Source organism: Capra hircus, chromosome 17 (assembly GCF_001704415.2).
Source record: "Capra hircus breed San Clemente chromosome 17, ASM170441v1, whole genome shotgun sequence".
In the NCBI taxonomy this organism is placed as follows: domain Eukaryota; kingdom Metazoa; phylum Chordata; class Mammalia; order Artiodactyla; family Bovidae; genus Capra; species Capra hircus.
The window spans coordinates 8,329,991-8,393,171 of NC_030824.1; the positions used below are offsets into that span (position 1 = coordinate 8,329,991).

At 45.5% G+C, this 63,181-nt stretch overlaps 5 protein-coding genes across 6 annotated transcripts in view; 2 read left to right on the plus strand and 3 right to left on the minus strand.

Annotated features, from left to right (window-relative positions):
• Positions 1 to 49, plus strand: part of COQ5 (coenzyme Q5, methyltransferase) — a 15,028-nt gene extending 14,979 nt beyond the window's left edge. For both annotated transcript variants that reach the window (XM_013970739.2, XM_005691569.3), the window contains exon 7: positions 1 to 49. This exon is cut by the window's left edge and continues 576 nt beyond it. The gene's annotated coding sequence lies outside the window, so the exon portion shown is untranslated.
• DYNLL1 (dynein light chain LC8-type 1) lies at positions 2,392 to 4,875 on the minus strand. Its single transcript, XM_018061128.1, has 3 exons — positions 4,718 to 4,875; positions 4,380 to 4,517; positions 2,392 to 2,822 (listed from the first exon to the last, which is right to left on the minus strand). Exons 2-3 carry the CDS (start codon positions 4,509 to 4,511, stop codon positions 2,685 to 2,687), a joined length of 270 nt encoding a protein of 89 aa, XP_017916617.1. The 5' UTR covers positions 4,512 to 4,517; positions 4,718 to 4,875; the 3' UTR covers positions 2,392 to 2,684.
• Positions 32,311 to 38,714, plus strand: SRSF9 (serine and arginine rich splicing factor 9). The gene is made up of 4 exons (XM_018061129.1): positions 32,311 to 32,640; positions 35,016 to 35,176; positions 36,658 to 36,830; positions 38,221 to 38,714. Exons 1-4 carry the CDS (start codon positions 32,453 to 32,455, stop codon positions 38,362 to 38,364), a joined length of 666 nt encoding a protein of 221 aa, XP_017916618.1. The 5' UTR covers positions 32,311 to 32,452; the 3' UTR covers positions 38,365 to 38,714.
• On the minus strand, positions 38,939 to 47,544 carry GATC (glutamyl-tRNA amidotransferase subunit C). The gene is made up of 4 exons (XM_005691566.3): positions 46,855 to 47,544; positions 46,573 to 46,745; positions 41,234 to 41,337; positions 38,939 to 40,033 (listed from the first exon to the last, which is right to left on the minus strand). The coding sequence occupies exons 1-4, from the start codon at positions 47,068 to 47,070 to the stop codon at positions 39,981 to 39,983; spliced, it is 546 nt and encodes a 181-aa protein (XP_005691623.2). The 5' UTR covers positions 47,071 to 47,544; the 3' UTR covers positions 38,939 to 39,980.
• Positions 50,122 to 52,047, minus strand: LOC102172376 (cytochrome c oxidase subunit 6A1, mitochondrial). The gene is made up of 3 exons (XM_018061130.1): positions 51,899 to 52,047; positions 51,610 to 51,752; positions 50,122 to 50,415 (listed from the first exon to the last, which is right to left on the minus strand). Exons 1-3 carry the CDS (start codon positions 51,999 to 52,001, stop codon positions 50,332 to 50,334), a joined length of 330 nt encoding a protein of 109 aa, XP_017916619.1. The 5' UTR covers positions 52,002 to 52,047; the 3' UTR covers positions 50,122 to 50,331.

Consider the following 63,181-nt stretch of genomic DNA (forward strand, 5'->3'; position numbering starts at 1 on the left):
ATCACAACTAAAACTGTGCAACTGAAACACTAAGTGAGTTTACAATTTTCATGGATTTTGTCAGTTTCTCCTTGAGGGAGGTGAAAGAAATACACTTTCTTCATCATTCATTCAGTACTCTTCCACCAAAAGCCAATATTGGGTCCTCAGTTCCAGTCATGAAGAAAACAACTTGATAAATCCTTGTTGAAAGAATAAATGTACCAGCAGACTTCTGCTTTCACATCTAAAAAATTGAGAGCTTGTCAGAATACATTTGAAGAAAGGATCTTATAGCTGAAAAAAAAAGTTTGATAAATATCTAGCCAAGCCCCCTCCAGTACACAGCAGAGCTAGGCAGAGCTTAATATAGTCCACTGTTTGATGTTAAAATCAAACCATAAATATTTTCAGAATGGATGAAATTTAAGGGTTTCCTTTTTTGCAGGGGGTTAGGGGTGGGAGAAGGGCTGGTAAGAAATTACAGAAATCAACCTGGGAGTTGCTGGCAGTTTAATTGCAGAGACCTTGCTATTGTTGTCGAATCACTAAAGTTATGTCCAACTCTGCGACCCCGTGGACTGTAGCCCACCAGGCTCCTCTGTCCATGGGATTTCCCAGGCAAGAATACTGGGGTGGGTTGCCATCTCCTTCTCCAAGGAATATTCCCAATGCAAGGATCAAACCCACATCTCCTGCATTGGCAGGCAGATTCTTTACTCCTGAGCCACCAGGGAGGTCCTGCAAAGACTTCAGTTCAAGGCTATTTGAAATGTCTTCAGATGTGCTACCTCTCACCCCAGCACAGAAGGGGTCATTTATGTACTCTCACTCACAAGATCTTGCCCTGTCACTGAAAAGCTTCCAGATACAGCTCTCTATATACAAGTGTCTCAAAGAACAGCACCTGAGAACTTTTGATACAATGCTAAACCTTAGAAAAACTTTCAGCTTAGATTTTTTCAGCCAGTTGGAGCCTTTGAAATTAACAAGGATCAGGCACTGAAAAATCTTCATGGGCGATCAACCCAGTCCTATCTCAGTGGCAGTGATTCTAAGAAATAAAAAGTTAAAAGCTGTCACTTTCTGGTGATATGGGCCAGGTCAAATTAGAACTCCCACTGTCCAGCTGTTTATGGCCTGAAAGCAGCTTTAGGCTCTTTGCTGGACTACTTCTAAGAAGAGCTAAAATCGACAAGATTGATGCAGCTTTGGAGGCCGAATTCCTGTCGGGTTTCAAACAAATAGAGCCAGATCACAAAAGTGGGAAAGGAGCTAGAAGATGAATTACAGGAATCTTTTCAGTCTGTTCATATAAATCCAAACCCAAATCACCCCAATTGCAGCCCCCTGTTCCACAGTACCTCCTTATCCTTTTCCTGCAGAAAGCAGGAAAAACTCTTCCATTTTAATTACCCTAAAACAATTTTTTGCTTTCTACCCTGAAACTTTCCCAGTCCTAACATTGTTCAGCTTCATCAGAACTTCTAAAACCCCAAGTTCTCATCAAGAAAAAGTCTCCAAAGATGTTACAGACTTTATACCACTCTTAAGATGGAGTCATTGATCAATTCAGATCTATCACTTCCTCTGTGTAGCTGTAGCCCAGCTGCAAGTTCTAAAACAAAGGAGCTTTACCTCCTGTAAACACTGAAAACAACGGGAAACTAAAAGCCTTCCTTGCAGCTTCCCAAGATGGTGTGGGTTGTTTGAGCCTCTGCATCATTTCCTTTATCTACAAAAGCTGTCTGCTATACTTGCTTTTATTCAGAGATGTCTTCCTAAAACTGATAGCAGGAAAACTTTACTTATCCACAACTTTAATTGGGCCTTTTAATGAAAGCTTCAACTCACACGTGAACACAGCTAGTTAAAAGCACAGCACAGCAGGCTTATAAGTTTAAATTCCTGCAGACTTTATTAGAATCACATGGAGGACTGCTGCTCAAAAGCTTTTTCCCTTTAAGACCACCTTTAATCTCTGGAGTATACTTTGGCCAAGGCAGGGGAGGGTAAATGTCTAGAGCCCAACAAATTTCTCATTAGCCCAACTTTCTCACCAGCTTATTTCCATTTTACAGCCACAGAAAACTAAAAGGAGTTCTACGACACATTCATCATCTCTTGAGGCCTAAGGCCTAGAACATTCTATAGCAGGTATCACAAGGAGCACTTAAGGAATGTATTTATCAGGTTAGGAGCAAGGGTTTCTCTGCCATGCATTTCTCAACATGCACTTCTGAGTAGTATTCTTCAATGCACAACAGGAGCAGGATGGGCAAGAATGAAACTCAAGAATGTTGAATAGGCTAGTCTGTTACATCCCTCAGAAACTTCAGAGAATCACCCCCACCAACCTACCCAAGATCAAGTAATAGGCCACCTTCAATAGATTATTTGAACAAACGGTAATTAACGCACACTTCTCCAACAGATTTATTTCTTTAAAGGAATGGATTTTGAAGAGAAAAAACATGGGGCAGAGAGGTATGGAATAGAAAATAAATACAAATGTAAGCTGTTTTACTAATTGCTTTATAACCACAAACTAGTACAGAGAATGCCCTGTACAAAACACAATAAAGGTTCAAAGATGGAGGTGTTCCCTTAGGCAAGGCTGAAGACTTCAGTCTCTGGTATTTGGAATTTAGGCTGCAGTCCTTGTTTTTGGATGGATCACTGAGTGTGTGGCACAGTCCATGCTTTTAACCAGATTTGAACAGGAGAATAGCCACTTGGCCCAGGTAGAAGTAGATGAAGTGTTTGGTTTCATGTGTCACATAACTACCGAAGTTCCTCCCCACGATGCAGTGCCAGGTGGGGTTGTACTTCTTATCAAACTCCTGGGGGAAGGAGGTGGAGAAAAAACACAGAATTTTAGTGCTAAACCTGAGGTCAGAGTTTGCCTCCTAGATAAACAGAGCCTGTAGGAGCAGAAAGGAGGAACTTCGGCATCTGCAAATTCTTAAAATGAAAGAATGTTCCCCAGCTCCAAATCGCCTACATAGTGCATTAATGCAAACATACTTGCAGTCTGAGCTAAACTGGGAATGGGGGCTGGGGAGGTAAAGTCAGAAAGGGCAGCCTCTGAGAGTGCTTTGTTATCATGATAATTACACCTTCTAACTTCTATAATATACAGGGACAGCAGGTGACATCAGTTATAGTTTACCCTCTAGTATTTATCTCTAAAAGAACTAAGCTATCCTACTGTATGACATGTACCCCCAAATCCAAGAGAATAGTATTTAGCCCAAAATACGGCCATTGTAACTCATTTTAATATTGCTGAAAACAAAGGTTTCCAAAAGAACAGAGCCTCAGTGAGCAGCTAAACCACTGGAGATCAAAATTTAAAGGACAAGACACTTGGCGCTCCACTGTCCCCGTAAAAAGAAAGCTGGAAGCAGAACCTGACAGCCACCTGGGCAAATCTTATCTTTACGGTCAACAACCCTTCTTCCCCCATCTATCCTGATGGCGCCAATCTACCCCACCACCTGGTCCTCAAGGCTAGCAAATTGCACTAACAACTTCCCCTATTTTTCCCCACCCCTAGAAGCTCTAGGAACTAGAATGCCTGTGTTAATTTCATCACTAGGTAGCTCTAGGTAGGGGCCAAAGCTAGTCTTTCTCTGAAATCTTTCTCTATTAAAGTATTACGAGTCTCGGGCCAGTTAGGCGAAATTTGGCTACTACTGTATTGTACACAGCGGGAACGTCTTTCAGATTAAGGGGGCTAACATTCTTATAGACTAGACAAACGCATTCCTGTTGCTGCCTTTGTCAGAAAAGGTATTTCTGTTCCATCTGAAATCTTTCATCTTCTCATTCTCGACTGGAACCCTCCCACGACTTAGGCTGCCAGTTTCCTTCCCTTCTAGAAAACACAGCTCGAGAAGTTGGCAGACCTGCCAGCTTTCTACAGACTGCCATTTACCAATCCCCCAACCCAGTCCCCAACCACCACCACCCACTTTCCCTCAACTGCCGACTGACTCCCCACTGGAGGCTGGCAAGATCTCCCTCCGGCCCTGCTGGAAACACCCACGCAGCTCCCACCCTCCAACACCCAGATGGATCCTGGGCGCAGCAATCATGCAGAAGGGGGAACCGCTGCTCCCTGATCCTAGAAACCGTTGCTAGGTGGCGCTTTCCCCGTGGAGCTGGGTTTAAAAAAAAAAAACAACAAACAAACTTCGGGCGCTGAGGGGCCGATCTTCAAGATAAGTGCAAAATTAATTTGCGTCCTTTTCTGGAAACCTCTACACCGCGCCACCTTGCGTGCCCCCAAGGATCTCTGCCAGCACACTGGGGACGCATTATCGAGGAGAAGGAAGTTGTGACTCGCCCCAACAGCGCGCAAACTGCCCGAGCCCCCGCCCGCGCCCCGTCCTCACCTTCTTGATATGGGCCGCAATGTCCTTCTCTATATTATACTTTTCCAATGCCTGAGTAGCACACTCCACCGAGTCCTGTTGCATCTCCTCCGACATATCGGCATTCTTGATTACGGCCTTTCGGTCACACATGGTTACCTGAGGGGCGAGGCCGAGGCAAAGGAGTTGGGAGTATGGGCTGCAGGCGCAATTTCCCCGGTCCACTCTGCCCGCCCCACGCCACCCCGGGACGACGACCCCCCCACCCCACTTCTCAGGAAGCGCGAGCCGCGCGAACAGAAGGCGGGAGAAGTCCTGCAGGGGACGAAGCTGAAGAGCGGAGCCCCTGAGTTTCTCACCAAGGAGCAAGGGCTGGCCGACTGCAACGGTCTCCTGGGGGAGGGGCTGGCGAAGCTCACACCCGTGTAGACAGGCGGTCGCTACCGAAGCCGTGGCGCATCTAAGGAGCCCCACGCCAGCCGCCGCCGCCTAGTACCTAAGCCCCGCCCTTCCCCCGTCGACCCCGCCCCCCACCGAACGTCCCTATTGGCTTGACGCAGCCCTTAGAACTCTCCCATTGGCCCATAGACTCAATGGTTCCCTCAGGATCTTTCTCCTGCATTTTGTTGCAGACCACAATGCACCGCTCTCGGCGTCGGTTTCCCCGGCAATGGGCCGCACGAGGTGAGGCCCAAACATCGCGAAGATGGTGCAGGGGCGGGGTGGCGAGGACGTACCCGGGACTAGAGAGATGCAAAGGGAGCTTCCTCCAGGGCCGAGAGAAATGATTACAAATTTTCGGAGGTTGTCCAGGATGCATTCGCGAATAAAGATAGTCTTTGGAAGTTGCGTATTCTGACGTGCCCCCTCGCCCCCCGAGGTCAGAAAGAACTACCCTTTCGACTGAGGTAGTCAGTCCCTTCACAAAAGGGTATCTCTTAAGCTGGGAGGACTTCTTGAGCGAGTGATCGATACAGTCTCAGAAAAGAAGCCCTAGGGTTTGGTTTAATGCTCTGCTGTCTCACTGTTGAAATTCTTTTTAATTTTTTTTTAAACAAGGAACGCCACATTTTGATATTGCATTGAGCCATGCAAATTATGCAGCCGGACTGCCTCTGAAATAGTGGGTGGGGGGTGTCGGAGATCCTCAGGAATGGAAGAGGGCTTCCTTATAAATTAAAGATTATTCCCAAGAGTGGAGTCTCCCTGCTGGGCAAATGATCTCCGTTAAGGGGGTGGGGGACCCTCTGGGTGGATTTGGGAGTGCTGATGTGGGGTGTGACCAGGGTAGGGCTTCTTGCTCTGATGAGGCAGTCTTTCCGGCGTGGGAGTTTCTTGGTGGCGATTTAACTCTAGGGCCGTGGTGTCCTAATAAATAGGCATCCCTCAGAGGTATTTCCTCTGGTTTAGGGAGACTACGCTAAGCTAAGCTAAGCCACTTCAGTAGTGTCCGACTCTGTGCGACCCCATAGACGGCAGCCCACCAGGCTCCGCCGTCCCTGAGATTCTCCAGGCAAGAACACTGGAGTGGGTTAGTAATTAAAAAAGGACTTGGGGTGGGGGATTGGGAGCAGGGTCAGGTCTGGCTTTAAATATTTAAATATTAGCCCTGTCATCTTACTAGAAACCCTCGGGGTTTCTAATCTGTAAAGGGACTAAATATAAACGGAAACCACTACATAGGTATATTGGGAGTATTAAATAAATTAGTGCATTTGAAGTTCTCTGCACATAGCAAGGGGTCGCAAAGAATCAGATACGACTGAGCGACTTCACTTTTTTTTTTTTTCTGAATTAGTGAGAGTGGGTGGTCAAGTAGAAATAGGCAGAAATATAAACAGAAAGCTTTTGGTTACATGGTGAAACTGCTAACTTGTTTATAGGCTTTCCTGGTGGCTCAGATGGGAACAAATCCGCCCGCAATGCAGAAGACCAGGGTTCAGTCCCTGGGGTGGGAAGATCTCCTGAAGAAGAGAATGGCTACCCACTCCAGTATCCTTGCCTGGAGAATTCCATGGACAGAGGAGCCTGGAGGGCTACCAGTCCATAGGGTCATAAAGAGTCAGACACGACTGAGACACTAACGCTTTCACGCTTTTGTTCAATGCATTTGAAGTACTCTGCACATGGCAAGGGCTGGAAGAATTTTGCCAATAACTGTCAACTTAGGGAACTGTCCCAAGAGTCATGACAAGGTTTTGAACTAACACTTCAATGCCTATAATGTGTTTTTCAACTCCCATAAACAAGTTACCAGTTTAACCATGTAACCAAAAGCTTTCTGTTTATATTTCTGCCTGTTTCTACTTGACCACCCACTCTCATTAATCCAGGGGGAAAAAAAGAAAAGGGAAGTTGCTCAGTCCTGTCTGACTCTTTGCGACCCCATGGACTGTAGCCTGCCAGGCTCCTCCATCCATTGGATTTTCCAGGCAAGAAAACTGGAATGGGTTGCTGTTTCCTTCTCGGGGGATATTCCTGACCCAGGGGTCAAACCTGGGTCTCTGGCACTGCAGGCAGACTCTTTACCATCTGAACCAGCAGGGAATCCAGAGCCCCTTACAATTTGATCAAAGACACACAAGAGTCAAAGAGAAACAGGTGGGAATAATCAGAAACTCGTAGGACACATGCTTATCAATTAAATTAGGAGGCTTTTCCCAGTTTCAGGTTTCCAGTGGTGGGGTTATTTATTTGAGGACTTAATGTAGTTCTACCTGGTGTTACTCTTGAAGAAGTTGCACTGGCAACAAGAGGGGGGCTGGGTTAGTGCTTCTACCTAACTTGGGTGTATGATTCAGAGCTAAGGAATCTATGATGCCAGAGCCCGAATCTCTCTTGGGGGCCTTTACTTTTCATAGATATAGTTTTTACTCCCTGTGATCCATGGTTTGACCAGCTTCTCCTTGTTTGAACAGAAAGAGCTGAGAGTCCTTAAAGGGATGAGGTAAAACAGCCGCTGTGTATCAAGTGGTTGCCTACCAGCCAGTGCTTTGCAGTCACTCAGTTGTTCTTCACAACAGCTGTGCCTAGGACCCCTTTGCTCCTATCTCCCTCTTGCCATAACTTCTGCTCATTTAGATTTCAGTAGAAGAAGGCTCAAATACCTCCTTCCCTAGGGAATCATCTCTACTTACCCTCTATCACCACATTCAGTTGCTCTCTACTGAACTAACTATTATTTATTTCCTCTATGGTACTTGCCTCATTTATTCCTTCAGAATAAATTCACGTGAATTATCTCATGTATTTATTTGCTTGGTTATTATCTATCTGTCCCTGCCTGTCTTGTTCACTGCTGCATCTTCAGCTTCGAATTCAGCGTCTGCCACATAGCATGCATTGACTTAGATATGCATTGAATTAAATATACCATGTCTTGGTTCTTCCCTGGTGGTCTAGTGGCAAAGACTGCACTCCCAGTGCAGGGGCCCCAGGTTCTATCCTTGGTTGGGGAACCAGATCCCACATACTGCAACTAAAGATTGCAAGTGCTGCAACTAAAGATTCCAAGTGCTACAACTAAGACCCAGCACAGTCAAACAAATATATATTTTTTAAAATACCAGGTCTTATTTCCCCATTTTACAGATTAGAAAACTGACTTTCATTAAAAGCTTAAGCTGTTAATTAATGAATAAATTCCAGGTCTGGATGACCCTAAAATCCATTCTCTTAACTTCAATATTACTGTAATACATTTAGCTAAGGAGCTAAGGAGACAGTGTGCATTTTTCTTACAGTTTGAAGAAAAGGAGATTGAAATGGGATGATATTAAGGTTTTCTAACAGATAAGAGGATTTGTTCAATAAATGCCTATAGGTTTTTTCCCATTTATAGCACCTGCCTTCCCTAGAGTCTCCTGTGTTTTTTGCCCATCTCAACTGGCTCTTGACCCTAATTATTTCCTTTTTTTTTTTTTTTAGTTTTTTATTTTTTTAATTTTAAAATCTTTAATTCTTACATGTGTTCCCAAACATGAACCCCCCTCCCACCTCCCTCCCCATAACATCTCTGTGGGTCATCCCCATGCACCAGCCCCAAGCATGCTGTATCCTGCGTCAGACATAGACTGGCGATTCAATTCTTACATGATAGTATACATGTTAGAATGCCATTCTCCCTAATTATTTCCTTTTAATTGAAGGAAGAGCACTGTCAGACACTCATGCTTTTCTGGCCTGTGTTTAACCCCAAGAGATCTTTTGAGGGTTACTGTTTCTAGTAACCAACTGCCTTTTTCATTCCTTTACCATTTCTTTTTGCAAAATCATTTCTCATTTCCTATGTGCTTATAGGATATTTATTGAGGCAGGCAATAAATATCTCCTAGTTGTGAATGAAATGTACTATGTAGGATTTGGATGCTTGAAATATTCACCCAGAGTAAGGTACAGCCCCATCCTCGAGTTTCTGGTTCACAATAACCTAATCTTTCCAACATCATAGGGGGCAAGCAGGTAACATTGAATGAGCTGAGGGAAGAGGTAGAATAGGGAGTGGAGGGGGCTGTGGCAAACAGAGAAACCTGTTTAAAGGTGCCAGTCAGGGAATTCCGTGGTGGTCCAGCAGTTAGGACTCTGTACTTCCACTGCAGGGGGCATGAGTTCAATCTCTGGTCGGGGATCCTGAAAGCAGTGGGGCCAAAAAAATAAAGGTGCCATGTTGCCACTTGGGAATATTGACCCAGTTTTGCTAAATCATCTGATTTTCAAGAGAGACCAGAAATTGGAATTATTTTTATTATAAATACCATCATTTTCAAATTTGGTCACAAATTCATTTCTTAAAACACAGTGCAGGACTTCCCTGGTGGCACAGAGGATAAGAACCCACCTGCCAATGCTGGAGACACAGGTACAATACCTGGTCCAGGAAGATCCCACGTACCTCAGAGTAACTAAGCCCACCACCACTGGTGACCCTGCGCTCTAGGGCCCATGAGCCACAACTCATGAGCCTCTGTGCCCCCAGGCTTCAGCAGTACCTGAACCGTGAAATTCCAGATGTTCAAGCTGGATTTAGAAAGGGCAGAGAAACCAGAGATCAAATTGCCAACATCTGTTGGATCATAAAAAAGAACGAGAGTTCCAGAAAAACATCTACTTCTGCTTCATTGACTACGCCAAAGCCTTTGACTGTGTGGATCACAAAAAACAGGAAAATTCTGAAAGAGATGGGAATACCAGACCACCTGACCTGCCTCCTGAGAAATCTGTATGCAGGTCAAGAAGCAACAGTTAGAAATGGACATGGAAAAAGAGACTAGTTTCAAATCAGGAAAGGAGTACGTCAAGGTAGTATATTGTCACCCTGCTTATTTAACTTATATGCAGAGTATGTCGTGCGAAATGCCAAGCTGGATGAAGCACAAGCTGGAATTAAGATTGCCAGGAAAAATATCAATAACCTCAGATACGCAGATGACGCCACCCTTATGGCAGAAATCGAAGAAGAACTAAAGAGCCTCTTGATGAAAGTGAAAGAGGAGAGTGAAAAAGTTGGCTTAGAACTCAACATTCAGAAAACTAAGATCATGGCATCTGGTCCCATCACTTCATGACAAATAGATGGTGAAACAATGGAAACAGTGACAGCCTTTATTTTTGGGGTTCCAAAATCACTGCAGATGGTGACTGAGGCCATGAAATTAGAAGACGCTTGTTCCTTGGAAGGAAAGTTATGACCAACCTAGACAGCATATTAAGAAGCACAGACATTGCTTTGCCAACACAGGTCCATCTATTCAAAGCTATGGTTTTCCCAGTAGTCATGTATGGATGTGAGAGTTGGACTATAAAGAGAGCTGAGTGCCGAACAACTGATGCTTTTAGCTTTTGAACTGTGGTATTGGAGAAGACTCTTGAGATTCCCTTGGATTGCGAGGAGATCAAACCATTCAATCCTAAAGGAAGTCAGTCCTGAATATTCATTGGAAGGACTGATGCTAAAGCTGAAACTCCAATACTTTGGCCACCTGATGGGAAGAAATGACCCTGATGCTGGGAAAGACTGAAGGCAGGAGGAGAAGGAGACAACAGAGGATGAGATGGTTGAATGGGATCACCAACCCGATGGACATGAGGTTGAGTAAGCTCTGGGAGTTGGTGATGGACAGGGAAGCCTAGCATGCTGCAGTCCATGGGGTTGCAAAGAGTCAGACACAAATGAACAAGTGAACTGAACTGATATATATATATATATATATATATATATATATATATATATATATGTATTTGGTCTTTGTCCAAGGATCCTGGCACAGAACTCTTAAAACCTTGAAAATATTTTAGTGCTAAGAGCATCGTTTGTTACCATGATGAGCCCCTATCAATTACACTGGAGTTTAGGTAATGTGGTAACTCTTTGTGAGGAGGGGGGCAAGATGCTTTCAGATATACATATAGTTTCAGATATCTGGATAGCTGGTCACCAGAGGAAAGAAACAACCATGTGATTAGAGAGTTAAAACTTACAGCCCTGTTTTCCTTCCCATGTCCCCTTCCCCTTCTTATCCATCTCCTGACCTCCTGGGATGGGAGAGTGGCTGGAGATTGAGTTCAGTCACCAGTAGCCATGCCCATGTACTGAATTCTCCATATAAACTCCCAAAACCATGAAGTGCTACGAGGGTGGCGCACCCTGAGAGGACATGGGAACTCTGTACCACCCCATCCCCCAATACCCTGCCTTATGCATCTCAACCACTTGGCTGTTCCTGGAGATGTATCTTTTATAATAAATCTGTAATAGTAAGTAGAGTACTTTCCTAAGTTCTGTGAGTCATTCTAGAGAATTATCAAACCTGAGGAGGCGATTGTGGGAAGCCAAATTTGTAGTTAGCCGAGCAAAGTGAGGGTAACCTGGGCACGCTGTTTGCAGCTGGCATCTGAAATGGGGGCAGTCTTGTGGGACTGTGCCTTTAGCCTGTGGGTCTGCACTAACACTGGGAATCAGTGTCAGAACGGAGTTGTTGGACATCTAGTTGTTGTTGGAGAAGTGATGTGGAAAAAATAAGTATTTGATGTTATAAAAACAAACAGGGAATTCCCCGGTGATCCAGTGGTTAGGACTTCACAATTTCACTGTGAGGGTGGTGGGTTCAATCCCTGGTTGGGGAACTAGGGTATCACAAGCCCCACGGCACAGCACAAAATGTAAATAAATAAACATGGTATCAGAAGTGATGTCAGAAATGACACCACAGAAGGGAAGGGACGAAGGGACCTGCCTGTGATTACACAGTGAGTTAGTTATGGAACCAGATTTCGAAGATCCTGATCTATCTCTCAACCTAGTGCTCTTTCCATCACATCAAATAGGTTGGCTTTATTTACCCTTGGGTGCTGGAGATTTCACACTGTCTGGAAATAAATGGAATGTGGCCTATTCTGACTACTTGGCATAGGATGTTTGCTGAATATATGCTGAATAAATGAGTGTGTCCAGCACCAAAATGCCTGCGCTCAGAGCTACATGAAGACAGTATCTGATGTAGTTTTGATTGGCAGCAGGGAGGGTTCAGCTCATCACGAGCACCGGGGCTTGGGGGTTGAGGGTGGGGTTCCATGAGAAGGCAAGAAAGTAGGGACTCAACAGCATTTTTGGTTTATCAGCACCAGGTCATCAGATGTAGAGAGCCCAGGAATAGATCATTTCCACAGACCTCTGAAAGTTCAGATGATGCTACAGTAAACCCACTATGATTCCACCAAACAGAAACCCCTGAGACATATCCTGAATCATGATTTTTACCCTCATGATTTTTACCACAACTGCACCCTACTTCTGTTGTTATTTCTTCAACATTTTTTCTTTAATTAAACTCCCTATTTTTAATAAGCATATTTTAAAAAGGTAAATCTGGATTATTCCATAAATGGAAAACTAGTCTCATTCATTATAAATAAAAGATAACTATAAAATATAAATAATATTAAAATGTAAAATGTTGGATTTCCCTGGTGATCCGGTGATGAAGAATCGCCTGTCGGTGCAAGGGACATAGACTCGATCCCTGGCCCAGGAAGATTCCAGAAGCTGTGGAGCAGCTACACCCATGGGCCACAGCTACTGAAGCCCACGTGCCCTAGAACCAGTGTTCCACAAGAAGAGAAGCCAGCACAGTGAGAAGCCCATGCACCACAACTAGAGAGTGGTCCCTGCTCACCACAACTGGAGAAAGCCTACGTGCAGCCCAGAAGACACAGTGCAGCCAAAAATTAATTAATTAAATTTAAAAAGAATATAAAAGGTCTATCCTCATAGTGCTGAGCTTACCTGGGACCCCACTAGTGATGTGTCCCACACTTGGGCAATACTGCCCTAGAGGAGAGTTCTTAAGGGCGGGCGGGTCCACGTATGGATTGCAAAGGTTTCACAAGTCCCCAGGAATTATGCACAAGATATTTTTCCAGGAAGAGGATCTATACCATCCATCAGATGCACAAAAGGATTCAGAGCCCAAGGAGGATAAAGAACAATTGCTCTACAATAACCTCTACTCCTGGAATGAATGCAAGATTCTCTCACCATGTCCTACTGAATTGACCCATCTGAGATTCCATAGCATTACATACCTGGGCAACTCACTCTATTCCACTCCTAGCTGCTAAATTTTCTTGAGAACCCTTCTGAGCCTGAAAACATGCATTTTTTACTCTTCCTACCAGAAATCATATTTAGAGGGAGGCAAAACTGAGAGTATAGGCTTTGGAATCAGACATACCTGGGAAAAACCTAAGTTGTATGTCCTCCTATGAGTGAGTTAGCCTCTCAGAGGTATAGTTTCCTGATTTTTTTAAAAAATATTTATTTGGCTGCGCCAGGTCTTAGTCTTGGCATGTGGGATCTAGTTCCTTGACCAGGGATCTAACCCAGGTCCCCTGCATTGGGAGCACTGAAGTCTTAGCCACTGGCCCACCAGGGAATTCCTTGATTTTTAAATGGAGATAATACCTTCATTGGAGAAGGAAATGGCAACCCACTCCAGTATTCTTGCCTGGAGAATCCCCATGGACAGGGAAGCCTGGTGGGCAACAGTCCATAGGGTTGCAAAGAGTCGAACATGGCTGAAGTGACTTAACAATACCTTCACTGTAGGGTGGTAGCAAGGATTATATTAAAGAATACATCTTAAAGACCTAGCCAAGGGACTTCCCTGGTAGTCCAGTGGTTAAAATCCTGAGCTCCCCAATGCAGGGAGCCCAGGTTCCATCTCTGGTCAAGAAACTAGATCCCACATGCTGCAGCAAAGATCCTGCTTGCCACAACTAAGACTCAGCACAGCCAAGGGAAAAAAAAAAAAAAGACCTAGCCAAGGTCCAAAAGATGGTAGCTATTGCTGACTTAGACCTTATTATGTGCCAAGCATCTAGGACACATTATCTCCTTGACTTCTCACAACTCTGTGAGCCAGATGTCAAGAGCTGTTGGTCTCTGCCTTACACAGATGAGGAAAATGAGGTTCAGAGAGATAAAGCCCCTTGCCTAAAGTCACACTAGAAAATGACAAGGGATTTGAGCCCTGCTCTGTTTGAATCCACAGTCCCACATAGTAGATGGAGCCTCTGAGCTGCCCCCACCCCCCAACCCAGGACAAATGGAGCCTGTGAGTGTCCTTGGAGGTTCTTAGCATCTCTGGCACCTGGCAGGAGCTCCCTAAATATATGTTGGGTGGATGGAAGAAAGAATAAATTCAAACTATTGAAAAAAATTCAAACTAACTCAGCATTGTTTCCTCTCAAACTTGACCGTAGATTGGTCCTTGACTGTCTTGCTCTGCTCTGAACAGATTTCATTTGCACTTTAGTCCCCAGACTCTCCCAGGGCCCTCAGAAAGCCCTTTGGAATTGTCCACAAGCACACTGAGGGATTTCTTGCAGGGATTGGAGTTCAACCCTGCCAAAATAGATGACACAAAACCACAACCTGCTCCACCTCCACCTGGCCACTGGCCCAGGACCACACACTGTCCCCATCCCTGTCCAGTAGTCACTTTTCAAGATTTTCTGGTACCTCAAGCCCTTTCCGTGGACTGTGAGTTCTGTCACCAACCTAGCAGCTCCAGCACTCCCTTATCTGAAAGGAAGTGTGAAGAATATGACCTTGCAATCCCCAGAGTTGATTCAAGAACCCTTGTCCAGAAAGGAGAGGCTCTATGGGAGAGTGTGCAAGGCCTTAGGTCTCAATCTAGAACCTTTCTCCCCATGAAGAAGGGCTGGCACTACCCTGGTGCTGGCAGGGGAACTGAGTTTTGGAGCCAAGTACCGTACTGCAGTGCAGAGAGAATGAAGCCAGGCAGACCTGGGAAAACTCAGGCAACAAAACACTTTCCTCTGGCCCATAGCCAAGCCTCGCCTGAATGGGCAGACACCTCCAAGGCCCGAGGGCTCAGCCTCCTGTACATGGGGGCAGCAGATACATTTAGGCACATCCAGAGAGGCCTAGTCAGTTAGCAGCTCCCAGTCAATAAGCAGAGTAACCTAGGGGACAGACTAAAAGCACAGACTTTAAAGACAGGCAGAATTGAGTGTGAAGCCTTACCCTGCCCCTACTAAGATGTCTGACCTTGTGTAAGTGATTCTACCTCTCTGAGCCTCGGTTTCCTCATCTGTGAAATGGGGATTGTAATAGCCCTTGTTTCTCAAGGACTATGTGGAGATTGAGATGGTACATATAAAGGAGGTGATTTAGAGAATCTCGCGGTGGTCCAATGGCTAAGACTCCAGGCTCCCAATACAGGGCGCCCAGGTTCAATCCCTGGTCAGGGAGCTAGACCCCACATGCTGCAACTAAGAGTTTGCATGCCATTATCGAAAATCCTGCATATTGCAACTAAAGATCCTGAGTGCCACAACTAAGATCCAGTGCAGTCAAATAATGAATATTTTTTAAAATAAAAATAAATAAAAAATAAAGTAAGTGGTAAAGGACTTGGCAGGGCTTCCTTGGGGGATCATAGATAAAAGGATCCACCCGCCAATGCTAGAGACATTGGTTTCATCTCTGGGTCAGGAAGATCCTCTGGAGCAGGAAATGGCAACCCACTCCAGTATTCTTGCCTGGAAAATTCCATGGACAGAGGAGCTTGGTGGGCTACAGTCCATGGAGCTACAAAGAGTCGGATACAACTTAGAGACTAAAACAACTACCACCACAACAAAGGTCAATGATGCTAGCTATCAATTATCGTTAATGGTACCCTAAACCAAGATTCTTTACTTTAGTGCCAACATTTTGGACTAGAAAGTTTTTTGCTATGGGGGTGCTGTCTTGGGCATTGAAGGATGTTTAACAGCATCATGTCCCTAGCCTCTGCCCACTGGAAGCCAATGGCACTCACTCCAAGTTGTTAGCCAAAAACGTCTGCAGACATGAAATTCCCTGGCAAACCAGTGGTTAGGACTCTGCATTCTCCCTGCCAAAGGCGTCAGTTCAACCCTGGTTGGGAAACTAAGAGTCCACGACCAAAAAAAAACCAGTCTGCAAACAGTGTCAAATGTCCCCTGGAGAGTAAAATTGCCCCCCCCCCAACCCCAGTTGAGAACCAGTGCCCTACATAATCTAGGATGAGTCTGAATGCCTCAGATCCCTCAATTCAGAGCCCTGAGTAAGGCCTACTTACAAAGGGATGGAATGTCTATCAATTATAGAACAAGTTCCCTCCTGCACAGACTGAGGCAGGACCTGACTGCGTATGAGCCACCTCTGACTCACTAGGTGACCTTGCTGTCACTCTTTAATTATATGCAAAGTAGCCCTAAGTAAAATCTCAGTTATACTAGGGCTCCAGACAATGGGACAGGTAGTTGGTTTCTGACTTCTGGCATCTCCATTCTTCTTCACTGACTGGGAGAAAACCTGGCTTCCCCAGAACTCAAGAGTTCATTCAGACCTTCATTGATTGTTGTGGTCCATGCTCACGTTGAAAAAGAACTTCCAGACACGAGGCAGAATGAAAGGAGAATATTAGAGCAGGGGAGGGGGGGTTGCTGTCAGCACAGAGAGTGGACTTCCTGACAATCAGGGAGAGCCAACCTTGAAAGCGAGTCCTTGGTCTGTTTCTATAGCCAGTGGGGACAAGGAGCTGGGTAGGGGTCTTGAGAGCCATTTGCTGATTGGATAAGGGCTTCCTAGGTGGCGCTAGTGGTAAAGAGCCTGCCTACCAGTGCAGAAGATGTAATAAGAGATGTGGGTAAGATCCCTGGGCAGGGAAGATCCCCTGGAAAGGGCATGGCCACCCACTCCAGTATTTTTGCCTGGAGAATCCCATGGACAGAGGAGTCTGGTGGGCTACAGTCCATGGGGTCGCACAGAGTTGGACACGACTGAAGTGACTTAGCACACACGCACATATACTGGGGGAGAGAAGAATAAGGCAAATACCTTCTCCTTATATGGGGTGGGAGGGGAGACAGGACATACTACTCGGGAGGGCTCAAAAATTCCGCAATAGTCACAGCATGGCGGGAAGGGAGATAAGGGTCTGGTTTTTTCTGTTTCTGCATTCCAAGACCCTCCTCCTTCACCGTGTTGCTTTATCCTTGGGGCATCACATTCATGACTGCTGACAGAGAGCCAGGTCCAGTGGCTAAGACTCAGTGCTCCCAATGCAGGGTGCCCAAGTGATCCAGTCAGGAAACCGGATCCCACACACCATAACTAAAGATCTCGCATGTCGCAATGAAGACTGAAGATCCCTCACGTTGCAACTAAGACCTTGCACGGCAAAATAAATACTTTTTTTTTTTTTTTTTAATCAGTAGGGACTTCCCTACAGGGGCAGTGACTGAGACTCCAGGCTCCCAATGCAGGGGGACCCAGGTTCGATCCCTGGTCAGGGAACTAGATCCCACCTACAGCAACGAGAGATCCAATATGCCACAATTTTTACCAAGTCCAAGCTTCCTCGGCTCGCCACATGTAAGCTACAGTTGTTTACTCGTCTGTAGGCTGCCAGACTCCTCTGTTCATTGGATTCTCCAGGCAAGAATGCTGGAGTGGGTTGTCATGCCCTCCTCCAGGGGGTCTTCCTGACCCAGGGAGTCTTCCCTGACCCATGGATTTGAATCCGTGCCTCCAGAGGCTCCTGCATTGCAGACAGATTCTTTGCTGCTGAGCCACCAGGGAAACCCTATAGAACTAGAGAGAGAAGCAATGAGAAACTAAAGTCAAAAGGCAGAATAGAGAGGTAGAGGCAGTAAGGAAGCAAAGAAAAAAGGATCTTCAGTCTTGCAAAATATCTCTAGGAAGGGCCAGCCTTTGGAATGGGTATGTTAATCTCTTCTTTTTATTTGCAGCCATTTAGAGGTGGGCAGGGTCAGATAATCTCTCTATGAGCTGAACTGAGGAACCTGAGTTTAACGGTCTGGCGGAGAAGCAGCATCCTTTGAGGCAACCGCAATGAAAAGCAAGTCAAAGATACAGTTCTAACATGGCGTAAGAATTGGTTCTTCTCTGCAACACGACTAAGACCCAGCTCAGCCAAATAAATAAATAATAAATAGAAAGAAATATGTATTTTTCTTCGTCCGTTTCCTAGGTCACAGCTCCCAAACCCATGGAATTTTCTGAGCAACAAGAGCATTATAACATGTTTTGTTATAATATTTGGTCTCATGTCCTCAGTTCCTGAAATCATTTCAGATCCATAAAGGTACAATGAGTGTCTTGTTATTCACAATAAGCTCCTTTCCACTACAAATGGGTTTCTGCTAATGAGCTGACTTTCGGAAACCACCTAAGGTGGGGGGCTGGTTGCCAGTGGAGCCAACCATGGGATTAAAGGCTTGGAAATTTCAGTCCCATCCCTGGCCCCCAAGGGGGTAAGAGGGGCTGGAGTTTGAGTTTAGATTCCAATGACCAATGATTTTATTGGGCTTTCCTGGTGGGTCAGTAGTAAAGAATCTGCCTTCCAATGTAGGACACCTGAGTTTGATCCCTGGGTTGAGAAGACCCCCTGGAGAAGGAAATGGCTACCTACTTCAGTATTCTTGCCTGGGAAACCCCATGGACAGAGGAGACTCGCAGGCTAAAGTCCATGGGGTCACAAAAGAGTAGGACACAATTTTGCGACTAAACAACGATTTAATCAACCGTGCATGTGTAATAAAGCATTCATAAAACCCCAAAAGGATGGGGTTCAGGGAGCTTCCAGGTTGGTGAACACGTGGAGGTTTGGCGAGGGCAGTGTGCTGAAGAGGGCATGGAAGCCCCCCCCACCCTTCCACCATACCTTGTGTCTCTCCCATCTGGCTGTTCCTGACTTACATCTTTTCATAATAAACCAGTGATTTAGTAAGTAAAATGTTTCTCTGAGTTCTGTGAACTGCTCCAGCAAATTAATTGAACTCAAGGAGGGAGCTGTGGGTACCTCTGACTTGCAGTCATTTGGTCAAAAGTACAAGTAACAACCCAGGCTTGCAACTGGTTTCTGAAGTGGGGCTGAGGGGTAGTCTCATAGAACTGAACACTGGACAGTGGAATCTGATGTCATCTGCAGGTAGATGGTGTCAGGATTGAGCTGAATTCTAGGACATCAGCTCGTGTCCAGAGAATTGCTTGTTGGTGTGAGGGAGACTCTCACTCCCCACACACATTGTAACTGGTGACCAGAACCCTATTAGGGATGCACAAGAGAACCAAACAGGCAAAACCCCTTCTTCATGGAACTTATATTCTAGCAAGTGAATAAAGATAATAAACAAGCAAAAATATGTCTGACTCTGATAAGTGCAATGGATTAAAAAAATAGAATAAGAGAACCAAAGGGGACAGAGTGAGCGATCTTGTCTTAAATAGAGGTTTCCAGGCAGGGCTGTCTGAGAAGATGCCATCTGAGCCAAGACTTGATGACCTAGCTATTGGGTAGAGGATAACGTGTACAGAAGCCAGGGGGAGCAGAGAGGCCAGGCCAGGACCCTGCAATAGTCCAGGTGAGAGGTGATGGCGGCTTGGACCAGGACAGATGCAGCAGAGGCAGGATGAGAGGTAGCTGGATTCTGGATATATTCTGGAAATGAAGTGGACAGATTTGCTGATTGATTCAATGCAGGGAGAGGGAAAGAGAGGAGTCAAGCACGACTCCAAGTCTTGTGATCTGAACAGTGAGAAGAATGGATTGAGATGGGGAAGGCTGGCCAAAAGAGAAACAAAAACTTGTTTTGGCTATGTTAGTTTGAGGTGCCTATTAGAATTTCAAGTGGAGATGTCAAATATGCAGTTGAATATATGTGTTCTGGGAAGAGGTCCAGGCTAGAGCTATCATTTGGGGAGTCATCAGATGACATTTAAAGCCATGGGACTTGATGAGATCACCACCAGCGGGAGGAATATGTGTAGACAGAAGAAAGTGAAGTCGCTTAGTCGTGTCCGACTCTTTGTGATCCCATGGACTGTAGCCTACCAGGCTCCTCCCTCCATGGGATTCTCCTGGCAAGAGTACTGCAATGGGTTGCCATTTCCTTCTCCAGGGGATCTTCCCAACCCAGGGATCGAACCAGGGTCTCCCGCATTCCAGGTAGACACTTTAACCTCTGAGCCACCAGGGAAGCAGAAGAGGTAAGGCTTATCCAGGTAGCAATATCCTCTGAGCCTTCACTGTAGGCCAGGCCCCAAACTAGGTGTTAGGTACGGAGATGTAAATCCCTCAGCACTTGCCCAAGAGAAGCTCCATTACTTATTTAATTTTTCCTGCCTAAGTGCTTTGGCCAATTAGAGGATAAACATTGAGAATTCCTGCCCTGTGCCTTAGTCACTTGCTCATTTTTTCAAGAGATATTTATCGAACACCTAGTTGATATAAGGCCCCCAACTAGGCAGGAGGGACATGAAAGGGAGCAACTCAGATGTGGCTCCTGTTCCTCATGGAGTTTATATTTTGTGTGTAGAGGAACTGGACAATGAATGAGATGCACATGGTATTTTGTTATAGCAGCCCAAACAGACAGAGTCCATTCACTTTTCAGTCCATCCCCTCAAACCAGCTTATCACAGTTATCAAAGTGACCACCATGCTGCTAAATCCAGTGGCCAGTTCTCAGCATCCTTCATTGGTGGACTTGTCACCATCACCGTTGCTCGCCTCTCTGAAGCTCATTCTTTGCTTGGCTTCCAGCATCCCTGGAAGAGTTCCCCTCCTGTCTTGCTGGTTGCTCCTTCTCAGCTTCATCTACCTGCTCCAGCTCTGCTTCCTGACCTCTAAAGGATGAAGTGTCCTGGGCCTCAGTCTTTGGACCACTTCACATAGTTTCCATTTTCAATTCTTTGAATACCACCTCTATACTCCTGACTCTTGGTCTATTCAGGATGCCGTCACAGAGTATCATAGGCCAGGTGGCTTATAAACAATAGACATTTATTTCTCACAGTTCTGGAGACTGGACATTCAAGATCAAGGTGCCAGCATGGGTAGCTTCTGGTGAGGGCCCACTTCCTGGTTCACAGACGACCATCTTCTTTCTGTGTCCTCACATGGTGGAGGGGGTGAGGGAGCTCTCTGAGGCTTTCTCCATAAGGGTCCCAACCCTATTCATTACCTAATTATCTCCCCCAAAGCCTCACCTCCTAATACTATCACATTGGGGGTTAGGTTCCAACATATGAATTTTGGGAGATACATAAATAGTCTATCTGTGTTAGTTGCTTTCCTGGTGGCTCAGATGGTAAAGAATCTGCCTACAATGCAAGAGACCTGGGTTCAATCCCTGGGTTGGGAAGATCCTCTGGAGAAGGAAATGGCAACCCATTCCAGTATTCTTGCCTAGGAAATCCCATGGATAGAAGAGCCTGGTAGGCTCCAACATATGAATTTTGGGGGATACATAAACATCTATAGGAACCCCAAATTTGTAGTTGCCAGGAATAACTATGGGTAGACTGGTAACCCCATTTGTGGCTGGCATCTGAACTGAGGGTAATTCTTGTGGGACTAAGCCCTCCCTTAACCTGGGGTGGGGGAGGTCTGCACTAACTCTGGGTAGTTGTGAATTACTGGACACAGAGTTGGCACTGGAGAACTGACGTGGAAAAATGACACATTTGGTGCCAGAGGTGGTGTCAAAGGAAGACACCATAGTAGTCCCTGGGTATCTGCCTAGTGCTAAAGATACGTCAATAAAAACAAAAATTATAACCATAAATAGGAGAAAAGAAAAAAAGATAAATAAATAGTGATACCAAACTTCTGGATGGGAAAGCCAAATATAGCAAGAATGGAAAAATCTTCCCCAAGTAAATTTATAGATTTAACACCATTCCAATGAAAAAACTAGAAGGTGCCATATAGAAATTGATAAAAAGATTCTAGAATGTACTTAGACAAATCAACTGGCAAAAATTCTGAGGGGATAAAAGGAATAGTAGAGGATACCTAGGCTTTTCTCAGGTACAAACTGGGAGGAAAGTACGAAGCTGGGGTCACACAGGTCTTGGCACCACTGAAGACTAACTTACTAAGTCAGGGACCTGAAGGTCAAAGAGGGTTTGACCAGGCTAGAGACCGAGGAGGCAGAGGTGGAGAAATTAATGTTCCAAGAAGTAGCCCCTGCAAGACAGAGTACAGGCTCTGAGACACAGCAGATCCTGGAGAAGCTGGCGGTCTGGGAGTAATGGGAGATGAGGGAGAGACTGGAGGCAAATCACAAAGGGTCAAGATAAAGGGGAACAGATAGGGCTCTCTCCAGAGGGACAGACACTCTCCCCTCCACCGCTGGGACCCTAGTATGTAGCACAGTACACACAGTAGGTATTCCAGAAATAGCCTGCAGATCTTTTCATAAGTACGTTTAGGGACTTGATTGTTTTAACATCTGCAGGGTATTCAGAACTGCACGTTTCTTGTGTCGTTCTGATCCTCTGGGTGGACCCTGAGATGCTTCCAGTTTCTTAGGGAATCACAGTTATGAACAAATTTCCCAGCAGTTTGAATATCGCCCCTCTGCAGCCCCTCTTCCTCAGGCCTGTGAGGGATCACTGGCTCTTTGCTTGGTCCTCTTCTGCTTTCCCTCTGGCTTCCCAACAAACACCCCTTTGCTCTGCATAGCTCCCCTAGGAGACTGTGAGACTATATTCCCCTCAGGCTCTCGCCTTCCCCCAGCTTTGAGTGTCTCATCCCATTTACAATCATCCTAGTCAGGGATATACAATAAACATTTGTATGAGCAGCTGAAACACTTAGGATTTACATGTATAATCTAACCCAGCCGGGCTCTGACTTACATTAGGGCTTCTCACCCTAAGTCACCGGTGGCTTTAGAGTGAAAAAGGAAGAACGCCCCCCTACCCCCACCTAACTATGGTTAGGAAAAGCACCAAGCTCTTTTCTCTTCTCCCAGCTCTCTTTGCACATGCTCTTCCTTCTGCCTGGAATGTTTTTATTTATTTATTTTAGTTTTATTTATTTATTTAATTTTAACAATAAACTGGGTCTTCCTTGCTGCATGCAGGCTTTCTCTAGTTGCAGCCACAGAGGCTACTCTTCAATTGCGGTTGCAGGGCAGCTCATGGACTCCAGAACATGTGCTTCACTAGCTGTGGCGCAGGAGCTTAGTTGTCTCCCAGCGTGTGGGATCTTCCTGGACCAGGGATGGAACCTGAGTCCCCTGCATTGGCAGGTAGATTCTTAACCACTGGACCACCAGGGAAGTCCTGGAATGCTTTTTTTCCTCCTCTCCTCATGTACCTGGTTAACACCAGCTGCAACTTCAGGTGTTGGCTCAAAAGCCACCCCCTCCAGGAAGCCTTCCCTGAACACCCCACTCAGCTCTAAGCTAAGGGGCTGCAGGAGCACCTATTGCCACTGTCCCTTTAGTTGTCTGTAAACAGTGCTGGTCTTGATCACTCTTGTGTCCCTGAAGCCTAGCACACAGCCAGGCTGTTCTGCAGCTCAGTAAATACCCAGTAATGAATGAACAAATGTCAAGTGGGCAAGGAGTGGGGAAAATCATCAAAGTCCCAGATGCCAGAGACACAGGCCTGGGCTTTTTAGAGCTGGGGTCAGAGAGTTTCACGAGGGGGAAAATAACCTCTGGTCTTCTGCATGCACAGTCAAGGAGTGTACCATAACGAGAAAAACTGGCAGCCCACGAGAAGGATGGAATAACAAAAGAAACTGGTCCCCAGCTGCCTAGCTCCAGGGAACGTTTGTCAATGTGACATTCACAGAAGCCCTGCACATGTGCTGGCTGAGGGGGAGAGTCAGCCTCAGCCAGACAGAAGGAAATTCAGCTACTGTGCACATGTTAACACTGGGGGAGGGACGGCTCGGAAGGTTGGTTTTTTTTTTGTTTTTTACTTTTATAAAATCTCCAAATATGTTCTGTATTTGTTTTTACCTTTAAGGAGTGTGTGAAGTTGTGAGATGCTGTTACCAAGTTATACTGATGCAGTTCATTAAAAATCTTCTTAGTACAGGGATTTCCCTGATGGTCCAGTGGCTAAGGCTCAGTGCTTCCATTGCAGGGGGCATCTGGTCAGAGAACTAGAGCCCACAAACCTCAACTGTGTCCGACTCTTTGTGATCCCATGGACTGTAGCCCACAGGCAACTCTGTTCATGGGATTCTCCAGGCAAGAATACCGGAGTGGGCGGCCATTTCCTTCTCCAGGGGATCTTCCCGACCCAGGGATCGAACCCAGGTCTCCCACATTGCAGGCAGATTCTTTACTGTCTGAGCCGCCGGAGAAGTCCCAGATCCCACATATCACAACTAAAAGATCCCAAATGCCACAATGAAGACTGAAGATCCCATGTGCCTCAACTAAGACTCGGCACAGCCAAATAAATAAGTAAATATCTTTCTAAAATCTGCTTAATAAAAAATTGGATGCCAATTTTAGGATGCTATTAAATCAACACATCTTCTTGCTGCATCAGAAAACATTATCAGCGCTGTCATTAATCGTTTCACACCCCTTCCACCCTTTGCTCGTGTTTCTGGTTCACTCCGGTTTCCAAGGTATGTGACAGACTAGAAAATGTTTAGGGAAAAATTCTGGGTTGAGGGTAAGGAATTTAGGGCTTAGAAAATAAAACCTGGTGAACGTGAGAAGTCCATGTGTCATTTCATACTTCAGTTTGCCTTTTCTAGAGCTAGAACAACTCTTCTTTAAGTATTAGTTAATAAAATTAACAGGTGTTTAATATTAAACACTTACTATGTACCAACACACAGGACTGTAAAGGGAAACGATCGGTTCCAGTGACTCTTAACATTTTTTGTGGGGAGTTGAGGGGTATAGATTTACAGATCTTTGAAAACTGAAAAGGCAGAGGAACCAGAGATCAAATTGCCAACATCCACTGGATCATGGAAAAAGCAAGAGAGTTCCAGAAAAACATCTATTTCTGCTTTATTGACTATGCCAAAGCCTTTGACTGTGTGGATCACAATAAACTGTGGAAAATGCTGAAAGAGATGGGAATACCAGACCACTTGACCTGCCTCTTGAGAAATCTGTATGCAGGTCAGGAAGCAACAGTTAGAACTGGACATGGAACAACAGACTGGTTCCAATAGGAAAAGGAGTACATCAAGGCTGTATATTGTCACCCTGCTTATTTAACTTCTATGCAGAGTACATCATGAGAAACGCTGGACTGGAAGAAACCCAAGCTGGAATCAAGATTGCCGGGAGAAATATCAATAACCTTAGATATGCAGATGACACCACCCTTATGGCAGAAAGTGAAGAGGAACTAAAAAGCCTCTTCATGAAAGTGAAAGTGGAGAGTGAAAAAGTTGGCTTAAAGCTCAACATTCAGAAAACGAAGCTCATGGCATCCGGTCCCATAACTTCATGGGAAATAGATGGGGAGACAGTGGAAACAGTGTCAGACTTTATTTTTTTAGGCTCCAAAATCACTGCAGATGGTGACTGCAGCCATGAAATTAAAAGATGCTTACTCCTTGGAAGAAAAGTTATGACCAACGTAGATAGCATATTCAAAAGCAGAGACATTACTTTGCCGATTAAGGTACGTTTAGTCAAGGCTATGGTTTTTCCAGTGGTCATGTATGGATGTGAGAGTTGGACTGTGAAGGCTGAGCACTGAAGAATTGATGCTTTTGAACTGTGGTGTTGCAGAAGACACTTGAGAGTCCCTTGGACTACAAGGAGATCCAACCAGTCCATTCTGAAGGAGATCAGCCCTGGGATTTCTTTGGAAGGAATGATGCTGAAGCTGAAACTCCAGTACTTTGGCCACCTCATGCGAAGAGTTGACTCATTGGAAAAGACTCTGATGCTGGGAGGGATTAGGGGCAGGAGGAGAAGGGGACGACAGAGGATAAGATGGCTGGATGGCATCACTGACTTGATGGACGTGAGTCTGAGTGAACTCCGGGAGTTGGTGATGGACAGGGAGGCCTGGCCGTGCTGCGATTCATGGGGTCACAAAGAGTCAGACACGACTGAGTGACTGAACTGAACTGAACTGAAAATTATAAATGGCACTGATAAACTGTATGGTAGCCACTAGCCACATTTGGCTATTAAAATCAAAATTAATTAATTACCATGAAATACAATGAATAGTTTGGCTTCTCAGCTGTAGCAGCCACCTTTCAAGTGCTTAAGAGCTACATGTAGCCACATGTGATTACTATACAGAACTCAGGTAAGAGAACATTTCTGTTTTCATACAAAGTTCTACTGGTTAGCATTGCGCCGATATCCTTCCAGAATCAAGACTTTCTTGCTCATGTGCAATATTTTGTGTCCAACTTTACAACTTTTACAGCTTCGCAGGGTGGTGTCTGTCGGGGTTGCGTGGGGAGGCAGTGCTCTGCTGACAGCTGAAGCCTATGGATCCAAGAAAAAGGAGCCCTGACACAACAAGCTATCTGCCACCTCCATCTCAGAATACAGGATGTTGGCACAAATAAAGCAAGGAGGCTGCTACAAATTCAGCACGCTCACTGCTGTAGGTATACCTCACAGAAAATCAGGCTCTTGCGTTCCTACCTGTCTGGCCACATTCACAGAAACATCAGTTCAGGGACTTCCCTGGTGGTCCAGTGGCTAAGACTCGAAGCTCCCAACGCAAGGGGTCTAGGTTTAATCCCTGATCGGGGAACTAGATCCCACATACCATAGCCAGGAGGTTGAACGCCTTGAACTAAGAGCTGATGCAGCCAAATAAATAAATTAATTAAAAAAGAAAAAGAAACATCAGTTCATTATCCAAAAATAATTGAAGATATTAATGATTCTCTACAGTCTCTTAGAGAAAACACCAAGTATTCACCGTGTACTGCAACTCTACTTGAATTATCTTTCCCATCTTTCTTCCCTTCTCATCCTCCCACACATGGCACTTGCTTCCCTGAAGCTCTCTGTTCCTCCTTCCAAACTCTCTTCAGTTCTAGTTCTGCTGTTGCTTGTCCCCTTCCTCCCCTGCACAGCTCAGTTCTTAATTATGTAGCTCTCCAGAATGTTTCACTTGACTCCAGTGCACAAATATAGTGGCAAAGAATGACAGAAAGCTCCCAGGGTACAGCGGCCAGAAAATGTATTCCACAGTGACCCAGCCCAAGCCCTCCCTGCCAGCCTGGACTAGTCTCTCTGAGATGACTCATATTCCCACCAGTGGTTGACTGCCATCACTTCCTCTTCTGCCCACTCCTCCCAAGAGCCAGGGTCTGGGAGAAGCTCCTGACTGAGCATAGCAGAGAAGAAAATATTTTGCCTGAATGCCAGAGGGGACTGATGTCATAGGCAAAGGGAGGAAACCAGATGGGCAGGTTCATAGAATGTTTTATCCCCAGTGTTAATTGTTTTCTTACTATTTTTCACTGGGCACTGCCCTGCTCTCTCGTAGGGAGTAAATGCACGGCTTGCTGTGGGAAATGCCTTAACTCTTAACAGTCTGCCAAGGTCAAAGGATTCTTTTTAATCTGAAGACAGTCCCACTGGTGCTATTCTTATCATCACATCAGTAATGATAAATTTTATTGAGCTCCCATACAGTTTGCCTTTCCAGACTGTTCATGGGATCCTAAAGGAAATCAACCCTGAATATTCACTGGAAGGACTCATGCTGAAGCTGAAGCTCCAATACTTTGGCCATCTGATGTGAAGAGCTGGCTACTTTGGCCATCTGATGTGAAGAGCTGGCTCACTGGAAAAGACCCTGATGCTGGGAAAGATTGAGGGCAGGAGGAGAAGGGGACGACAGAGGATGAGATGGTTGGATGGCATCACCAACTCAAAGGGCATGAGTTTGAGCAAGCTCTGGGAGATGGTGAAGGACAGGGAAGCCTGACAAGCTGCAGTCCATGGGGTCATAAAGAGTCGGACAACAACACAGTGTAAATGAAATCTCCTCCCTGTGGGAAGAGCAGGTCTATCCCATGTACCTGAAGTCTCCAATGTCCACCCCTCATCACCTGCTCATGCACCTGGGATTCTGTTTTCAGTACAGAGGGGACATATAGCCTAGAGCTATCATACTTCTTTTTTCCTTTTACAGGTTTTTTTGTTGTTTTGGCTGCACTGTGTGGTGTGCGGGATCTTACTTCTTTGACCAGGGATCAATCCCATGCCCCTCGCAGTGGAAAAATGGATTCTTAACCACTGGACTGCCAGGGAAGGCCCAGTCATTATACTTCTTAACCTTCCTTCTTATATCCTCCACATGTATCTGAACTCATTGCTGTCCATCCTTTCGCAGATCACTTCCATCTGCTTCATTCCCCATCTCGGAATGATACCACTCCCTAGCCAGTGCCCCAAGCCAGAAACCTGGGAATCGACCTGGACTCTTCCTCCTTCTCAGCCCCCGTGACCAATCTATCTCCAGATCCTATGATTCTGCCCTTGGGATATCTCATCTCCTTTAGCATCTACCTCCATCACCTTCGGCTTCCCAGGTGATGCATTAGTAAAGAACCAACCAGCAATGCAGGAGATGCAGGCTCCATCCCTGAATGGGGCAGATCCCCTGGAGGAGGAAGTGGCAACCCACTCCAGTATCCTTGCCTGGAAGATTCCAAGGACAGGGGAGCCAGGTGTGCTACAGTCCATGGGATGGCAAAAAGTCAGACTCGACTAAGTGACTGAGTACACAAGCACACTATCACCTTTCATCAGCTGACTGGCATCTCTCACGCTTGGATGACAGCTGTGGTCTCCCCATTGGTGTCTCCCTGCACCCACTCTTATGATACTTCCTCGTGTAACCTGCTAGTCAATAGTCCATCTGGGACTATCTCTGTTCTTATCTACATTCACCTTTAGGCTAATCTGAGCACCCTGTCTTATCTTTCCTGAACAATACAAATCCAACTCTAATCAAAATCATTAACAGAGAATGCAGATTTTTTTAAGGTCTTTATTTGTTACAATATTGTTTCTGTTTTATGTTTTGGTCTTTAGGCCACAAGCCTGTGGGATCTCAGCTCCCCCACCAGAGATCTAACCTGCACCCCTTGCACTGGAAATCTCAACCACTGGACCACCAGGGAAGTCCTGAGAATGCAGATTTTTAATGAAGTCACAGCAGGGGGCTTACATTGCGATTACACAGCAACACTTCCTACACTGACCCCTTAATTATTTCTCCTCTTTCCCCAAGTTCTCCAATAATGGCCGCTGTTGCCACATCTCTTCCTGTCTCCCCTTCCTTCCCCCACTGTCCTGTAGCTGCCCTCCATTCAAATTAGCTCTTAGTCTCCTCCCCTACTCTTTATTTGCCACTTCCTTCTGAGAAGGTCTCACCCCAATACAACTCCTTAAAACCCTTTAATGGCTACTCACTGCCCTCAGTAGAGTCCAAACTCCATAAAACGGTCTACTAGGCCTTGCAGGCCCCAGACCTAGCTCCTTCACCCCTGCCTTTTTCCTACTTGAACTCTTTGCTCCAGCCATACTATAGAGTGATGGGGGGTTGCCCCTACTCTGTCATAAGCTCATGATCTGGGCAATCCATCACACTGTTCTTTTTGTCTAAAAAGCCTTCTTCTTCCCTATGGTTAACTCCTACTGTCCCTGAAGGCTAAACCTAAACATCTGGAAGCCTTTCTTATCATCTCTAACAATGCATAAGGCAGTTTACCCTTGTCACAGCTGTGCTCTAAATGACTGATTAGTAAGAGGTCAGAGTGATTATTACTGCATACAAACAGGGCCTAAATTATAGCATGCCCTTGATAATGCTGAATAACTAGATGAGCAAAAGCTCAAAAGGGTGTCCCCGCTTAGTGTCTGTGGCCTTAGTAGACAATGGAGCCCAGGGGCCCCTTATGCTTTTGGCTTCACTTGGGTTACAACTTGCAAAGGTTAGTAGCTGGGCTCACAGAAACAAAAGCCACCTTTGGGGTTCCCTGGATAATGCCTCTTAGCAATTTAGCTGTCTTCTTCTTAATCCAGAAAGGCTGTACTTGTCACAGCCCATTATCTGGGCACATTTTCAATGTTAGGTATGAACACCTTTGGTAATTGCAAGCTGCAAAACTTTGCACAATACAAGTTGAATCATAACTATTTGTACCTAGAGTCTTATTAGGTCACTTAGCTGACTCCATGTCTCTCTAGGAGACTACCCAACTGTCTCCACCAACACGTTCCAGGCCACACCATGTAGGAGCAGTAGGCCTCAGAGAGTGGTGTTAATACACCTAAGCACACCCCTCAAATGAGGAGGCCTCTGGACTTAAGGGTGCCTTTAGGGTACATAAGCTCCTATATACTCTGGCCAGGGCTCTTTCCTGCTTGTTTTCTGAAGGGCAGCAAAGAACATCTAGAAGCTTTACATAATCCAGAATACAACAAATGGTTCTGATTGTTTTATTTTAGAAATAATTTATTGTTTTATCCCAACTATGAAAGTAGTACATGCCAATTACAGACAATAAACACGAAAAAGCACAAATAGAAATACAGAAACCACTTGCATCAAGAGATATCTCCACAAACATTTGGGAGGTTAGCAATGAAAAAAAAAAGATGTATTCTCTTGCACAGAACTGAACAATATTGCATAACATTTTATTTCCATTTTTACCCCTAGAATACAAAAATAAAACAGTTGCAATAACAATCTTCAACTTTATAGAAATGTATGACATGTAAGTTGAAAGTTCTCACAACTGCATTTTTTAGAGACAATTAGTGTCAACCAGTTTGATAGATTCCTTCAGAATAGTTATATGTGTATATGTGCACCATTTTAACTAAATTAGCATGACCTTAATATCCTTCAAAACATCATTTAATACTTGTGTAACATTCAATATTATTGACTGAACCACCTCCTTATTATCAGGAGTTTAACTTTTTAATTGCACAGAATGCAGTGAACGCACAAAATTTGTGAGGATTTCTTACGTTCTTGTGATAAAATCCTACAGGTGGAATTACTGGGTCAAGAGGTATATGATCAAAACTTAATATATACCATCAATCTGACTTTCAAAAAGCTATACAGTCAGTAGTTATATGTGGATGTTTGAATTTTTTGTTTGATTGTAAAAGATTCAGAGGTGGTATAACTACCAATCAGCTACATTCGAGCTAAATGTTTGGTTTTATTCTCTCTCTGTTGCTATGCATTAATGGAGCTTGCTTTTGTTTCATAACTCCCTGCAACATTATGAAAGTTTTTAAATACAGAGAAATGTTGAAAGAATGGTACAGTGAACACACTGAACACATCCACCATCTAGATTCTACAGCTAACAATCTACTGCGTTTGCTTTCTCATATATTTACTCATCCATCAATCCAGACAGCCTGAGGGATCTCAGTTCCCTGACCAGGGACCAGGGACAGAACCCAGATCCCAGCAGTGGAAGCGGGGCGTCCTAATTGCTGAACCTCCAGCAAATTCCCCAGAGGTTTCATTTTTAACATGAAAAACCTTTTTTGATCAAGACTCATTCTTGTAACGTCCCCAGGTTCAATGCTCTGCACTACGGAACATAAGTGTGGAAACGTTCCAAGATGAGAATCTGAGTTCCCCAACTCTTGAAGGACTAGGCGCGTAGGCTGGAAGTATGGCTCGGGTTTTAATCCGGACCCACTATACCTCCGTTTTCGCCCCTTTAAAAATATTGTATGGAGAAGGAAATGGCAACCCACTCCAGTATTCTTGCCTGGAGAATTCTGTAGACAGAGGAGCCTGGTAGGCTACAGTCCACGGGATCGCAAAGAGTCGGACACGACTGAGCAACTTCGCTTTAAATATTGTAATCCCTCCAAATTGTGAGTATTAAAAGCACAAGTCGCACCCTATAATGACAGTCGCTATAGTTATGATTCCCCATTCCCCCTTTTTTTGGCCGCACCGCGCGGCTGGCAGGATCTTAGTTACCAGTCCAGGGATTGAACCCGTGACCCTGCAGTGGAAGCGCGCGACAGGGAATTCCCAGTTCTGATCTTTTTACTCCCTCTTGGTCTCCGATAAACTTCACGTCCAAGCTACGGAGGCCAGCTCAGGCCTCCTTGTACTCATTTTAGTCCACCTTACACTCTTAGTTCTAAGCGATTGTAAAACAGGGACGGAGGCCAGGGGACTACAGACCTGAGGCAGAGGGCCGCGACGGCCCCGCTCAATCTAGCGGTCGGAGGCTCCTCCAGGTCGCTGTGGGATCAGCCTGAGGCCCTAGCCGACTCCTTCCCTCCGGCGCCCAGCACACGGAGTGACGGCCCGGGGACCCACCCCGAGCGCTACACCCGTGTCCACCTCAGCAAATGCTCACAAAAGCCTGTGAGATAGGCAGCGCTACAGAGGGAGAAAATCGAGGCCCAGGGAGCCTGAGTCACTAGCCCAAGTCGACACAGCTGGGGAGTGCGACCTGCCCTCAGGAATTGACTCCAAATCGCCGGACTCTAGAACCTCCCTCCGTCGTCGCTCCCCGGGTTCCCTGGGCGCCTACAGGGGGCGCACGCGCACCCGCAGTCGTCGCAGCCGCGTCCCCTTTAAGAGGATTCCTTTTTGCCTCCTCCCGACCCCTCCGCTTCCGCTCTCGTTCCCACAATGCTGTGCGGCTGAGCGCCTCCGAGCCCGCGGGGACGCTGTGGGGGGATCACCGGCTGAGGCGGCGGCGGCGGCGACGTGGGCTGCGGCGGGCCCGCGGCGTCGGGCGGTGCGGATGTCGGGCTGGGCGGACGAGCGCGGCGGCGAGGGCGACGGGCGCATCTACGTGGGGAACCTTCCGAGCGACGTGCGCGAGAAGGATCTGGAGGACCTGTTCTACAAGTACGGCCGCATCAGCGAGATCGAGCTCAAGAATCGGCACGGCCTCGTGCCCTTCGCCTTCGTGCGCTTCGAGGACCCCCGGTGAGGGCCCCGCGCTGCCCACCCACCACCCGCCCGCCCGTCAGTCAGCCTGAGGCCACGGGCCCCCGCCTTCCCTTTCTCTCCCTTCGCTTCCAGGGCCTCCCCTCCCCCTCCCGCCGCAGACCCCCTCAGGGCGCCCCCGGGTGGAGGCTGAGGCCTCCTCTCACCGCGGGGCTCCAGGCAGTCCTTTGCTCCGTCACTTCCTCTATTATTATTTTTTTGACTTGAAAACACAAAAGCCGGGTCTGAGGACGGCTCAAGCCCGCCCAGATCAGCCTCGGGGGCTGGTACCCAGGCACCCTTCGGGGGAAGTGGCCCAGAACTTGGGAAGCTTGGCCCCTGAGGCGGCCCGGAAAGGACTCGGTGAGGAGTGAGGACACTGGTTGTCCTCTCTACCCTCACCCCTCCCCTCCGCTGGAACTCGCCGTTGTGGGGGCGCATAGTGCGGGGCGATATGGATGCCTTTGCAGGGCCGAAAGCGGGCTGGCTCTTGGATGGACCAGATTTCCATCCACGCGGGCCCCGCCCCGCAGGGGCCAGAGCCTCGCTCTGATAAAAGCATCAGGGATTTGGGGAAACTTTTAAAATAGTCTGATGGGGTCTCGGATTTCACTCTTCCTTCCCTAATAAGAGGAGGCACCGCTAGATGATAAAGGTCTCCCGAGGGTTTGGACGCGCTCAATCCGAAACGAGCTCGAAGGAGTCTTTGTGATTTTGCAGCGTGTCGGCCCTTGTCTCCCAGAAAAGGCCTGGGAACTTTCAAAACTGCGATTGTTGGTTCTTAGAAGCCACCGCACTGTGCTGGCTACTATGCTTGGGGTGAATCGGAGCTTGCTCTCTGGTTTCCAGCATTGGCTCGGGGAGCGCTTTGCCTAGTCTGCTCCCTGCGGGCTTCGCTACGAGGACTGCCGGTGGGATGTCTTGCCCATCTTGGGGGATGGGGGCGGGTGATGCGAAGCAAGGGGAGCGTCTGAGGATGGGGAGGCAGGACGCACCCTGAGGCTTCGATGGCTGAAGATTCTGACGGAAATCGTTGCTAGTATCTTTGCCATTTGCCTCAAAAATGGAACTAGGCATTTCCACACCTAAACTGGAAAAGAATTATTAACAGTACTGGTGTTTTTGGTTTTTTTTTTAACAGTTGCTATTTGTCATGTACTGTACTATATATTACTAAGCATTTTCAACAGCCTACAAGGTAGGCTCCGTTACTTTTGACATACTTGACATCCTGAGTAAACTGAGGTTAGAGTTGATAAAAGGGAGGGCTACCAGGGAAGGTAGGATTTGAATCCCCTGTTCCTTGGAACACAAACTTACTGTGTGATGTGCTACTTTGCCTTTTTCTCCTCCTTCCTTTCATAATGAAAAGCTATCTTTTTGATATACTAGTGCCAAGTTTCAAGCAAAGCTCTGCACACATAGTTATTTAATCCTTTCAAAACTGGCATTTTACACTTAGATGTAAAGTCCTGATCGCATACTTACCCAGAGGCAACGACTAGTAAGTAGCAGAATGATTTGAACTGAGGTCAGTTTTCATTCACAACCTTAAACCCTAGCAGTACTGCCTCTCTCCCACTGTATTCTGCATATAGCCAGGGTTGAGCTGGATGTGGTCCTCCTTGCTTTTGATCCTGGGACTAGAATCTTCATAAGCGATTATGTGCCTCTGACATCTGAATGATTCTTTCATTAGTATTTCTTCAGCTGTTTGTCCCCCCAGCCTCAGGGCATTCTCTTTCCTGTCAAATCCTGGAGAGCCATCTTGGTGTTCCTTACTCCCCTAGAACCCTAAGAAAGACTTTTAAAGTATTACTCTATTGAATATTTATCTCTTTTGGCAAAACTGTACCCAGAGAGTGGTTTTGACAACTTAGTCCTCGAAGCTATGCTGAAAAGTTGCACTTGAGGGAATTCTGTATGTCTTAAACACCAATATTCATTTGTCATTTGAGCCTTCCCTATTTTTAAATGAGTTTTTCCTTCTGTAGACCTGGATGTACTAGGCCTTGAGGAAGAATATTAAAGGACTAGTGTGTGGTGTGCATTTTGAGAAACAGCTCCCCAAGGTCAAAGAAACACTGTTCTATCGCAAAATCAGTCATCTGCCAACAGTTTATTTTTTCTGAATTCTCTTACCTGTTTCTTCATTATCATTTCATACCTAGAAAACCCTGTGTGTGACAGCTGCAAAGTTTAATTCCAGTGTCATGAAAGGTCTTCAAAGCAGTAGTACATCAAATTCCTGGGTTTTGTTCTTTTGCTTTTTTCTCACTTCAGGTTTTTTTTTTTTCATACTTGTTACTCATGCCCCTCACAGGGAAATTAGTCGGTCCTCCTGAGCAACACTAACTCCAGACTTTTCTCTGCAGAGATGCTGAGGATGCAATATATGGAAGGAACGGTTACGATTATGGCCAGTGTCGGCTTCGTGTGGAGTTCCCCAGGACTTACGGAGGTCGGGGTGGGTGGCCCCGCGGTGGGAGGAGTGGGCCTCCTACGAGAAGATCTGATTTCCGAGTTCTTGTTTCAGGTATGTTCCTTTCAAACTCAATGAGATGATGCATGTGAAATACTTAGCACAGAGTCTGGCCTCTCAGAAATATTAGCTATTGTTTCTCAGTGCTTAGGATGTGTGGGGTTGTCTTCTCATGCACAGTGACAGTCTGAAGCCTTGCCAGTGAGGCAGGTACCTTGCCAATGAAATTGCACTGATCGTGCAGCCTTGACGGAACAGAAACTTGCTTCTTGTAAAAAAGGACTTTTCTAGCGTTGAAAGAGATGATGCCCAAACCTCTTCAGCCAGGATTCTAAAGACATTTTCTTCTGGAAATGTACCTTGGCATCTGACTTGCTAGAAAGACATTCTGGAAGCCAGATTTGAACAAATTATACCTAGCCTTGGATCCTAAAATAGGCCAGATTTTGTGATGGTTTTGGAATTACGTAAAAAAGAAACCAAACAACTTGTAGTCTTAGGGATTGTATTGCGAAGGACAGAACAAAATGTCTAGTGTTGACAAGTGATGAGATGCTAAGCTCAGAGATTTATGTATTTTTTTGGAAATATTAACACACTGGTAGAAAACTGGGGCCTTCTGCATGTTGTAGGGGTGTTTTAGGCCCCTGGCAGAGTGAGGTATCTTGAGGAACCTGGCACCTTAGATGCGAATGTCACACAGTTGCAGCAGACTCCCGTGGTGCTGAAGAGGGATACTGTCAGTATCTGCCTGTGTCCCTTTGTAAGTGTTTAACCCCGGAACTCTATTCCCTCCTTCAGGATGTCATACATATCTTTTTTTCTCTCCATGCTGCTCTGAAATCCTGCTTAGAAAACTATTAGGAAATGGCTGCAGTCCTGAGCTGTGAGCGGTAAACACAGCCTTTGAGAGCAGGAGCACATTTCCCTTTCATGACATCAGGTAGGGTTGTATGACTCCCGACTAGTTTTAGCGTCTGAGTCTTACCTTTTCCCCTACTGTATTGAAGAGTGTTGGTGATCTTTTAAGAGGTATTTTGTCTAGTTTGTCAGTCATTCCCACCTACAAGAAAACAAACTTTAGGTTTTTCTTGTGTTACTTCATCTACACCTTAGTTATTTTACTAGATGGTTTCAAAATTCCCATGTCCTGCGTCAGACAAGAAATAATTGGTACCGATAAAATTTCATAATGGAAAAATTTAGAACTCAAAGTCTTGGGATTTTGTTATTAATTGTGAAGGACAGAGAAAGAGATGCTTTGAATTCTTAGAGATGCTAAATCTGTAATGGGATGGACTTCTTGCTATGTCAAGAAAGGCTTAGTCTCTGGGAGAGTCGCCTAGGACCAGCTGCTTATGGTGGTTTATCACCCATACTTTAGTGTTCTTTGGTTTTGTGTCCCTTGTCAAAATCTGTGATTTGGGGACCATCAGGATTTAAAAGTAGTGACTGATGGGGAAAGGACCCTGGGTCTTGGGGCTCTTAACATGGATGAAGGATGTGGCCTCTTCTCTTGTGTTCTGTGCGCCTAGGACTTCCTCCATCAGGCAGCTGGCAGGACCTGAAAGATCACATGCGAGAAGCTGGGGACGTCTGTTACGCAGATGTGCAGAAAGATGGAATGGGGATGGTTGAGTATCTCAGAAAAGAAGACATGGAATATGCCCTGCGTAAACTGGATGAAACCAAATTCCGCTCTCATGAGGTGAGTCCCCACCTGCTGTTGAGGAGCTCATTGCCAGACCATTCCACCTGAAGCTGACCTAGCAGAAGTAGCAACAGGCCATGTGTTTGCCATTCAGTGACCTTATAATACTATTTAAGATCTATCTTAAGTGGACAAAGCCAAGGAATTCCTTATGCCCCAGCAATGCAGGGTCATAGCAGAGAGAAGTCTGCAGCCATAATATTTTTAACCCAGAGAGAATACCCAGTCTGTCATGTGACTGACTTAAACCACAGTGTCCCTCCATGAACCTAATATTATGGCTCTCCCTCCTCTGGCTCTGGTCTGGGCTCTGCAAGCCAACCATGTCACCTTACCCTCTTAGGTACTGCTGTTGGGGCTGGCTGTCACTTCACTTTGCCTTTCCCAAAGTGGTGCAGAAGCCTCTTTGAAACCTGAGCCCTTGGCTCAGGTTTTCTTGTTCATCATCTCACCCTGGGGACTTAGCTTTCCATGTTCTTCCCTTCAAGTAGGTGGCTGCTGTTTTGGACTTAAGTCTGATTCTCATGGTAGCTATTCCTTTGATACCACGGAGACCAGACCACCCATTGGACGTTTTTGTCCTGGTTACACTGTCCTGGCTTGCTATGGGGTTTAGGGATGTCTGAAAACATCAATTTCAAGGCCCATTTCTTTCTCTAAGGATTCACTTTGCTAACTATGTCTCGGAGGCTGCACGCCTTAGCAGTGCTGTTACTCAGACTATCCTCTAGGACTTGAATTTGGAGCAGAAACAAAACAGCACCTGGTCCTCAGTTACACAGAGCGGGGCCTTGGTTAGGGTAAATCAAATTATTGAGTTCACTGAGGGGAATAAGCATCTGGCTTCTTTCATCTTAGCATCTTTAAATCTGAGAATGCTAGCTGAGGGTGAAAAGCCTGCCTGGACACAACTCCTCTGCTGCTTATTAAAATCTTAGCTGAGCAACTTTGAACCCTGGTTCCTGTATATGCAATAATAGCATTACCTTATAAGACTTGTCAGGAAGCTAAATTATGAAGCATCTTGCCCAGGTCCTGATACCTGGGAGGTGCTAAATACTGGTCAGCTTCTTCCGTAGGTACCCACCAGAAAAGGTGGCAGGGGATTGAACCATATATCTGACCTCTGAGAGCCTTTCCAGTTCTTAGATTGTGGGGGTCAGTGGTAGTAATTTAGGTTTGTTAAGAGTAGTAGCCGGTATTTGAATTATTTATCACATAATCGAGTTGCCATTTATTTGTGTTACCTTGAGCAAGAATACCTACCTGTGGCACTGTTGTGCCAAACGGTGCTCAACACATTATTGTTAGGCGGCCATATTAAGTGTTGGTGTGCTTTTTTCTTCTAGGTCTTATTTTTTCCTTGACTTTTTTGTTTGATTTTCAGGGTGAAACATCCTACATCCGAGTTTATCCAGAGAGAAGCACCAGCTATGGCTATTCACGGTCTCGGTCTGGGTCGAGGGGCCGTGACTCTCCATACCAAAGCAGGGGTTCCCCACACTACTTCTCTCCTTTCAGACCCTACTGAGACAGGTGGTGGGAATTTTTTCTTTATTTTTTAGGTGAACTGAGCTGCTTTGTGCTCAGAATCTACATTCCAGATTGATGATTTAGTGTCTTAGGAGATTTTTTTAATTTTTTTTTTTTTAAGGAAATAAAACTACATAATTTCTACCAGGGCCATATTAGCAGTGAAACATTTTTAACTGCAGAAATTGTGGTTTTGGTTCAGAAACGAGTTGTATATTTTTCACCCCGATGATGGGAAAAAAATCAGTGCTGTATCCTTGTGGGTTGCTCTTCTATGGAGATCAGCAGTTACTGTGACCGAGTCGGCCCATTCTGTTTAGAAATATATTTTAAACGTTTAATAACTGACAGGTGTAGTTGTCTTTGATTGTGTTCATAGATTTCACCAACAGGCACACTGATATGTTTAAAAACAAAACAAAACATTGAGTTGCAGTGGCAACTTGGGCCCAATTGGTAAGGAGCAGGAGTGGATTACTTATTTGGGGATAAAGTTAGTTGCTCTGACGATGGTCTGAGAACATCACATCCAAGGGAAGTTTCAGGGTTTTCTTATAATTCAAAGCCAGCCATGTAAACTAAGCTGCTTTAATGAAAAGAGGAGCATTGCAGATAGGGGAAGGGAATGAGAAGGCTAAAAACAGGTTTTTAAAAGTGGGTGCCAGCGTAAAGATCATTGGGAAATTCTTAACCAAAACCAACTTGAGCAAGTTGGTCAGGGAAAAAAACTCAAATATTTAACTTTTGGTTCTGTCACTTTCCCTCCTAAATTTATCTCATATTTGTCCTTGGTATCTGAGCTATAAAAAAAGACAAACCCCAAAACCAAAACCTCCCACTGTCTTGGATCCCAAAACCAAAACCTCCCACTGTCTTGGATTCTGCTTAGTTCAGTAATCATGGGGCAGGGAGTGGGGGTAAGGGGGCTACATTGTCACAGGCTTTTTTTTTAAACCACTTCATTGAAACATAGTCAACCCATAAAAGCTGTACTTTTTACACTGAGCTATACAACTCAATGAGTTTGGGGTGAAATTACGCACACATGAAATGACAACTGTGAAGGTCATAAACAACCCATCACCTCCCCAAACTGCCTACCCGGGGCACCTTCAACCATAGCAGAAAGTCAGCACTCTGCTTGAAACACAGTGGGTACCCAAGAACAAATTTAAGTATGTTTAGTAAAGATAAAAGGCTGCTCAGGTTGACGGAAACAGCAACTAAAAGGGTGGTCATGAAGTGATCGGATGCAAGGTCTGTAACAATTACATAAATAGATTCACTTAAGTGCAGTTTGGTAGACAGTCTTTTAGGGAGGGATAAAGTCTTCCACACTGAATGGTCTATGAGTATCTATGAATATACTTGATCCATTTCCTTGGAAATCAGCCATACCTTCCACTTCCTGTTGGTGTCAGGGACTCTGCTTTATTTTGGCTAGATCTTTCCCAGTTCTATCTTCAGAAGAATTAGTAAAAGATACCTAGCCATCACTTTTTTCAGATGACTGAAGGAAGTGGTACATTAGTGTTCATAATAACAAAATACTTGTTGCAAAATAGTTTCTGCACTTCCATGTGTTCATAGAATGCCCCTTCCCAAAATAGCTACTCAGTGGTGTGAGAAGGGCTGTTTTTCATCCAGCTTTGACCAAGAGATATTACCTGTTTGAAAAGAAAAACAAAAAGGAATGTTAAGCCTGCTTCCCAGCTGGCTCTACACTGAGCTAACTGATTTGTCATGAAAAATAAGCAATGGAAGGAGGTATAGCTATTACCCTGTTTTTCTGAGTATCTGAAAGAACCACAGTTATAAGTGAAGCCTAATTAATGCACACTTGTCAATAAGTAGCAGAGACAGGTTAATTAGACATTTGTATGTATATGGGAGAGGAAGGAGAGACTATGTGAACTCAATTTTTCCCAAGAAGCAAAACCTGACACAAAGTCTTGTGTGACAAACAGCGTATGTGATCAATGGCTATGTCTGCTTAAACAGTAACAACTATCAGAGATTAACACCCAAAGTTCTGGGTGTTATTATTGGCCCAGAGTTTTAAAATAGTTACAGTGAGGTTTAAAGATGCAAATTTCCACACTAGGGGTTGTAAACTGATGACTCACAGGATGCATCTGGCTTGCAGGTATGTTTTTTACTTTCACAGTATTTTACTTTTTGAAAGTCTTTGATTAACAATTAAATTTTGGGAACCAGCACACAGAAGGCCAGATGTCCAGGTTCTCTGGGCTCCCATCCCTGCCTGGCCCTGAACAAGAGAAGTAGCACATGCCAGCTGTCCCTTTAAGGTAGAGCTCCAGATCTGCCACTAGGCACAGCCCTCCCCACCCCAGTCCTGTTTTTGTTTTCCTCATTCCTGTTACCAACTGACCCCTAGAGGTTAATGTGACTTCCAGAATCTACTGCCACCTTGCCACCTATACATACTGTGTTTTTGTTATTCCCAGTTTTATCGAGATAACTGACATACAGTTGTATAAGTTTAAGATGTGCAACACAATGATTTGATATATGTATATACCACAGATTGATTCCCATAACAGGATTAGTTAATATCCATTGTCTCACTTAATTACGGTTTCCTCTCTTGTGGTGAGAACTTTTTTAAGATCTACTCTTCAGCAACTTTCAAATATACAATACAGTGTTAACTAGTCACCATGCTGTACATCACACATCCCCAGGACTTAACTTATAACTAGAAGTCTGAACCCTTGGACAATCACCATTGCCACTTTATACTTGGTCAGAGTGCTTTCACAGAGCAGATCTGGGCCTCACAGTTCCTACAGCATTCTCACATTTACTGTGGCACAGTCTGTTAAGCCACTTTGGGTGGCACATACCTGGCGGAGCCACAAAATACTCTTCCACAACTCGGTGGGAGTTTTGTAGTAGTTCTTCAGCACAGTTGCCTTCTACCACATTGTCAGATCTCAGGTACAGACATCTACAAAACCAGAAGCTTAAGGTTAGCTTCTCAGAATGTGGCTTCACGGGCATGGGTTGAAAGGGTCAAGGGTGGGAGGAGAAGAAGACAGCAGCATATTCTCGAGTCAGAGTCACTACTCAAAGATGGAAAACCAAATAACAGCCTACCATTTATTGATTTCCCCAACAACCCTGTGAGATAAGTGGTATTAATAATTATTCCTCAGTATTGACAAGTTTTAATAAATATTTTTGATGATTACTATGGGTAAGGTGCTTTTGGTGGAGATAGTAAAAAGGCAATTACAATACAGTGTATTAAGTCTAACAAGAGGTAAGCGATGCTTGCCAAGGAAATTGATAAGGGGACCCCACCCAGCCTGCGGTCCTCAGAACAGGTGATGTTACCCCTTAACCATGATCAAGAAAGAGCTGGATTTCGGGGGTGGGGGACGATGGGGATGGGAAATGAGTAAGGTACAGAAACTTTCTCAACAGTGGTTATAAGTGACTTAAGCTGCTAAGGGACAGGATTGGGATCCGAGCCTGCTTCTGGTGCCCCTAAGATGAGTGCTTTCTTCATCACAGCCATCTTTGGATATAAAAGTACCTTCCCTTGCAAGATGTACCACAAACATAGCCCAAGAATCTTGTACTGTTGTTGGGGCTTAGTGGCTTCATTAAACTATCCAGATGGGAGACGAGTGAAACCAAACAGTTGAACACATCTGTGGGGCTTTACTACTGTTTTAAGGTTTGAAAGTGCATGACAAGAGGTTTGAGATGGCTTCCAGATACTTGGGCTGAAAAGTAAGCAGTATACTCAGTCACTAACAGGATAGCAGCCAAGCTTTCTGCTTTGAACCAGACACACGCAGTAGGGCAAGGATGGGACATGAACATCTGTAGAGGCTGTACAGAAAGGCCAAGGTGTAATAAGTTTCTTTAAGGAAAGGATTGGTTCTGTTTCTTTGGGGCACCCAGCCCCGAATGAGACACGATAAACACTTATTAATGGTACAAAGAGTTCAAAGCTGAACTCTATTCTAGGACTGGCACTGTTTTAACTGTGTGACCTTGGACAAGTATGATCTGCCTAGACTTTAAGTTTCTTGCCAAAAAAGTGAAGGTTGCACTAGATTTTTTTCTTTTTAAACCATATAAGGAATATACACTCATACTCATTTAAGGAAACTTGGAGAACAACAGTAAAAATCATCTGTAAAGGTGACCATTGGACTTTCTGGAGTTTATATTTCTGTTGGGCAATATGACAAAATGTTTAAGAGCTGGGGCCCCTGAATCACTGCAGAATTCAAACCCCAGAGCTCCACATGGCCTGTATGCAAGTTACTTATCCTTTCCATGTATCAGTTACCTTATTTCTAAAAAGGTTCAGAGAATTGCTGGGATGATGTTTAAAATGGTCCGAGCCAGGGGGCAACTAAACCCACATGCTCTAGAACCCGTGCTTCTCAACAAGCGAGGCTCACACACCAATGAACACCCAGTGCAACCAATATAAAAAATTTCCCAGGTCCACTCATTTGGTAATTGGGTTTCCTAGTAAGGTTTCCTGAAGGAGGAAATTCACCTCTTTAACTATCACACATTTCTATCCAAGTACTGTTTAAGATGAAGTTGTTTGTATTCCACACCTCCCTATTTTCTTAATCATAGGCTACTGAACCCAGAGTCTCTGTGAGGGCACACCAAGCAGGCCCCTCATTTGGCAAGTTGCTTAACTTTTCTTGACCCTGGAATCATGCATAAAACACGACAGAGGACCAGATGAGCTCTTCAGATGCCTGTCAATTATGAAGGTCTACCTCACCTCATCTTTCTCAGTCAGGATTCTACAAGAGAGTTTAGTCCAGAAATGTAGGACAACTTCTATGCATCTGGTCTAGTTGTTAGTTATGTACCATCCTTGGAAGAACTGAAAAAGAGTCCATTGATCTTGCTGTGTTCTCAATCAGATGAAAAGCCCTGGTTGAGGACAGTTTCAACTGTGAATTAGAAATCTCTAAAAAAAAAAAATCTGCCCTCTAAAGCTCATGAACAAGGCACTTAAGCCAATAACTGTGGGCAATGCATTTAATTTCACGGAAAGCACTATGGCAGCATGATGGAAGAAGGGCCTCAGCTGGCCCTGGGGCTGACCAATGGGACAGTTGTGCTGTTGTTTTAGCTTCTTTCTGCCTCTTCCCAGCTATCAGCTGCGAGGAGCTGTTTCTCTGGCCACCAGTCTACCTCCATCTACGAGCCTTTTAATTTAGTTTCATGCAGATTGAAATGAGAGCTAATTGATGGGGCAAATAAAGCCCTGAGGGACATCTTAAGTATTGAGTTATTTGACTGCAATCAGAAATGCCATGTGAGTCAGTCTCTGGCTCTGAGATGAAAAAGAACAGTTTCTATGGGACGACTATTTCTTTTATGGCCACCCCACACTCCTTGCGGGATCTTAGTTCTGGACCAGGGATCGAACCCATGACCCCCGGCAGTAGAAGTGAAGCGTCTTAACCACTGGAACCCCGGGGAAGTCCTGAGGCTAGCAAGCACTCAACACGAAGGTTACAGTTACAGATAAGTGTGGCTCTCTTGACTGGCACTGACTAATGGCAGCTTTTGCCCACTTCTACCAGGAATTTATTTTTAAAAATTCCATCAGGAAAAGGCTAGGACAGGGTTGTAGATTGCCCTTACCTTTGTAAGTTGCATACCTATCCTTCCCAAGAAGCTGCACTCCTAAATGGCAAACAAGTCTGCTTTGCAAAAAAGAGTGTTTTCTTTAAAAATGTATTAAGATTTGACAATAACTGGTAGAGGTGGTTAGGGGCTGCACACTCTTAAGTACAGTACACACCAGCTGCTTTGTCAAAGACCCAGCCCTCCGGGGTGCATTACACTACTTCACTACTTGGATTATTACTCTGCCCCCTTAGGCAGTCAAAGGTAAAATTTCCCTTTGCATTTCCACCTTCTCTAACACTAACCATGGTTAACAGTTTCTTGCATGCCCTTTCAGGGAACCAAACAACTTAATGCATGCACCAGAGTATATAAAATAGATTACACATAAAGTATCAATGAAACCACACACCATATTCTGAACTTTGCCTTTTTTATTATTAATAAGTATACCCTGGAAACCTTTCCATATCAACATATATAGTTATTTCATTATTTTTAACTGCCATTTCAGTGTATGAAGATTAATTTAGCCATGAAGGACGCTTCAGTTCAGTTCAGTCACTCAGTCATGTCCGACTCTTTGTGACCCCATAAAGTGCAGCACGCCAGGCCTCCCTGTCCATCACCAACTCCTGGAGTTCACTCAAACTCACATCCATCAAGTCAGTGATGCCATCCAGCCATCTCATCCTCTGTCGTCCCCTTCTCCTCCTGCCCCCAATCCCTCCCAGTTTCTTTTCTGTTGTTCTGTACTATCAACAGATTTGCATACCCTGAATGCTCGTGCACATATCTTGATGCACTGTCACAGATATATGTCACAGACAGGGAACCCCTAGGTCAGAAAATGTGTATATCTAAAAAATTTTTGAGACAGGAATTCAGGAGTAAGCAAGTCAGATGTGAGCTCACTTTCTAATTACAAGAAATAGTACAAGTCAACAAAAATAAGATAATCAAGAAAAACAGTGGAAGAAAACCCGACAGGATAAGGAGATAGTGACTAGAGGGAGTGGAGGGAGAATTTAGAGTGGTTCAGTTCAGTCACTCAGTCGTGTTCGACTCTTTGTGACCCCATGAGTTGCAGCTCACCAGGCCTCCCTGTCCATCACCAACTCCCGGAGTTCACTCACTCACGTCCATCAAGTCAGTGATGCCATCCAGCCATCTCATCCTCTGTTGTCCCCTTTTCCTCCTGCCCCCAATCCCGGCCAGCATCAGAGTCTTTTCCAATGAGTCAACTCTTCGCATGAGGTGGCCAAAGTACTGGAGTTTCAGCTTTAGGATCATTCCTTCCAAAGAAATCCCAGGGCTGATCTCCTTCAGAATGGACTGATTGGATCTCCTTGCAGTCCAAGGGACTCTCAAGAGTCTTCTCCAACACCACAGTTCAAAAGCATCAATTCTTCGGCGCTCAGCCTTCTTCACAGTCCAACTCTCACATCCATACATGACCACTGGAAAAACCACAGCCTTGACTAGATGGACCTTTGTTGGCAAAGTAATGTCTCTGCTCAGAAAAACATCTATTTCTGCTTTATTGACTATGCCAAAGCCTTTGACTGTGTGGATCACAACAAACTGTGGAAAATTCTGAAAGAGATGGGAATACCAGACCACCTGACCTGCCTCTCGAGAAACCTATATGCAGGTCAGGAAGCAACAGTTAGAACTGGACATGGAACAACAGACTGGTTCCAAATAGGAAAAGGAGTACGTCAAGGCTGTATATTGTCACCTTGCTTATTTAACTTCTATGCAGAGTACATCATGAGAAACGCTGGGCTGGAAGAAGCACAAGCTGGAATCAAGATTGCCAGAAGAAATATCAATAACCTCAGATATGCAGATGACACCACCCTTATGGCAGAAAGTGAAGAGGAACTAAAAAGCCTCTTGATGAAAGTGAAAGAGGAGAGTGAAAAAGTTGGCTTAAAGCTCAACATAAGATCATGACATCTGGTCCCATCCAGTTCACGGGAAATAGATGGGGAAACAGTGGAAACAATGTCAGACTTTATTTTGGGGGGCTCCAAAATCACTGCAGATGGTGACTGCAGCCATAAAATTAAAAGACGCTTACTCCTTGGAAGAAAAGTTATGACCAACCTAGACAGCATATTCAAAGCAGAGACATTACTTTGCCAACAAAGGAGAGGCCAAAGAGATGAACTGTCCAACAAAAAGAAAAGCAAGGGCAAAGACTTAGAGAAGCCACGAATCTGGCGTGTAGCAGAAACAGGCAGGAAGTCAAGTGGTTGGAGTGATGAGGTAGGGGGCGCTCTAGAAAGTTGGGCCTAGAAGGTGAAAGCTTAGACGTTTGGATTTTGTTCCTTGTTACATTGGGAGGGCTCGAGGATTTTAAAAGGGAGGGAGAGGATCCTTAACGAACGACGCAACGAGCGAAAGCGTTTACTCGCAGGGTGACCGTGGGCAAGTTCTCGCGTGTCGCTAATGTTCTTTTCCCCTCGGTGGAATGAGAGACTAAGCTCCAGCCTTTACTGATAGCGAAGACGCCGCGGGCAATCCTTTGAGGGCCGCGCGGCCGCGAGCTTACCTGTCCTCCAGGACTGATTCCATGGGCTCCACTCCGTCGGTGTTCACCGCGCGGAGCCGATCGGCGAAGGCGATGGCTTTCTCCAGCCGGGCCACGGCCTCCTGGCTGCCGAAGTCCACCAGCGATAGCCGCTCCAGGTGCTGGATCAGCTCGCCCGTGACCCGGCCACTTCCCTGGGGGCGGGGTGGTGGGGGCGAATGAGGCGGAGGGTGTGGGTTACGGGTGGGGCCTGCTCCGCCTTCCGCCCCGCTCCGACACCCGCCTGGACTCCCCGACCTCTACCTGAGGATCCGCCTTGGAGGTGAAGCCCCGGCGCCCGCGCGCCGCAGCCCGAAGACCCAGGTGCACGGCCCGCGCCCACATTTCGCTCCCTCTCGGCCGCCGTAGCGCATCCTCTCCTAAGCGCGCGACGCGCTCAAAAGTGATGACATCCGAGAGCGCCGCCACCGCCGCGGACGCCGACGCCATGAACAGCGTAGGGGAGGCTTGCACCGACATGAAGCGCGAGTACGACCAGTGCTTCAATCGCTGGTTTGCCGAGAAGTTCCTCAAGGGGGATGGCTCCGGGGACCCATGCACCGACCTCTTCAAGCGCTACCAGCAGTGTGTTCAGGTGAGCTCCTACCCGGACCCTCTCGCCTCTGCCCTAGGCCCCGGCTCGAGGGGGTTGGGACGGGCAGGGTGGAAGAAAAGCCTCGATGAGACCAGTGGCAGGAGTTCTTTCCCTTACCATTCACCACCCGGGATGCGTGGTCTCTCTCCGAATATCAAAGGTAAATCTTTTTGCAGCACCTTACTTTCTGCGGAGCCCAATTACATTCTTTGGTTCCTTTGGTGATGAACCTGAACTTGCAAAGTGAGCCCAGTTATTTGTATTTTATGCGTGGAACACTCACGCCCAGAAATAGTTAAACGAGTAGTCGAAGTTCACTAGAATGAAGTGTCCTTGGATTTTGCTGTGGTGCACTTTTCCACTGAGAGACGGGGTGTTAAGTCTCTGGCCTGTTAGACCTCATGGAGGGTCCTCTTATGTTGTCACAATGCCTTCACTGGCCGATTTTTTCTCTCTTGGCCAGTTAGAACATGTTTATTCCAGCACAGTGAATGTGAAACAGATCTGATTGTAAGAACAGCCCTGGGCAAGGGCATTCCCAATTAGTTAACTTAAAAAACATCCTCAGTAAGTCCAGGTGGACTTGTCTTTGTCCCGTAGACATTGGAAAGAGAGACTTGCTCAAAGTTACGTAGCCAGTAAGTCCTGGGACCGATTTGAACTTGTGTCTGTCACAATAGGAGTTTCCCAGGTGGCTCGGTGGTAAAGAATTCACCTGCAGTGTAGGAGATGCTGGTTCGATTCCTGGGTTGGGAAGATCCCCTGGAGAAGGAAATGGCAACCCACTCCAGTACTCTTGCCTGGGAAATCACGTGGACAGAGGAGCCTGGCAGGGGTCACACTGGGTCACGAAAGTCAGACACTATTTAGTGACTAAACAAGTATCACAACAGAGTGGTGATACTGCTTAAATTGCACTTCTGAATTTTGTTACAACTCTCCAACTTCTCTCTCTGGTCTTACACTTAATTTCTTCATAATCATACTTCGGGTTTGTCATGTTTGGTAGTCCTTATGGTACAGTTGGATTTACTTTTGTACCTAAAGTACAAAATATTCTACAAAGTATTTCTAAAGTTTTGACTTCAGGCTTCATGTAGTCCCTTTATCATGTTTTCTTCCATCAGAAAGCGATAAAGGAGAAGGAGATTCCTATTGAAGGACTGGAGTTCATGGGCCATGGCAAAGAAAAGCCTGAAAGCTCTTCTTGACCTTGACAGTCATCTTGAAAGTGGACTCCTCAAATCAGGAAATTGAGGACCCTGGATCGTGTCAATTAAAACTGAAGATAGCATTGATTTGATGAATTTAGGAGGGAAGAATTTCCTTTCCTCCTTGATATCTCTCATTTGTAAAAAATGATGAACCATCACTCTTTGAGATTTCTGGCTTTGGCATTACAGCAGGAACTCAGTATTCTAAATAATGGGATTATTTGGGATTATCATTGCAGTACTTGGTCTGGGATCAGTTTTAAATATATCTTGTATAAAAACTCTAGTAAGCTTGTCAGGATAAGGTTGCCTCACCTCGAGCCATTCTTTGAAGGACATTACGTACACTCTGCTGGGGTTTCATGGAAGCAACTGGTTAAGATCTCATTTCTCTAAGGGAGCTAATACTCTAGAAAGGGTTCCCAGCACAACAGTTTCAGTCAATGCTTAGAAGCAGTTTTATTTTTATATAGTAATTTAACTGTTAAAGATTGTTGATGGACTGGGTTAGCCAAGAGGAAGACCGCTTTCAACAGTTTCCTACCTAAACAAGAGGTGTCAGATTTCATACTAAGATGTGAAAGCTACATGAATGCTGCAGCGAACACCATTTCAGAGCACTTCGTGTAGTTCAGGAATTAAAATCCTTGGAGTGGCTATGGAGGAAGATCCTAAATTACCAAGATTTGCTGCTGCCAGCTTTGAACTTAAGTCAATGAATTAAGTCAACCTGTATATCATAAAAATGACAAAATGCTGCATATGATTAAATGGGGGGTGGCAGGCAGGCTGAAGAGGTCACTTTACTTGCCTTGTTTACTCACCCTGCCCTGTAATGCCTGAAATCATGAAGATAAAATAAATTGTAACATTTAGTTTTATATTCATTATTTGTTCCTGGAACTCAGTGCATTTTATGGAACGATTTCCATCCTATGAATCCCACACATCTCATGTACACTGGGCAGAATTTTATATACTCTGAAGATTTATCTAAGCTAGGTAGTATGGTATAGCAAATGGAAACTTCACTGATTTCAATGTTTATATAATGATACCCAACCCAGAAAATTTTGTGTGCCCACACAATATGAAACTTGATTTACAGAAAGCCTAGATTCTGTATCTCTCTTCCACTTTACCGCTATTTTTACTTTATCCTGCCCATAAAATGACCAACTATCTGAGGTACTTGAAAGGTTTTAAATTTTGAAGAGGAAATTTTAATTGCTCTTCAAGGGTGATTTTGTAACTATTATTGATTGTTGTTTCTTCTAATTCTTATGGCTACAGGAAAATTTTAATTCCAGAAACAAACAAAGCCAGTACTATATGCAGGAAGTGTCATACTGCCATACTGCCTTTATTTCTCCAGAAGTTTATAACCCTTCCAGCCTGAAGGGAGCTGAGAGGACCCAAGATGCGAACTTGCCCCCTCTGGAGAAAACTCTGATTTTAGGGAGTATCCTTCAGCAAATGCCAGTGTCTTTGCCATCCAAAGTCTGCCAGGACCCAATTTTGACTGTTAATTAGGTCAATTTAGATCTTTGCTTTACCCACCCCAGGCACAAGAAACCAAGACCAGGCCTGTTACAAACACTGTTCTTCGGGAGGCCTGAACTGGAACTGAAACACTGTCAACAGTAGTCACAGACTGTCACTGTACAAACAGAATATTAATGCTACTTTCTGAGGGAAAAACACAACCAAAGAATGCAACTCTCAGGTCATGACTAAATTGTTTATTTAAGCCATCTCCTCCTGCTATAAGCAAAGGGATGGAAGATCAGTATAATGGTCCTCAAGTGTACTGGTCATCACTGGATACAAAGTGGTGAGCTTAAGGTCCCATATACTTTTCTGGTCCATGCGTGCAGAGTAATGGTCCAGACCAGTGCTGTGGTCCCCACTGGGTAGTGGTCCAGGTTCTCTTTATTCGTCTTCATAGCCGGTTGGAAGCGGATTCACATGAGGGTTATGGAATAGGGTATGGTTACCATCTCCCCAGGGAAAGGGCTGTGGAGTGAAGATGGCAATTAGGCAGTTCCAGAAAACAGTTCAGCACTGCCACAAACTGCTTAAAACAGAGCAAGTTAACAGGTAACACATAAAAACAAAATGGGAATTCGTCCTTTACATAACTGCCATGTTTCAGTGCTCCCATAGAGAGCTCTTATAAACTCCAGGGGAGCCCGTAAAGAGGACAGTAGGAAAGGCAAACTCAAGTTCGGTACTCCCAAGCCTCTCCCTGTAAACCTCAGTGCTGTGTTTCTGAAAGTGCAGTCCTCCCATCACCTATATCAGAATGCTAGAGGCGGGTACAGGGGAGGAGATGCTGACTTCAATGCAGATTTCTGGACCTGAAACAAATCTCTGGATTGGAAACTGCAACATACCCTCAACTATTCTGCGTGGTACTTTTGAAAAACATTGCTCCAGGGCAGTGATTTCCAACCCAGGATGATTCTGCTCTTGTGGAGACACAGGCCAGTATCTGGAGACATCTTGAAGAGGGGGTACCACTACCACTTAGTGGTTAGAAGTCAAGGATGTTGCTAATATCCTGTAACTCACAGGACTGCCCTTTGCCCCAACAAGAATTATCCAGCCCCAAATGTCAATGGTACTGAGGTTAAGACATTTCACTGTATGTATGCCTTCTAATTCTATTGTACAAGGGTGGCAGTGGCGCTGAGACTCATCAATTCTTTCTAAATTTAAGAATCCAGCTTAATTTTCCACTTGAGCTAAGTGAGATAGTAGTTAAACATCTACATCAAGAGTCAAAAAATGACACAGTCAGGGTGGTAACTAGCATAGAGGTGAAGATGAGAAGCTGTCAATCTCTTCGTTATGCAACTAGTAGCTGTCAGATGCCCAGGTTTTAGAGAGGTGAACCTTAAGGCTGAGCCTTCCGACTCTGCCAGCTTAAGGTAATTTCACAAACCTCCAAGTTTTGTACAACCGACAACTGTTAACAGTATCAGAAGGTAAACGGTGGGATGACTCAGAGAAAGAAAAAACCGAAGGGCACTTGTATGACCTTAAAAAAGAAAACTCAGGCCTGGCCGGAGAAAATAAAAATGTGTTTGGAAGGATTAAATGAGAAACTGTACACGCCCGGCACCCACCGTTTTAGAGAATTAAGAACTTGGACTAGGGCATTTGGGGAATGGCGAACAGACACTTGAAGAGACTGCAAGGGGGTACCTTGGACCTGATGCGGAGATGGGGGTAGGCCACGAACTCGGGTCTCTCCTCCTCTCCGTGGTGCGACTTCAGGAAGACATTCAGCATGCTCACTCCCACCCCGGGGAGCGCCACGAAGTAGGTGAGGGCCTTCCACATGCGAGCTGCAGAGGGGGCACGACCGCTCAGGCCGGGCGAGGAGCCGCCCGCGTCTCACCTCCCTCCCCCAAGTCCTCAAGCCAAGGTCAAAATCCCGCCGCTCTTCTCTTCAGCAGACCTGAGGCCCGCCCCGCGACCCCGGTCCCAGTACCTGAGCCCTCCTCGCCATGGGCGCCACTGGACATACACCGACTCAGCTGCAGCCGGGAACGACCCAGCAACCCAGAAACCCGAGATCCAGCTGCCGCCGCCATCTTCGACCTGGGTCCGCCGCAGCGCCGGAAGCGGAAATAGAATGTTGGCTGTGGGGGTGGGACTACAACCTCAAAAGGAAGTTCCTAGTGGGCGGTACCTTTTCCGCGGAGGCTGCGCATTGTAACCTAAAAGCTCGGAGCCGCGGGAGCCAGAGGGAGCATGCGCTCAGCACTCATGTGTGCATACCTTGTTCCTAAGGTCCGCACCGCGGTTAAGATAAGCGCATAAAAAAAAAGATTTGTGGAAGGACACCCTGGCATCCAGGGTCGCTCCCTTCGTTGGAGTCCGTGCGAATCAACAGGTTCCGAGCACAAATCCCCTATCTAAAATGCTTTTTCCCTCCTCATCCTCTGACTCTGCGCTATTTTTTTTTCAAGACACTAGGACATAATAATTGTCATCATTATTATTTTGTAGGCATCACACAGCTTATAATCTGTCAGGGGAAACAAGAGATTTTGCCACTGCAGCATCCCCAAACTCTGGGATCGTGCCTGGCAAGTAACAGGTGCTCAACACAAATATGTTGAGTAAATGAATAGCAACGGGAAACAACTGACGCTTCTTATACTTTATCTCTGCAATTCTTTCCTGCCCTCTTTTTTCTTCTTCTTCTGCTCATCTAAAAACAGTTTTAAAAATAAAAGTTATAAAACAGATGTGTAAGAGAGACTTCCTTGGTGGTCTAGTGGTTAAGATTCCACCCTCCCAATACAGGGGGCTCAGGTTCCATCCCTCCTCAGGGAGCTAGATCTGGCATGTGGCAACTAAGACCCAGCGCAGCCAAATAAAAATAAATAAACAAAATCTTAAAAAATAGATACATAAAAATGAAAGTAAACTTCTTGACCATAGGTTCCTTTAAAAATATAATGAAAGCTCTGAATCCTTTTCTCAAATAAAATATTAATACAGCTTCTCCTCAGCACGCACAGTTTAAGCACACAATGAGAGGGGAAGAAGGTACTGTAAAGTGCACCCAGAGACCCCCTAAGAGTCCTGTGCTCCAAATTAAGAACCCCTACTTAGAGGAATAAACAGAGACTCTGGCGTGGGTAGACTGGATTCATATTTTGTTCCCATCCCTCACAGCCTGTATGACCTTGAGCAAGTTAGATAAAACAAATGCATCCTGCAGTTTCATGAAAACAAAAACAGGATCATATTACTAGAGCTTCACAACCTGATCTTTCTCTGAGTAGCCTGGGTTTTTGCATGTTATGGTGAAATTACAATAGTCAAATCTCTAGGCATCGTCGAAAAGAGTCAAAGGGTCTGTGAAGCCCTACAGTGTAGCCGTGGAAAGGATCTGAGCTCAAGCATCAGGAAATCCTGGGTTCAAATCTGGTCTGCCCTCAGCTGTTCTCTTCTCTAAAGTGGGAATGTAATATGCACTTAATTCATTTCTTTGTCTGACAAACAATAATTTAAGACACAGCTCCACCTGGAGAAGTTATTCAACCTCCATTCATAGTAATGATGGTTAATTTAGTAAAGACTAACTACAGTGGCTACCTGGTGCCAGGTGTATACAGTAGTATGCAAGAGCTGTAAGAGCTCTCTCATACACTTTACAATTCAGTGTTAGAGACAGGATTAAGCAAAAAATACCCAATGCCTGGGAAATGTTAAAAATTCAACAAATGTTTATTTTCCCATAGGACCTTAATACATCTTGCAGGGTGGTACTGCTAAGTAAGGATTGTCATACGTTTGGAACACAGTACCTCCTCAGGCATGATACCTATGATATTCTTGCCAAGTATGCTCAGCATTTGCAAAGCCTTGGGTGACTGAGTTTAGACAGTCCAGGAAACCAAAGTCATCAATACAACAAATAGCTAATATTTACTGAGCATTTACTTCATGCTCACATCTATGACAAGCACTTTGCATAAATTGTCTTCCCACCTCAGAAAATGGTGACTTGGTTCCTCAAGTGAAACACTTTGGAATTATCTTTGATCACTCTCTTCTCTCTCTGTCTCTCATGTGGGATCCAATTCCCTGACCATCAAAATCAAATCCATGCCCCCTGCTGTGGAAGCACAGAGTCTTCATCACTGGACCCCCAGGGAAGTCCCCCCACACATTTTATTTTATTGTACTTTATTATTATTATTTTTTATACACACAATTCCTACTCAGAATCTGATCATTTCTTACCACATACTGCTCCCAATCTGATCAAAGGTATTAGCTCTCACCTAGACAATTGCAAAGGCTCCTGACTGGTCTCCCTGCTTCCTGGCACTTTCACAGTCTATTCTTAGGGAGCAGCTAGGGGAATCCTCTAACACTGGTCATCTTCCCCCTCTGCTCAAAATCCTCAGTGGTTCCCATCTCACTCAGAGTAAATGCCAAAGCCCCGAGAGTGGGCTGCCAGATCCTACACACCTTGTCCCCAGCCGCCCCATTGACACCATCTAGTCTACCGGCCCCCTTGCCCACTTCATGCCAGCGACACTGACCCTCCTGCCTTTCTGTGAACGTGCCAGGCATGCCTCTGACTCAGGACTTTTATACACACTCATCTCTCTGCCTGGAAGAGTTTTCCCCCAGGTAGCCGCATGAATTGTTTCCTTATTTCACTCAGGGGTTGTCTTAGAAGTCATCTCTTATCAGGAAGGCCTTCCCAGGCCACCCTGAAGTGAAATAGCTCCTCCCCACCCTGACACTCTGTCCTTCTTACTGTGCCTTAGCTATCTTTGTGGCACTTCCCACCATCTGCTGTATTAAATATTTATTGGTTTATGGTCTGCCTGGGGCAGAGACTATGATTTGCTCACTGGTGTGACCACTTGTGAAAAGAAGAGAAGTGAAAAACAAAGGAGAAAAGGAAAGATATAAGCATCTGAATGCAGAGTTCCAAAGAATAGCAAGAAGAGATAAGAAAGCCTTCCTCAGCGATCAATGCGAAGAAATAGAGGAAAACAACAGAATGGGAAAGACTAGAGATCTCTTCAAGAAAATTAGAGATACCAAGGGAACATTTATGCAAAGATGGGCTCAATAAAGGACAGAAATGGTATGGACCTAACAGAAGCAGAAGATATTGAGAAGAGGTGGCAAGAATACACAGAAGAACTGTACAAAAAAGATCTTCATGACCAAGATAATCACGACAGTGTGACCACTCACCTAGAGCCAGACATCCTGGAATGTGAAGTTAAGTGGGCCTTAGAAAGCATCACTACGAAACAAAGCCAGTGGAGGTGATGGAATTCCAGTGGAGCTATTTCAAATGCTGAAAGATGATGCTGTGAAAGTGCTGCACTTAATATGCCAACAAATTTGGAAAACTCAGCAGTGGCCACAGGACTGGAAAATGTCAATTTTCATTCCAATCCCAAAGAAAGACAATGCCAAAGAATGCTCAAACTACCGCACAATTACACTCATCTCACGCTAGTAAAGTAATGCTCAAAATTCTCCAAGCCAGGCTTCAGCAATACGTGAACTGTGAACTCCCTGAAGTTCAACCTGGTTTTAGAAAAGGCAGAGGAACCAGAGATTAAATTGCCAACATCCGCTGGATCATTGAAAAAGCAAGAGAGTTCCAGAAAAACATCTATTTCTGCTTTATTGACTGTGCCAAAGCCTTTGACTGTGTGGATCACAATAAACTGTGGAAAATTCTGAAAGAGATGGGAATACCAGACCACCTGACCTGCCTCTTGAGAAACGTATATGCAGGTCAGGAAGCAACAGTTAGAACTGGACATGGAATAACAGACTGGTTCCAAATAGGAAAAGGAGTACGTCAAGGCTGTATACTGTCACCCTGCTTATTTAACTTATATGTAGAGTACATCATGAGAAACGCTGGGCTGAAAGAAGCACAAGCTGGAATCAAGATTGCTGGGAGAAATATCAGTAACCTCAGATATGCAGATGACACACCCTTGTGGCAGAAAGTGAAGAGGAACTAAAAAGCCTCTTGATGAAAGTGAAAGAGGAGAGTGAAAAAGTTGGCTTAAAGCTCAACATTCAGAAAAAGAAGATCATGGAAATAGATGGGGAAACAGTTGAAACAGTGTCAGATTTTATTTTTTGGGGCTCCAAAATCACTGCAGATGGTGACTGCAGCCATGAAATTAAAAGACGCTTACTCCTTGGAAGAAAAGTTATGACCGTCCTAGATAGCATATTCAAAAGCAAAGACATTACTTTGCCGACTAAGGTCCGTCTAGTCAAGGTTATGGTTTTTCCAGTGGTCATGTATGGATGTGAGAGTTGGACTGTGAAGAAAGCTGAGCGCCGAAGAATGCTTTTGAACTGTGGTGTTGCAGAAGACTCTTGAGAGTCCCTTGGACTACAAGGCGATCCAACCAGTCCATTCTGAAGATCAGTCTTGGGTGTTCTTTGGAAGGAATGATGCTGAAGCTGAAACTCCAGTACTTTGGCCACCTCATGCAAAGAGTTGACTCATCGGAAAAGACTCTGATGCTGGGAGAGATTGGGGGAAGGAGGAGAAGGGAATGACAGGGGATGAGATGGCTGGATGGCATCACCGACTTGATGGACCTGAGTTTGAGTGAACTCTGGGAATTGGTGATAGACAGGGAGGCCTGGCGTGCTGCAGTTCATGGGGTCGCAAAGAGTCGGACACAACTGAGCGACTGAACTAAAATGAACTGTGACCACTGGCCCATTATAGGACCTCGGTGAATGTACATTAATCCCAACTATGAGCCTGTGGTGGTTTAGTTGCTCAGTCATGTCCACCTCTTTGCAACCCCATGAACTATAGCCCTGCCAAGCTCCCCTGTCCATGGGATTCTCCAGGTAAGAATACTGAAGTGAGTTGCGATTTCCTTCCCCAGGGGATCTTCCCCACCCAGGTATCGAACCCGGGTCTCCTGCATTGCAGACAGAGTCTTTACCGACTGAGCTATGAACCTGTGAACTAGATACTATTCTTCCCCCACTTTTCAGATAAGGAAACAGACTTGAAGTTGTGAGGATATTGCCCAAGATCTCCAAGCTTTAAGCAATTGGTGGACCTGGGCAGTGTGGGACTCAAGTTCTTCTTTTTCGAAAAAATTTTTAAAAAATTAATTTTATTTTTGGCTGTGCTGGGTCTTCGCTGCTGTGAGAGTTCTCTAGTGTCAGTGAGGGCTTTTCACTGCAGTTGCTTCTCTTGTTGCAGAGCACAGGTTCTAGAGCATGCAGGCTCAGTAGTTGTGGTGTACAGGCTTTGTTGCTCTGCAGAATGTGGAATCTTCCCCGACCAGGAACTGAACCCATGCCCCCTGCATTGGCAGGCGGATTCTTAACCACTGGACCACCAGGAAAGTCCGTCAAGCCAGTTTTTTTAACTTCAAAGCCATGCAGACTTTGCTGTAGGTAGAACAACACCAACTCCGAGAGGTCACCCTGTTGAGCTCATGCTAGTCTGATGCTCTGAACAGGGATGAGCAAGGAAAAAAAAAAAAGCTACATAATTTCTGATTTCAGTAGGTTTGGAAAGAAAAATATTTCAAATCATGGGGTCCTTGAGAATGAATGGAACCATCGGATGTGTTTTCTAGGTGCTGAGCTGGAAGTTCCCACCTTGTGCTGCCTCTCACAGTGACCCCCAGGGCATCTGGCCTCTCTGTGTAGGGAGTCTCCCCAAGGCCATGGCCAGCCAGGCCTGGATTTGACGTCATCTTCTCTGGCAGCTGGTGATGTTTACACTCATGCTGAAGCCACTACGGTCTCTGGCGCTCTATTTCCTTGAAATAGAGAGCTGGCAGGCAGGCACCTCAATCCCTGAGCCAGCTGCTAGTGGGGTAATTGGAGGAAGGCTGGGGGAGGCTGCCTAGCCAAGGACAGGGCTTGCTTAGGGGAAAGCTTATCTGGGGCATCCTGCCTGCTACTTCTCTTGTGGTTTCTCCCAGCTGAGTGTTCCTCCAGTTCCTGGACCAATAAATATTCGTCTGCCAAGAGACGAATGCTATGTCTCAATTAAGTGTTCACTTACTGTTCACTATTATTTTTGCTATGATCATGGTTAAGGGTACAGGTTCTATGGAATCAGAGCAGAGGGGTCTGGACTATGCAGAAGGCATGAAGTATTTTTCCGACTATGTTGCAGGGGAGGTTGGGGTGCAGTGACCACCACTTCCATCATCTGAATAACTTGTCTGAGCTGCTCAGCATCATTAATTCATTTAATTTGGAATCTCAACTACATCCTTGGATTGGGGCAACAGCAGTGACCTTATGGAACACCTAGTCTAGAGGGAGAGACTGACAAATAAGCAGTTACTACCGTCACTGTGATAGGTTTCTTCAATGGGAGGCTGTCCGGCATGAACCTTGGTACAAGTTCAAGTCTCAGGTCAGCTACTTAGCATGAAATCATGGGAGGTGAACATCTGCCTAAGTTTCACAACCCTTGAAGTGACTGACCCAACATTCAAATCCAAGAAGTCTGGCCTCACCTCTCTTTGTGCCTCAATTTCCTCATCTGTAAAATGGGGATAATAATAGTAGCAACCCCATAGGAGTCCTGCAGGCTATGCTGAGTTAGGATTTTATCCAAAAGGTACTGAAGAGATTTTCTGGGTTTTGGGGGCCACACAGCCTGTGGGATTTTAGTTCCTTGACCAGGGATTAAACTCTCAACCTCAGCACAGAATCCTAACCACTGGACCACTAAGAAATTCCTTGAGAAGACTTGCTTTTAAGCAAGGAGAGAGATAGTCAACTTTGTACCTGAGGCTTTGCACAGGCTAGCTACTCCTGGCTAGAAAAACCCTTCCTGACTTGTTGTCCATCTTCGTCTGCATACTCCCCTCAGCCTTCACCTCCTACAGGAAGCCTTTCCTGGTTACACTGAGCCTTGGGCCTCTGGTCCCCTAGCAAGGTTTAAGTTCACTGCACTGTGTTTGAGAACTATTCCTTCTCATTTCCACCCTGAGCTCCAGATCTCCCCTCCCCCCACCCTTTCCTAAGATTCTTCTGAACTGTTGCACAGAGCAGTCATAACAAAATGGTTTAAGAACTCAGTTTGTCAGTCAAAGCTGGATTAAAATCCTGGCTTTGCTACTTTTGTTGGACAAACCCCTTCATCTTTCTGGGACTCAGTTCCCTCATCTGCAGAACAGGGAGAATCATAGTATATATTCACCTAATAGGATGGTTGGGAGGGCTGAAAGTGATGATGTGTGTAAAAACACTTAGCATCTTGTTTAACAAATAGCAACTTGTAATATATTATTATCAATCATCTACTGTTACATTGGGATTGCCTCATAGCCCCAGTAATGAAACTGCCTGCCACACAAGAGACTGGGTTCAGTTCCTGCATTGGGAAGATCCCCTGGAGAAGGGAATGGCAACCCACTCCAGTATTCTTGCCTGGAGAATCCCATGGACAGAAGAGCCTGGCGGGCTACAGTCCATGGGGTCACAAGAGTCGGACACAACTTAGCAACTAAACCACCACCACTGTTACATTAAGTTAAAAACAGGACCAGTGTCTGGTCTGTGAAATATATCTTAATAAATATAAGATATTTGCTGTTAAACACAACAAAGCAGGCTACAGAATATGGTGAAATGTGTTTCCATTTTTGTAAAATGCATGGGGAAAATGCTATAAGAGTTATGTTGCTGTTGTTCAGTCGCTCAGTCCTGTCTGACTTCGTTACCCCATGGACTGCAGCACGCCAGGCTTCCCTGTCCTTCATCTCCTGGAGCTTGTTCAAACTCAAGTCCATTGAGTCGGTTATGCCATCCAACCATCTGATCCTCTGTCCTTCCCTTCTCTTCCTGCCTTCAATCTTTCCCAGCATCAGGGTCTTTTCTAATGAGTCAGTTCTTCGCATCAGGTGACCTAAGTATCAGAGCTTTAGCTTCAGCAGCAGTTCTTCCAATGGATATTCAGCGGTTGATAAAGATTACACTTACATGGTAAGAGAGGTATGTCTGGGTTTTAATTTTCTTTTTAAAAATTCTGCAATGAATATTTATTACTTGTGCTATGAAAACGAAGACTTTCACCAAAAAGCAGACCATGAAGTTGCTCTCAGCACTTCTGTTGTTGGTATTCGTCCCATTAGACTGTAAGCCCCATGAGGGCAGGGATCCCTTCTGCCTGGAGCCGGAAAGGCGCGGAGTAATGGACGGAAAGGTGACCGGATAGATGGGGGCGGCTCTGGTACCCTCACCTGCAGTACCGCACTCTCCCTGTGGGTGGCAGGCTCCGCATGTGCGGGCGCCGCCCACGAGTCTGGCCGGAGATGAGTCGCGCCTGAGACCTTCAACGTGGCTGTCTAATCTGAGGGTCCTTGTAGGAGGGAGAGAGGTGGAATCTGCGAGAGGAATAGAGAGAGCCCAGGTTCGGGGACTCCTTCTTAAGGCCTCGCCTCTGAGACGTCTCCAGCAGCTTCCCCTGATTGAAACAAGATACGAAAACGTTACTTTGTAGAGAATGTCCCCTCACGCCACCTCACCCCACAAGAGAGGCAGAGAGGAGAAACTGAAAGGTCCCCGGACCTGGAAGAGAGAGAAAGAGGTCCTCCCCGAAGATCGTCATCCTCACAACTCATAACTCACGGCCTGCTGCGCTTAGCAGTGGACTAATTGCCCCCACCCAGTAGCTCTTTGATCTTAGAAGAGAGGTGTGCTGGCACCGCATTTTGCAGACAAGGGTCTTTGCGCCTTAGAGCGGTAGTGCTTGCTTAGAGAAGCGGGCCTCTGCTGAGTCGGATTCCAATCCCCTTTTTATCTCTGCCTCCCCACCTCCCTTCACCACCACGCCCCACCCCCACCCCCCGCATCCTGTGTCAAACTGAGACATCCTTGGAGGGGGTGTCTTCCAGTCTAAATTACATTAAAAAAATAGTAATAGCATTTGTTTAACCTACCCTTCCTATGGTACTGGCACTCATCATATATTATCTCATTTAATCCTTCCAACAAGCCTTTGAAGTAAGAACTATTATTATCCCCGTTTTACTTATGAGGAAATTGAGCCTCAGAGAAGCAAATCCTGACAAATCTAGAGAGCAAGTGGGACAGAGCCATGATTCAAATGTATGGCTGTCTGACCCCAAAGTCTTTGCGTTTTAGCAGTACATGTTTTTCCTTCGTAATTAAGTATAAGGGGCTTCCCTGGTGACCCGGTGGTAAACAGTCCACCTGCCGATGCAGGAAACACGAATTTGATCCCTGGTCTGGGAAGATCCCACATGCCTCGCGGCAATTAAGCACCACCACTGCTCAGCCTGTGCTCTAGAGCCCGGGAGCTGCAACTTATGAAGCCCAAACACCCTAGAGCCTGTGCTCCACAAAAGAAAAGCCACTGCAATGAGAAGCCTGTACACCACAACTAAAGAGTAGCCCCTACTCACCCCAACTAGAAAAAAGCCAGAGCAGCAAAGAAGACCCAGCACACCCTAAATAAATATATTAATTAAATTATTTTTTAAACTATATTAAGTATTCAAGTATTGAATACATACATCTATACAGTAAAAATTACAAAATAGTTGTAATAAATAATAATGATTTAAAAGCCTCCCCCATTCCTGTTCTCCAGCTACCCAATTTCACTACAAAGAAGGTCATCATACTAGAGATTTCTGATGATCCTTTTAGAGATATCTGATACGTAGACAAACACCTATATTACTGCCTGTCACATACTCATCAGTGACTTCCTAAAATTTAAGGAGGACTGAATCTTCTTCTTCTAGAACAGGATATAATTTCTCTTCATTGACTCCTTGGATTGGCATGCAGGGCCTCCCAGGGGCACCTCCACCCACTCTGTGTGTCACCCACACAGGTCTCCAAGCTCCGCATCACGTTGCCATCTCCCCAGCCTCCTAGTCTCTAGCCTCCCTCCAACAGCTCCATTTATTGGGATCTTTTTCCCTTTGAGTCTCCCCAGCCAGAATCTACCCGCCTCCCGGACCCCAGAGCCCCTGCCAGCCTCTGTTAGCTTATTTCATTGTACAGTGATGGTGTATCCCACAGGATCTTGGAGGTCAGAGTGAGGCACTGGGTTTTATCCTAATCAAACAGAAAGCCGTTGAAGGGTTGCAGAGAGGAGAGGTCTGGTCAGATTGGCCCTTTAGAAGGGTCACCCCAGCTGCTCTGTGGGGAACAGATTGGAGGCGGTGAGCCTGTAAGGGGACAGAGCAGCCCTCATGCTAATGCACCACTCCAGTGGAGAGACGAGACTGGCTGTGACAAAACAGGGGTGGAGGACATCTGACAGACATTTCCACCTGCTGGTTGATTGGTTGTGAATACGAAAGAGGAGACCATGAGAAAGACGGTACAAGGGACCCCTAAAATGAATAATCCAGTAATGGGTGTTTGTCTCAGTCCCTGCCTTTCTTACTGGATTACTCATTTTAGGGGTCCCTTGTCATTGGGTAGCTGGCCTTATAATGGCACCACCATCCATCCACTCCCCAAGCTAGCAGACTAGGAGTCCATCTTTCTTCTAAAGGGCCATCACTGCCTCTGGCCACCATATTCACTAAGGACACCTCAGTCATCATCTGAGCTAAGCTTCTTTCTGTTTATGAAATATGGCAAGTCCCTCCCAACCTCAGGGCCTTGGCCCATGTTGTTCCCTCTGCCAGGAATTCCCTTCCCACTCCTTGTCTTGATAACTTTGAAGCAGCCAGTGAGCTTCATAAGAGGAGGGACCTTGTCCACATTGCTTACTCTGGTATCCTAGCACTGAACCCAGTGCCTGACATAAACCAGGTGCTTAATCAATATATATTTTTTAATGAAATGATTCTGCTTGTTACATTTTGACGCAACATTTGGACTCTACCATGCAAAATGAGTCAGGAAGATCTCCTGGAAAAAGGAATGGCAACCCACTCCAGTATTCTTGTCTGGAGAACTGCATGGGCAGACCACAGGATGATAAAAAGTCAGACACAGCTGAACAATTAACACTTTCAACTTTCATGCAATATAACACCTTGTCTTTGTTTTTATCTAATGATTTGGTGCACCCCATAGTTATATCCTAAACTGCACCCAGACAGTTAGCCTCTGTTTGCATTTCCCATGCCAGGCTGCCCAGTAATAAATACTGCTGCTGCTGCTGCTAATTCGCTTCAGTCGTGTCCGACTCTGTGCAACCCCATAGATGGCAGCCCACCAGGCTCCGCCGTCCCTGGGAGTCTCCCGGCAAGAATACTGGAGTGGGCTG

Coding starts and splice junctions, on each gene's coding strand:
- DYNLL1 (XM_018061128.1), bottom strand. CDS start 4,511: ATGTGTGACCGAAAGGCCGTAATCAAGAATGCCGATATGTCGGAGGAG. Junction 2,823..4,379: donor TTGCGGCCCATATCAAGAAG/GTGAGGACGGGG, acceptor TCCTTCCCCCAG/GAGTTTGATAAGAAGTACAA.
- SRSF9 (XM_018061129.1), top strand. CDS start 32,453: ATGTCGGGCTGGGCGGACGAGCGCGGCGGCGAGGGCGACGGGCGCATC. Junction 32,641..35,015: donor GTGCGCTTCGAGGACCCCCG/GTGAGGGCCCCG, acceptor TTTTCTCTGCAG/AGATGCTGAGGATGCAATAT. Junction 35,177..36,657: donor TTTCCGAGTTCTTGTTTCAG/GTATGTTCCTTT, acceptor CTGTGCGCCTAG/GACTTCCTCCATCAGGCAGC.
- GATC (XM_005691566.3), bottom strand. CDS start 47,070: ATGTCGGTGCAAGCCTCCCCTACGCTGTTCATGGCGTCGGCGTCCGCG. Junction 46,746..46,854: donor CCTCCAAGGCGGATCCTCAG/GTAGAGGTCGGG, acceptor CCCCGCCCCCAG/GGAAGTGGCCGGGTCACGGG. Junction 40,034..41,233: donor GTATTTTGTGGCTCCGCCAG/GTATGTGCCACC, acceptor CTTTTCAAACAG/GTAATATCTCTTGGTCAAAG.
- LOC102172376 (XM_018061130.1), bottom strand. CDS start 52,001: ATGGCGGCGGCAGCTGGATCTCGGGTTTCTGGGTTGCTGGGTCGTTCC. Junction 51,753..51,898: donor CCATGGCGAGGAGGGCTCAG/GTACTGGGACCG, acceptor CCCCCTCTGCAG/CTCGCATGTGGAAGGCCCTC. Junction 50,416..51,609: donor ATCTCCGCATCAGGTCCAAG/GTACCCCCTTGC, acceptor TTCACTCCACAG/CCCTTTCCCTGGGGAGATGG.